Genomic DNA, 72,089 nt, shown 5'->3' with positions numbered 1-72,089 from the left:
GCTCTAATGGCCTCCAAATTGTTTACTCAATCTCCAGTAATATACCCAATATCCCACACACACTGCCAGATTCATTTTCCTGCTATACAACCCGGACAACCTCTAGCCCTCTGCACACAAATATTTAAGAGCTCCCCATTGCCTGTCAAATTAAATAAATGCAGACAGGATCTTCACCTGTGCAAAGTCCCTCTATTCTCAGGTGCTAGATCTTATTTCTCATCACTCAGGCGTACTTGCTTTGTATTTTAACCAGTCACAAGCCCCATTATAATATTTTACTTACATATGCGTTGTTTTTTTTAAATTCACGATATGCTTTCCTCTTTCTTCAGGAAATGGCTCCACCTGAAAAGTCCTTGTAGCTTTCATTCTGCCTTCCATTGACTTGCTTGTTCTTTAAGGGCTTGCTATATTCTCTCTTCCACCCTCAACTCCATGGACCATTTCTCTTCTTTCTCTCAAAATCACGTGTGGCACAGTGGAGAAAACTCTAATCACGGAGGAAATTTATACTAATGTCATCTGTGCCTCTGATTATTCAAAGAAGAAACACATTTTGGCAGTGTTCTCTACTATTTATCTGCCTTTTAAATGTTGAGAATAAGCCTAAAGACCAAACCAAAGCATCTATTTGGGGAATCCTAGTCTAAGACACGCTGATGGAGAGATGATTTTGCCAAACCCAAGAACATAGCTGAGTCCTCTGAAGAGGTACTAAAAATAAAAGCATAGGCTTTCATAATACTTTCTGGGGCATCTGCCTCTTAATTTCAAATGAAAAAGGAAAGAGTTTAAATCAACTTTTTGATAAAGGGTGTCTACATAACCCACACACACAAAAAATTACAGTGAGAAAGGCGACATGGCCATACAGTTCCTGACTAAATTAAATGGTAATGTCCATTTCTATTTAAAAAAGGTTTATATTTTATTTATACTTGATATTTCAGTAGATCTAACATAATTTCCAATTTAGATATGGAAAACTGAAAATGTGCAGAAATTACAGCTTAATGCCTGGGGTAAGAAGAGAAGAAATTCACCTTTTTACAATTCAATCAAATGCAGAATAGGAGCAGTTAATAATTGTAGAATATGAATAATCAGATAAGACATTTTCTAGTGAAAACTCATAAATTTTATTTTTGGAGTACATTAAAATTCAGTTAAATTTTAAAATCACAGCATATCTTGAGCCACTGTGAATAGTTGCTGTATCTATAGAAATCTATTTTAGAGATATGCAAGTACAAATTATAGAATGTCAGCATGCAATTTGATTTTATGTGCTTTTCCACTAATATAAATAATGAAGCATGCTGAGAGCATTCAGATACATTCAGCTGAGTATAATTAAAATACTGAGGTATAACATGTTAAAAAAAAGAAACAAATTAAGTACTAAAATGAAGTAGGTAGAAATACCAGCAATTCAAAGCAATAACTATGCTGTGATTACAGTATTGTGAATAGACGAAATCTAATATTTTGGCTTAAATGAAATCAGTGATAGCTGGAAAGTTAATAGAAGCAGTGCCTTTATATTTTCTGCAAATAATGGAAAGGTTTCATTTCAGGAACACACATTTTTTGCCATCTCTGGAAATAAGTCTCCATGGTATTCTGAATAAGCATTCTCACCCAAATGGAACAAACTCTCTGATGAAATTGGCCACTGGGGCCTACAACAAATAATTAAAATGGGATTTGGGAATCAGTTGATTTTTTACGTCCAACACTCCCTATTGGGTTAGTTGAATGAGGGCAAATCAGCTTCTTCAGACCATGTGAAAAACACAATTGAACTTCCTGCTGGTCACCACTAATTACACAGCGATTGTGACTGCCCACTCCAGGCTGAAGGCAAATTTCCCTTTAGGCTTTGTTGTTGAGGCCCGCCAAAGGACCAACTATTCATCCATGCTTGCCAGGGCTGATTTGGAAGAAGAGGTACTGGTATTCTGAAAACAAAGAGCATTTGATTAACTGTGTTCCCTTCTGTCCCATGGAGCACTAACTTTAGCCCTACTATGTTATAAATAGGGTCCCTAGGTTTTTATAGAACCTACTTTGTGCTCCAACCTCAAGTTTCAACCAGGGCTTCTAGTAGTTAGTTGGGATTTATGAGAGCCAATATATTATGAGATGAGTAAGAGAAGGTGACTTTATTCTATAACTACCAACAAAATACCAAATATTTATAGTTGGGGGAAGAAGAGATTGGAGCAGGTGAAGAGATAAGCAGAATCTGTTCTCCACCAACTTCAAATCTGGGGCTAGGATTCCAAAGTTAGATTTAGAATTGGAGTGGTAATAATAAATACAAGAACTCTTTTCATTGTTTGATCTTGCTGGGTCTACTTATTCTTGGATCCAGAGTTTTTCTCTTTTTTGAGCAATTCTTCATTGTCTGAATCATATCCTTACATAACCCCCTAAGAAAAGGTGAACGAGAAGCAACCTTCCTTAGTCCTTGCACGTGTCTCCTATTGGACAAAAGCAATGCCTTACCTTCTTTATCTATAAACATTGATTGAACTTGTCTGTGGACGGGTGTTCAACTATCACTTGTATTAAACTTCTTGACCATGTTCATCGTTACTCGTAGAATATTCATTCCTGTGATTTATACACAGAACAATGAATGAATGATACAAAACATGATTTACCAAATTGCCAAATACAAACTGTGCAACCCTTCGCAAAATTCTTAATATATCTGAGCCTTAGTTTTCTCATCTGTGAGTAGGAATAGCAATAGCTAATCTAGAAAGTTGTGGTGATGCTGGGCGCGGTGGCTCACGCCTGTGATCCTAGCACTTTGGGAGGCTGAGGCCAGCGGATTGCCTGAACTCAGGAGTTCAAGACCAGCCTGGGCAACATGGTGAAACCCTGTCTCTACTAAAATACAAAATAAATTAGCCGGGTGTGGTGGCATGTGCCTGTAGTTCCAGCTACTTGGGAGGCTGAGGCAGGAGAATTGCTTGAACCAGTAAGGCAGAGGTCGCAGTGAGCCGAGATCACACCACTGCACTCCAACCTGGGCAACAAAGTGAGACTCTGACTCTAAAAAAAAAAAGAAAGAGGCCGGGCGCGGTGGCTCAAGCCTGTAATCCCAGCACTTCGGGAGGCCGAGACGGGCAGATCACGAGGACAGGAGATCGAGACCATCCTGGCTAACCCGGTGAAACCCCGTCTCTACTAAAAAATACAAAAAACTAGCCGGGCGAGGCGGCGGGCGCCGGTAGTCCCAGCTACACGGGAGGCTGAGGCAGGAGAGTGGCGTGAACCCGGGAGGCGGAGCTTGCAGTGAGCTGAGATCTGGCCACTGCACTCCAGCCTGGGCGACAGAGTGAGACTCTGTCTCAAAAAAAAAAAAAAAAAAAGAAAGAAAGAAAGAAAAGAAAGTTGTGGTGATAGCTGTACAAAATGCAAGTTCAGCATGTACCATATCACAGTGCCTGGTGCAAAGTAGGTAAGTAGGTGTCACTAAGTGTTGGTGTTACATTACTGTAATTTGGAATTAATGGGATGGGACATCAAATTTTCATTAACAGCGTAAACTTTCTCTACCCTCTTCTCATATATAGGTTATTTTGCTTAAGTGAAAGCTTTGCTCTTTTGTTTTTTATTTTTTATTTTTGAAATAGGGTTTTGCTCTGTTGCACAGGCTGGAGTGGGATGGCATGATCACGGCTTACTGCAGCCTCAACCTCCCAGACTCAAGTGATCCTCCCACCTCAGCTTCCCACGTAGCTGGGACTACAGGAATGCACCACCATGTCTGGCTAATTTTTCTATTTTTTTGTTGAGGTGAGCTCTCACTGTTGCCTAGGCTGGTCTCAAATTCCTAGACTCAAGTGATCTTCCTGCTTTGGCCTCCCAAAATATTACGATTATAGGATTAAGCCACCATGTCCAGCAGTGTATGATTTTTAAAATTTTTTTGAATATCTATTAAGTTTGAAATTTAAAACAAAGTTCTTTCTCATTTAAGGAAAATGAAGAACACTGAATACTGAGAAGTTTTGAAATATTCGTGTTTAATTTTGTTTACCCATTGCTTCCCAAACATATTTGACAAAGAAACACTTTGTGTGTATAACACCTATTAACAAACTGCATATGGGATATTAAACATAATGACACATCACACAAACAGAATTATTACAGTTCTCATGTAATAGCAACTTGTAATGCATGGATGAATTTGTACATGAAAGAATGATGCTTTTCTTACCTTCATACTAGGTTACAGATGTGGAATGTCTCCTCTACATTCCAGCCATCCAAATCTTACCTCGTTTCTTTCCCAGATTAAGTGCTATACATTTGCAATTATAGCAAATACATTTTCTGAATTGCAGAATATACTACTGGTTGTCTGTCATTTGGCATTTGGTTCTATTCTGCCTTGTTTTGTTCTATAATTGTCTTGTGTATGAGTCATTATGGCAGCTCTGAGGAGTAGAGGAGTGTGTTTGTCGTTGATTTTATACCATTCTAACAAAACCTGGCATAGAACTGGGAGAAATACACTATAGTGGATTTGTACCTTTTAATCTTATTCTTCTGTAAATACTGTGCTTTTTTTTTCTCTTAGCATCAGGGGTTTATTGCCCAAAATGATGTTCAAGACCTCTCACATCAGCAGAAGAACAAAGCGGTGAGTGAAATTACCCAATTTCTGCAGAACTCATAAACATCCTGAATGTAGGTCACACTCATTGCCTGATGTGCTGTGCATGTCATGTTCCAACAAAGCAGCTGCCACGGGTAGCCAAACTCCCGGAAAGCAGCACAGACCCAAAAAGAGCAGCCATTTGGAAATACATTTTCATTGACAATTTGGGGAAGTTGGGCATTCACTTAAGAAAAAGCCATAATTCTGTAAGAAATGAGCAATTTATGCATATTATAATCAAATTTATTTTTATATCCAGCTACTCCTACATGTGGGATAATTCAGTCTGGGAAATCATGCTAATTAGTTAGAAATCCATTACATTGTAAGTCTTGTAGCAGATGCAAATGCTGTTTCAAGTATTCTCACAACCATAATGCATGCGCTTTTATTAGAACGCATTCCCAATGGTGGGCAGTTTGTTGGTGCACCAGGCTCTAAAGTTCATTTGAGGGAAAACACTTTTACAAACACCATTGATGGCATTTTAAATGCATTTTTTATGTATTTTGCTTTAAACTATAAGGAGAATTACACCTGTCAGAAGACTGGTCAGAGCAGAAAACTTTTCAAGGCAAAAAAATAATGACGGTAGTGATAGTGCTGGATTTCTAATGGTCAATGAGATGCACGTTTGCTGAATTCAACATCTGGGCATGCCCTTTGCAGATCGTATGGAAGAGAAATGAGCCCCAGAGTAGGACAGGAAAGACTGAGATTCAGAGCCAATGTCTCTGCTTGTGGGTCACCCTGGCCATGTCACAAGCCTGTTAGATGTGTTCTCTCCACTATAACCACAAATATCAGAACCCTCTCTGTCTTCATCAAAGAGCTGTTGCAAATTTAAGCTAAGATGGATATGTAGTTTCTTATTTAAACAGAGAGTATTTTTGGATTATTGAAAATATTCTAACCCTGTTAAAAGGAAAAGCTTGGTTCGAATCGTATAACCTCGATTAAAGATTTCATATACTGCACATTAATTGTATTTCAAAATAAGTAATAAACCACAAGGTCTAATTGATGAGCTCTATTGATCAGAGAACTACCTTATAAAAGATTCTGTGATGAGTTAGGGCTTTGGGGCCTAGGAACTAATAGGCTAGAAAAGTGAATTTGGCAAAATTTGTATTTTAGCTCCATATTTAAAAAATTAAAGAGAAATGAAGATATATACCAGTATTCTTCCATTCACAACAACAACAACAAATGATCCCTGGACAGTTACCTGCTCTTCCTATGTGCCCATCCCTGGTGAATGGTACCTCTAACACCTATAATAATCTATAAGCCAGAAACCTAGATTGATCTTTGGTCTCTCCATTTGCCTTTCTGTCTAGTCTACCAAATATCCAATTAGTTCTATATCCTAAACATCTTTAAAATCTACTCCCTCTGCTTTTCCCTCTGCCTTATACTTTATGAGACCACGGTGTTATTTCCTCAAGAACTTTACCCAACCAATTTCTACACATCCTGGGCTTTCTCCCTCATATATACTCTTTTGTAAAAGCCAGTATCAGGCTTATAAAGTGCAATTTTATTTTAAATTGTTACTTTTAAAATGGAAATATTTAAATGAGTCCAACGAGCCTCCAGATAAAATGCAAGTTCCTTGTGAATGGCCCCTGTTTGCTTTTCCTTCTGATACAGGCTCTAGGCATACTGAGAGTGGCTTTTCCTGAGTTCCCAAATGCCCCATGCTCTCTCTCACTTCAAGGATTTTGCATAACTTCTTTCTGATTAAAGTGATTTCAACCATCTCTACCAGATCAGCTTCTTCTTTCCTTTAGTTTTTAGCCAAAATGTCTATTACTCTGATCAGCATATGCCTTTCTCACCAATATGTGATTGACCCATGCTTCTAATTTGCCCCAATATGACCCTTTGTATTCTCTGATCACATATCACACTTCTCTGTATACTGGTCTTGGTTTTGTAAGAAACTGGGGGACTTTTAAAAAGATTGAATCTTCCCTACACTTTTTTTTCCCCTCAGAGATTGGCAGGAGGAGATATTTGATTTTCTTGAATAATATTTATTTTATTGTATAAAAATGAATGAATCATGAAAAGGATCTCAATAAATAACAACTTTAAATCCTTTTTAGAATAGTTCTTCAGCCTGACCAGGAAGCTCAATGATGTCAATGGAAGTATTCAAAATAGTCTAACAATACAGGTTCTTTGGCAAACATTGTGAATTCACTTTTGCAGTAAGAAAGACCAGAGCTGAAATCTCTGCTCAGATGTTATATGTGTTGTTAATTGTTTCTGATCTATGGAAACAAGGTGAGAGAGCAGAAAAGAAATCCCTCACCACACCCCTTGCCCTGCAAATATATCCACCGCTATATTCAAAACAAACAAACATGACCACTTAGGATGTATTCCTTGAATTGAACCTTCTAAGGGTAATCAGTTAATTCCAGGATTTTAATAATAAAACAATCACTAAGATTTAAAGTATTAAAAGTGTTCTTCTGATCCAATTGAGGCATGTATAGTAAGTAATCATTCCTTTCCATCTTCATAATCTTTGACCTTTGAGAATATATGCAATCTGAACATTACAAAGAACTACTCCTGCAGGAGTTAATTAAGCCTTTCAAAGCCCATTAGAGATAAGTATTTGCAGACGTTGTGTCTTGGTTTTACTGTTGAGCCTTGAAAGCTTGTACACTCTTGCTGTTAGACGCTCAGAATAGGTTTTGGTTTCATTGAGGAAAACAAAACAAAACAAATGAAAACACTGTCACCAGGGTATTGCCACATTTTCTTGGTTAATTTAGGCCAACTGTAGGTGACATTTTGTTTTTTTCAGTTAATTCAATCAAGAAGAATTGTGGGGGAATCTAGCTGGTGACCCATGACATGCACAGTGTAAATGGTGCATGTGATTACAGATCAGAGACCATTTCTTGCTTGGGAAACAGTAGATATTGGAGCCCACCAGTTAAGATTTCAATTAAGATAGGTAACCTTGTGTATGAGTGTTAGTTATTCTGTTTTACAACTACAGTAAAGGGACATTCAACTGCCCAGAATATTCTTGTATTTGCTAATAGATTCTAAAAACCCTCACTTTAGGAGAGAGAAGAGATACCCTTGCTTCGATGCAGACCATAGGCTGGAACCTAGGACTCAAATGACTCCACTCATGGCACTACTGTTGGTCGTTCCCAAGAACAACCTTTTGTATGGCAAGAGGTTCAGAAGCATGAGGATACTTTTGGGAAATATAAGAAAGAGGGGAAAGGGGTCAGAAAGGAGATTGTGATAACTAACTGCTGTGCTAGTGACCTTGTGATGGCGTTTCTTCATCTAGTGGAATATGGAATCTATCTATCTGCCAATGTCTTTTGAGGTTGCATATGAAATGACCAGCGCTTAGGTGTCTTAAATTTACCTAGTTCTGAGCTAGGTGCAGAGAGGGAAATGAAAAAGAACACACAACACACAGGACTTCATATCTGTGAGACTTGCCATGTCTTTGAGTGCATGCTACTCTTAAGAAATATGACACTATTGAAAGACTGAAAAATATGTTATCTCTTTGCCTATTTGTTTATTTGACATATATTAATTGAGACCCTTCTAAATGGAAAGCACTGTACAGGCATCTGATATAGAGGGTGGACACAAGATTGCACAGTTTAGACAGGAGATACTTTAGGAAAATACATTACAAAGGGAGGGGGATTTGGACAGCTTCAGGTAGAGCTGTTAGTTGAGGGAAGGAAGACATGAATAAGAGAGAAATTCAGCACACAGAATAGAAGTTGATAAATTATTTCCCATTTGAGTTGGAAAGACTTGAAGAATGAGTATGAGAGGAGAGGTCACTTTTTCCAGCTAAACAAATATTTTTTTATTCCCTGAAATTATACAGATGTTTTTAATTCTTTATTTTGATAATTATTGAGTACTTAGTTGTTTTATTCAAACATTCATTTACTCAAGTATTGACTCTTTTATTTGTCCATCATGTTTTCATCATGGAAAGATGAAGAGCTTTGAAACATGCCTTTGAAATATGCTTTGCCTCTAAGTTATAAAAGCATGGACAAGTTATTTAAATCCTTAACATCTTAGTTGCTTCCTCTGAAAATGGAAAGAAGAATAATACCTATTTTCAGGGTTTGTGAGCATTAAATGAACTAGGGCCTTGTTTAAAACACAGTGATATTCTTGATGCATAATTCCAGCTCTGAAAATTGTGGGAATATCTGAATCTCACCATCAAAGGCACTGTATTCTACTTGGGACAACAAGATGATTACGTAAAAACTTGGAAATTGAATGATAGGACTGGAGAATAACAGGCTGTTTATTAAAAGTGATGATTGAAGATGATCAGTGCAGTGTTATCAGTGAGAAATTGGTCTTTGTCAAGAAAATGGGGGCAAAAAAAATGCTGGGAAACCTGTACAATCTGTGGCCATAAAGGCAGATTTTGGAGTCCTTGAATGGGAGCTTGTTTGTTTTCATCTTGGCTTTTTTCTTTTCTTTTTTCCTTGATCCTAAGGCTTGAACTTTAAGTAGTTTCAACTTACTTCAAAGTTCATAAACATCTCTTTTCCCACCTAGTATATGCCACCTCTTGGCCTAGTGCAGATGGCTTGAGCCAGAGGATGGCCATTGAAAGTGTTTATCAGGCTTTTAGTAACAAACATGGCCCTTCATGAAGATGTAGACATCTGAAAGAAAAATTAAAAAAAAATTTTTTTTTAATCTTAAAAAAATGCCAAGAGATTACAGACAAGGTTGTTCTCAGCCTGTGGCTGCTTTAAAGCTCAATATACAAGCAGAATATTACAAATCATTTTTCTCTTTTTTTTTAATTGTCCTCTTCCTTCAGTCTAACTCTCTTTTCCTTCTCTCCTTTCAATTCTTTTTTTCAGCAAAGACATATTTTTCCTAAGGTCTAAGTAACGTTTCAAAAGGTGAAACGTTTGTCAGATTTATGTTCCACACTGGTTGAGCACATATTAAACAAAGCCCAATATATAAATATATTAATTCATGAACTAAACCAATTAATATGAATCATTTGCATGGAAGAAATATTGGTTGTATTTGTCAAGGAGAGTTCATAAGATGTCTTTTAATTGGAAGTTTCCCCAGCACATATAAAATGTGAGTTCCTTTTCAGTAATTTCTATATATTTTTTAGGAAGACATCTGTTTTGTGAAAGAAGACACAACTGCAAGTCCAATTTCAAATGTCAATGTAGTAAACACTTACGAATTACTGAGGAAAAGAAAATACATCCTAAATTATTATATTCCAATCTTTCATACTTGTTATCAGAGAGATTTGAAATAAAATGCCTTACCTCTAATATCATTTCAGAAGTCACTTTTCTATTATTTTGACATGCAGGACAGTTTCCTAGGTTTCAGCTTATGAGTAAAGGATTCAGTGTGACTTGTCTTCATCACAATTGAACATTATCATAAAACTATTATTCAAATACCCTGAACAAAGATTTCTAATCTTCAACAAAAGACATACAGTTAACTACCATTTTTGACATCTTAAAGAATTAATCAAGATTTTCTAAGTGCCAAAAGATGCAGAGGTGGAATGGTTTTTTAAAGTTTCTTTTTCAGTCAGTGAAGTAAATTGCTGACTCTTCTCTTTTAACTTCCAAGAAAATTTGCAAACTGAACAGATAGTACGTGCCTTTAAGTCTAAAGACTTATCTTGGAATATGAAATGGTTGCAAGAAAAAAAAAGTAATTACTTCATGCAGATAACTCCATCAAATAATCCTAGGTGGTTGATCTGGAGTTATGCTAAGATAGGAGAATTGGGCTCTGTTGGGGAAATTATAAAATGAATTTAAAAAGGAATAATAAGAAAGGCTATTTTAGAGTTTAAAAATAATGAATTTGATCTGAATATAAAGTTTTGGATGTTAAAACTTGAACCCTTGAGGGATGGATAAAGTCAATTCAAATCTGCCTATGATGGAGTCATCTTGGATAAAAATGGTGAATCAGATTTTTCTTTTGGGACAGACAGTTCAGCATCTGTTAAACTTTGTGGCAATATTTCTTTTTCTTTGACCTCTGGGGCTTCACAATTGCTGTTTTTGATGCCAGAAATACTCTTCTTTCTCCTCTTCTCATAACTAACTCTGCCTCATCTCTTAGCTATCTGTTTGAATGCCCAGGAGTAGATTTCTGCCACCTTCCACTTCCAACCATGACTACCTTAGGGTCTACATGATGTGCCTAAGAACATCTTGTATTTCTCTTTCTCAGTAGTTTGTTCACTTATCTAAAAACTTATTTTTAATTAATATCATTGTATCAGATATCTGTTCTTACTGTGGACAAGGGCTGTGTTTGTCAGGTACATTGCCATGAACTTAGCATCTGACACAATGGAAGTACCTTACAGAGACATATACAACTTTGCTCTTTGACCAATTGGAAGAAATTAAAAATATAATTACTTTTATTAATGAGCCTGTTATTCTCCAGCCCTATCATTCAATTCCCATGTTGTTAACTAATCATCTTCTTGTCCCAAGTAGATTACAGTGCCTTTGATGGTGGCATTCAGATATTCCCACAATTAAAACTAATTAAAAATTAGTTGAGTAAATCACACACATATACTTTCACATTTATTTGAAGAACATATATTTCAAGGTTCAGCTTCTGACCAGTCTCATTGGGACATACTGACAATAGTAGCCAATCAGCTATCACAGAAAAAGCATATTCAAACACTAAGGCCATAGCTAAGGAAGCCAGGCTTTGCAGTTAAAAAGTAAAATTAATTGGACTCACATCAAAACTTCATTCCACTCACGAGTGAGTTGATCAGGTAAAGAGGAGCTTGTTCTAGGCCTGCTGATATCATGGAGGAGGCTGCTCTGCCTCATCCGAGCTCCTCTGCCTCAGGAAGACCACGTACCACTCACATAGTCATGGAGCAAGCACTTGAGCACCTGCTCTGGGATAAAACTTTACTTTCTCAGCCTTTGGGTTGTCCTTTGCTATGTATGAGGCTGAATTTTAAAGTTATACTCAGATATAAAAACTAAGGCGAAAAGGAACGGACTTGCCCAGGGTCCCAGCGTCAGAAATGTGCTCAGCTGCCTCTCTTGAGACACGTTTGCCCACCTGCCCCAATATACTCAAGATTGGCTCTGCTGGTGACTCAGATATAATGTGCTCTGAAGGGCAGCGTAATTTGGGGATCACATTCTCCTAATAGTGTTGTCCACCTTTACTCTTTTAAAAAAATATTAAAAATTTTAAAAAATCATCAACCCATAATGGCAGAATTTCTTTGGTTGTTAGAATATTGCTTTCTTTGCTATAGTTTTTGACAAAAGATCCACAGTTCTCCTTTGATTCATCTTTGATTTTGATCTGCTTTGGAAAAGTAATTGTTTTACTTAATAGTTTACTTTTATTACTTTATTAATGAATTTGAGCTTTCCCTTCCTTAGACTCCTCTAGCTTAAGCTGCCAACCTCACACATTGCGAATGATTCATTTCTAAGAGTAAAAATAAATGCATTGATCCATTTCAAAAATGATTCCAGAAGAATATTATGCTTTTATATTGTTTCAAATGCCATTTAACTTCTGTGGCTTTGCATAGAGATCTCCTTAAGGCTGTTTCTTTTTCTGAAGTTGATGAAATTATTAGTTAATTAGTGACAATTTATGCAAATAAAATTAAATTCCTAAATGTGAAACATAAATGCTGATATTAATAAAAAAGTAGAAGAATGGATCTTTGTATGAACAAAATGAAAAAGATCTAAAACACACACAAATTATATATACATCAAAATTAAAGAAGCCTGATCAACAAATGGTAGCAGAGGAAAATTAACACAAGGATGAAAACTGCGTGGTGGCATTTGCAAAGTGTAAAATTGGGAAGATATTATTATCTAGAAAAGACAAAGAACAACACTAAATAAGCCAAAAAAGGTAAAATCTCCAGTAGAAAAATTGAGCAAATAATATGAAAAGGAAATTTAAAGAGAGGAACATCCAAATCACTAATAAAAACATGAGACAACACTCAATTTTTCAGTAACCAGAGAAAAGTAATTAAAACATTGAAACACCCCTTTGCATAGTTCCAGATGGTAAAAGTCAAAAGCCTCAAAACATTAAGGGCATAAGATAGTATGGCAACTTCCATGCACTACTGGTAAGAGTATAAACTGATATAGCCATTCTAGTAGAGCTTGTTGAAATTGAATATGTGCACCTGGGGGACCAGCAAGACTTCACAGAAAATCTTAGATCCATAGCAAGACACTTGAAGTAAAGGGCTGAAAACATGATTATTGGTATATAAAATGTGTACTATGCATGGCCCAGAATATTTTAATCCCAAGGAACATATTTACATAAACTAGTGTGCATAGCTCCCAAGAACATAGAAATTAATGAAAAAAGCTGGAAAACAGCACAAGAATTACAGCACATTGCCATTTATGTGAATTTTGAAAACCACACACATTACTACATATAATTTTAGTATTTTAATTTTTTAAATATACAGAAATTTATAGAGAACAAGATAATATTCATTTATCCTTCTCTGACATAAAATTAATATTTTATACTAATTCTCTTAGATGAGTTTTCAAGTTAAGGAATATCAGATTTATATTTTCCAAGGAAATATCTATATCTAAACATATGGAAGGCAGGCATGAAGACATAATCCGTATACTTGGAGAGAGGCATATGGCATAATGAGCTTGGTGAGGGGACATGAAAACAGTGACTTTACTTGGACTGATAATTTTTGTTGGGGTGATCAGACCCAACACCAGGTCGTGGGGGCGACGACGTCAGGTGGAGTCAGAGGATTGAGAAAAAGACAATTTGAGAAGTAAAGTGGAACCAGGGGGCCATCGCTAGCATATGGAGGCTGTGAAGGCCCAGAACTCTGGAAGCCTAGACTATTTATTGGTGATCAAACAAAGAAAGAAATGGTGAGAATGTGGGGGTCGAAAGGGCGCATTGCATTAAGCACATGATTTACAGCTGTGAGGGTTTAGCATATGTTCTGCTACTGGAGATAATGGGGAGCAGGTTCTTTTAACTCAAGATACAATGGATCCTGGGAGAGCAAGGAGCAAGGAGCCAGCAAGTCTATGCCAGAGCCACGAGCCCTGGATTCTATCCAAGCCACGAGGGATTTTATGCCCTGGGCTTAGATTGTGGTGTGTCAGGGTAGCCTTCCAACCCTTTGGCACAGAGCTTGGTATTTCAAAGGTCACAAGGGATTTTAGACCCTAGAACCCGGACATATTCCAAAACTCTTTTATATTATGTCAGACATGCAAGCCCTGCCTCAGCTTCTCCCAACACTCAGCTTTTCTCCCAACAATTATAGTGTATTATTGACTAATGAATATGAATAGTTCAATTGTATGTACCTGACGTTCAGAAAGATGGACAAACAACATAGAAATAAGAACCGTGTGTATGATGGTGTGTGTATGTGTGTGCAAGCCCATCAGTGGCTTTTTTTTGTCATTGTTGTTCTTGTTTTTGTTTTTGCTTCAGGTCATTTCCATGCCTATGTAAACCTTTTCTGAAGTTTCTGTGAGTTTTCTCTTCCCTTCCAACTTGTGAGGCTTGGAATCAGACCCTTCATTTAGTATCTAGAAAAGCATGGCCTGGAACTCACTTCCTTATCACCAGCTTAATACTCTGATTACGATCTTGCCTGCCTTTCCAAGGTTGGTTCACAGTTGTTTCCTGAAATGTTATCTCATCACTCCAGTTGAAAGCAACATTTTCAACCTGGATCTTTTTCACTCCTGATTTCATCTTCTTGGCCTTTCTCATTCAGACACCTTTACCTTTCTTATTATCTCCTTTATTCTCTGCTATGTTAGCTCTAACCTTGCTCTTCTGTAATTCAGGATTATATTGCTCTTAAGACTAAAGGGCCTTTCACTACTTCAAAGAGCATCTCATTTACTCCTGATGGAAATGTGAGTTCCTTACTGTATCCTATCTCCCTCTCCTTTCCCTTTCCACAAACACGCAGGTTTTTCTTTTAAATAATCAGAGACCTCTCCTGAAAGGCCAGACCAGCTTTAACAAGGTAGAGGAAGGTATTTTCCATGTTGGGACAGTAAGCTCCAGAAAGAGAATGAAGCGTGAAATGGCTGTGGGAGATGATATAATGTTTGCTAAGACATTCCCACACAAAAAAGGAGAGATCATTCTATTGATTTTTTTTTTGCGGGGGTGGGTGGGGGAGACGGAATTTTGCTCTTGTCACCCAGGCTGGAAGGCAATGATGCAATCTCGGTTCACTGCAACCTCTGCCTCCCAGGTTCAAGTGATTCTCCTGCCTCAGCCTCCTGAGTAACTAGGAGGGAGTACAAGCGTGCACCACCATGCCAGCTAATTTTTGTATTTTTACTAGAGATGGGGTTTCACCACATTAGCCAGGCTGGTTTCGAACTCCTGACCTCAGGTGATCCGCCTGCCTCAGCCTCCCAAAGTGTTGGGATAATAGGCGTGAGCCACTGTGCCCAGCCTAGTGAAATTTTTAGAAATGGAATTAGTAAGTTAAAGGCAATTAATACATTTAAGCCTTTTTAAAATAGATATTGACAGATGACTTCTCAGTAGGGTTTATAAGTAATTTATACTTTCATTTATGTTAATATAAATCTGCCTCTTTCATCTTCCACCAACTGGCATTGCTGTCTGTGTATTAAATTTAAATAATTGCTAATTTGTTAGATTAAAAAGTATGTATTAATATTATACTTTTTTATTTATTTGATTCCTCATGGGGGTGAGCGTCTTTCTTTCCATGTGTTTGTTGAAGTGTTCTATTTCTGTTTTGAGGAATTCAACTTCTTGTCCATTGCCCATTTATTTACCGGTATCTTTATATATTCATATAAAGAATTTAGCACTTTATTGCATCTGGAGTGTGTTCTGAGAAATAGATTAATAGCAGGATTCATATTTTTTAAAATTCCATTTCTATTACCCTAGCTCTTTTTATTGTTCTTATCCTTCTACACTGATTGGGGATGACATATTTGTTGCATAATAACTTATTTTATATATCTTTTATATATCCTCAGATTGGCTTATCACTTGCATATAACAGAATTTCTTTTGCTGATAGGCAAAAGACTCCTTTTTTGATAGAGTTTATTTAAAGGTAATAATGGAAAATATCAAATCTGGAAATATCTTAAAACTGGTTTATATTTTTCAAAATTGTGTTCTATTTCTGTCTCCTTGTTTTTTTCATGCACAGTAAGTAATTGAAGAAGTATTCTGCTTATTGATTTCAAATCTTGGCAGAAAACTTTAATATATTTCAGAAGAAAGTGCAGGAAAAAAAAGAAGTTATGACCACCCTCATCTTGTGTTAAAGAATGTATTAACCAGATGCACGTATGTGTTTGAATTGTAAGTGTTAATGAACAGAACTGGATTTTCTACATAAGGATGCTTCACACTCATGTTCATTTATTAATTCATTCATTCACTAATTTCACAAATGTTATTTGCCAGGGTTTATAGTGTTTATAAAATATGTAATAGTTAATCTATTCTCTTATCCATTGTGGGTTTGTTTTTTGTTGAGTGCTGTACCAGTAAGTAGGATCTAAAAGAAAATACAGATTAATTCAATGTAATGAAACATATTTAAATAAGTGTGCATAGACATGTGACTACCTTGATAGGTGACCATTCCAAAATGCATAAGGAGATTTCCAATGTGTACAGACCTGAGGACCGCAAGCAGTAATTGTTAGTGAACAGTGCAGGATTGAGGAGGTGACCCAGGACTAAAAAGGGGCAAATGCCCTTTTCATATTAATTTAAAAGGAGAAGCATATGAGCTTTATGCCAACTCATGGCATTATTTTAAAACTGTAGAAGACAATGAATGACCTTTGAGCCCCTAGAATAGAAAAAAAAAAATACCTCCAGAAACCAAAATGGGCTAAGCAGCAGTCATGTCCAAATTGAAGTATTTTTTCTTCCTTTTTAACTTAATGCTAAGGCTTATAATTCAAGAAAATGCAACAGACATAACACAAGTATTTTAATTTCTTTGTAGATTAAGTGTAGAGACATTGTGTGGCTACAAAGAAAAAAATAAATTATTAGCTTGTAAAATGTATGTTTGAAAAGAGCTTAGAAAATTATGAACTGGAGAAACTGCTAAAGGCCAGCAGGATGCTGTTGAATACTTTTTCCATTTTAGCATTTTTATCAGTAATTTGAGTGGCAATACTAACTTGAAAGCTAACAGACTTTCCAAATTGTTGGATGATATTGTGTAAATCATAATCTGTTCATTATTTATTTATTTTAAAAATCCTAAGTGGAATGAAAAGAACCAAAGGTAATGATGTGATATTAGTAAGAATATATGAAAATAAAAATTTAGATCTGAAAAATCTATATGAATATCAGATGGGGGAGGCATGATTTATTAGTTATCCATCACTGTATAACAAATTAGTCTAAAACTGGCAGCTTAGAATATGAAGATTTATATTTCTACACAGTTTCTGAGAGTACAGATTCAGTAGATGTTTAGTTTGGTAGTTCTGCTTTCTAAGGTTATATTCAATGCTTAACGGGGGCTAAAGATTTTGTTGCTCAGATGACTCATTCACATGGCTCTTGGTGATGAGAGGCTGAGTTTCTCACCGTTTGGGCTTTTCCATTAAGATGATATGTCCTCATGACATAGCAGCTGACTTCTTCCAAAGTAAGGAAGCCAAGAGGAAGCATACCAGATATCACTTATAACCTAGCCTCAGAAGCTTTCACCTGTGTTGTGTTCTATGTCACATAGACCAACCCAATCATCATGCAATATAGTAGGAAGCTACAGGATGGCTTGAAGCCAGAAGGGATCCTTGGGCCTGCATTGGAGCCTGGTCACCACACATGACTTGCTGTAGTTCCATAAAAATAGTTTGGGGATTTGTTTGGTTTTGTTTTTTGGTTTGTAAACAGTGTAAGTTATCAGTATGATGTATCTGCCGTAAAAGTTTATGTGATATTAGGTGATGATATGGCTGTGTCCTCACCCAACTCTCATCTTGAATTGTGGCTCCAGCAATTCCCATGTGTTATGGGAGAGACCCAGTGGGAGGTAATTGAATCATGGGAGCAGGTCTTCATGTGCTATTCTCGTGATAGTGAATAAGTCTCAAGTGGTCTGATGGTTTTATAAAGGGGAGTTCCCCTGTGCAAGTTCTCCTGCCTGCTGCATGTAAGATGTGCCTTTCACCTTCTGCCATGATTGGGAGGTCTCCCCAGCCATGTGAAACTGTAAGTCCATTAAACCTCTTTTTCTTTATAAATCACCCAGTCTCAGGTATGTCTTTGTCAGCAGTGTGACAACAGACTAACACAGGTGACATCAAATATACACATGCACACACATGCAAATGTACACACACGTATTATCCACTGTGTACTAGTAAAATTATAGATGTGATAAAAATGTATGAGACATGTCTATATATATTACATATATGAATATACTCATAAGGAAAAAGTTAGGGAAATTTAAAAGTACAAAATATAAAATGGAGGATTGGCCTTGTATTCTTAGCCTGCATAAAAGATCCTGTACAAGGGATTCAAAAGGCAATAATCAAAGAACCATGATGTGAAAAAGGGAGTAGACTTGCTTTGTGTCTTTACAAAGGGTGGGGATGTTCATCAATACGAAGAACACATTGGAAAGAAAACATACACTAAATGAGGGAAAACTTGTGTAGTTTCAAAGGTTGTTAAAAAAATGGAAAACTACTGAGTTCTTTATCACTGCTTCTACTTATGGAAAAATAGGATAGTCCTTGGTTAAGCTATCAATAAGTATGTTTGAGAGGGATTTGAGCATTGAATGAATTATTCATTCCTTTAGTCATTCTTTCAGAAGAGAGTAAATGAGCATCTACTCACTATACGCTGAGAGTTGTTTTTAAGGTCTGGATTGAGAGGTTGGTGAATGGGCAGGCAAGATCCTGTTCTTACCAGGTTTTTCTCTGATTGTGAGAAATGTACAATAAACAAGTAAACTATTGCAAAAATAAGTTTACTTCACTGAAATAAATCAAGCTAAGATAACGGAGTGTGATGAGGCATTTGTGGACAGTCATGTAAGCTACAGTAGTCAGGGGAGACCCCTCTAGGGAAATGAACATTAACGCGTTTATGCCAGAGGTTGTAATTTTTTGTGTGTGAAAAATCAGATTTTGGCGATGACTTTGTTTTTTTTTTTTTTTTTTTTTTTTTTTTTTTTTTTGAGATGGAGTCTCGCTGTGTCGCCCAGACTGGAGTGCAGTGGCGCGATCTCGGCTCACTGCAAGCTCCGCCTCCCGGGTTCACGCCATTCTCCTGCCTCAGCCTCCGGAGTAGCTGGGACTACAGGCGCCCGCCACCACGCCCGGCTAATTTCTTTTTGTATTTTTAGTAGAGACGGGGTTTCACCGTGTTAGCCAGGATGGTCTCGATCTCCTGACCTCGTGATCCGCCCGCCTCGGCCTCCCAAAGTGCTGGGATTATAGGCTTGAGCCACCGCGCCCGGCTTGGCGATGACTTTGAGTAGTAGGATATAAATAACTTCCACAAGCTTAGTGTTCCAATAGCGGAACACTAGGCATAAATGGGTTAAACCAAAGATCTGAATGGTGAAAGGATCCAGCTATGTCATAACGCAGGGAAAGAGAATTTCAGGCAGAAGGAACCATAAATGTAAGGCCCATTGGTTGGCTTAAGGGTAGTGTGTTTTATCTGCAAAAAGGCAACCTCCCTGATTTGAAAATCACAAGTGATGGGGGAAGGTGGGAGGACTCCAAGCAAAAAACGTAATATCAGGTGGAAAGTATGTCACTTGTAGATAACGGTAACGAGCTTAAATTTTATATTAGTATATTCTAAGAAATATACAGATTTCAACATATTCTGCTTTGCACTTTATAAAATCATTTTGTTTGCTTTGTGGATTAAAAAAAAAGCTGTACTAAGGGAAACCATTAGGTGAAAGTAGGAAAAAGAATAAAAGGCTATTTAATTGCTTTAGTTTGGGAGAAAAGAGATGCTGTCAAATTATTTGTTGACACATCTTCTGGAACAGATTTTGACTAGTTCCTGAGAATACAGAGACAGAAAAATAAAACTCATACTTAAAAAAAACTATTCTAGGCTTTTTTTGGTCTGTTTCATGGGTGTATTGCAGAATGGTGAGTTTTGGGCTTCTCATGAACCTACCTCCCAAACAGTGAATATGGTACCTCATAGGTAGTTTTTCCACCCTCACACCCTGCCCTCTCTCCCTCGTTTTAGAGTCCTCAGTGTTTATTACTTCCATCTTCATGTCCATGTGTACCCATTTCTTAAAGAATTGAAAATAGATAAATCATTTGACCCAGCAGTCCTACTATTGGCTACCCACCCAAAGGAAAGTTAAAATTTTCATCAAAAAGACACCTGTCCTTATATGTTTATCACAGCACTATTTATAAGAGCAAAGTCATAGACTCAGCCTAAGTGTCCATCAACAATTAATTGGATAAAGAAAATGTGACATTTATATTCACCATGGAATACTATGAAGCCATAAAAAATAATGAAATAATGTCCTTCACAGCAACATGGATTGAACTGGGGTTCATTATCCTGAGTGATATAACTCCTACTTTTATAAACAACCCTGTTTACAGAGAGGGTTAGACATGCAGAGCTTTGAGACAACTCTGGTGGTTGATAGAGAGATGGAGAAAATGTTGACAGAGCAGGAACAAAGACTGAGCAAGCAACAAGGTACCATACAGAATGCACTGGCCTGAAAGCTGCACAGATAAACTCTGAGATCCTTTTCAAATATGAGATTCTGTGATTCTACTAAAGCTTTCAAAAGACTTCCATTTAGTTCTGAGTTTGACAGCTTAGGGTTTTGGGACCTACTTTTCTTCCACATGGCCATGAAGAATGGAGAATTGGGTATATTTTTGGATGCTTGAGGAACAATGATTTCTCTTCCCCTCACCCATGTGTGCTAATGGTTAAGCCCCGATCCTGAATGAGGCCACTGTAAGACAACTTAAGGTGAGGTGCATTACATAGTGTCTCTTTTTCAGAAGCCAAGTCTAAGGTTAGTACTCTACTCTGTGTTACTGATCAATTCCTTCAATTCCTTTGGGTTCACTTTTTATTATTTGAAAAACAAATAATCTGTTCGAATCTAATGCTGGTTCTACTCATGTCACAAAGGTGTTGAGATGACAGAAATGATCACCACTTCAGACAAACTTTGAAACCTGGTTGAAATCTGTAGAAAAGTGAATAGCCATTTGAGAGATCAGACAAGGGAACAGCCATCTGAGAGACCTTGTTTCTACCTAACACTCAGAATAAGCTGGAGTTCTAGCTGGATATCACATTTGGTTGGCCACACACACTGACCTTTCTGTGTGATGATTTTTTTTTTCCAGTGCCCTGAGAGAAGCATAAGTCTCCCTGAGGGAGTGAGAAAGGGAAATGGAGCATGAAGACAGAGTTAGTCTTTTTAGCACAGATCACCAGGATTTCATATTTGCAAAGAGGCTGAAGTCACTTATGTTAATTTCCTCCCCATGCCTGTGATGGGTGTGCACTGCTACCCTCATTTATAGATCAGAAAACCAAAGATAGTAAAATCAAGTAACTTACACTTGGTTTCACAGCAAATGAATCGCAAAGCTGGGGAAGGATCCTGGGTCAGACTGTGATTTTAAAACCTGGGACCCAGCAGCATCTGAGAAAGTAGACCCAATATTCTCTCACTTAATCACATGTCAGTGGTTCTGACAATATAAGGCTTTCTAGCCCTCGAATAGACTTTATTATGAAATAAATCTATTTTTTTTTCTTTCTTGGGGTTGGATTTTTCCCATTTTATACTCAGATTGTCCAAGTATACAGCCTGATTTTTTTATGCAACTCCACTGATGATATTAGGTCACTATTTAACTCACAAAACAACTACTTATTAGGCAATAACTATGAGTCTGAGGCAAGACTCATGAAACTGTATGGGCAGAAATCAGCTGATAGATTGACGTTTCATAGAGACCAAGGATAATAAAACACTGATTTTAAGAATGCATGGATAACACTGTTTCCCAAGCTATGTTCCATAGAACCTAAATCTCTGTTAATAAAAAACAAAGTAGTTTTTTTAAAAAGTAAGATGGTGCATTTCTAATGAAATAAATTTGACCTTTACTACAGGTCTTCTGGACGCTTTTAAAATGATGATTCCTTACAATGTTGCATACTACATTCCATTCTTACAGATATCTCGTCTGTAAGAATGGAATGTAGTATGCAATATTTATCAAACTTATTTGGAAATGAATATTTTTCTTTTTTTTCTTTGACATGAAACAAGACTATTTAATAGATCAGGTGAGAAATAATGAAATGTAATTTTTCCTGTCTTGACTCCTTAAATAATTTTGTTAGTATTGATGTCAATTTTTGCTTACAAAGTTGGATTTCCAGCTTCCCCCAGAAAAGACATCTCTTGCTATGTTAATCTGTACATCATTCCTCTATTTCCCAACTCCAAGCTCTAATTTGTGGACAAGTGTGTAGTTTCTGCCCACCCTTTCCTGACGCCTGCCTGCTCAAGCCTATTTTGATTTTGTTTTTATCTTTCTCTTACTTAAGTGATAGGTATAATGTAGTTTTCTCAGAGGGCATATTGTTGCATATCTGAAGAGGCTCTGTTGTGCAGAATTTCACATTTATGTAGGAATTGAATGCATATATCAAAATGGTCATCCCGTGAAGTGACTTGTCTTATATATCCTACTTGAGGCACCGAGAAAAGAGGCAGGACATTCAGAGGAAGTAGGAAAATTGCAGTCAGGTATCAGGGACCAGTTCTCAAAAAGGTATTTAACCATAATCTGTTAGTTTAGAAAAAGAGAAAATGGCGTTTAGACAGATACATGCCAGGTGAGAAGGGAGGAATATGGCCAAAATTGTTTAATTCCTCTTTGGGAGAAGAAACTGGAAATTGTGCTGACGACGCTAGAGCCTTGTCCCTGACTGCATTGTCTTCTGACTCCCGGAGCCCAAAATGTGGATAGAAAAAATAAGGGTGCCCAGTCAAGGCTACATGGAGTATTCTGTGCTCTGCCATAGGTTATCATGGGAAGAACTCAAACCATATAAAACAGGAAGTCTGGAAAGCTGAGTCCAAATTGTCAAAACTCCTTGAGGCCCCCTGGAATTCTAGGTTGAACTGAGAGTTTTAGTAAATTTTCTCATAGTTAAAACAAAAAGTCTCAAAAGCTTTCAAATTATACCTGAAATCTCAGAAGTGCCAAAATTATCTTAAGAGAAACTTCTGTTATAAGCACCAACTCTTTCATGATTCCCTAATCCTTCTTTCCTTAAAGCAATTAAATAAAGAATGGGAAATGTATTTTCCAAATGTGAATATATCTGAATAGTAAATGTGAATATTTTTGAAATGTGAATAGTAAACTATGTAGAGATGAGGTCTCCTTAAAGCTCTGCACAAAGTATGGGAAAAAAGCAGCTTGGGAGCTAGGGGGCTGAGCAGAAAAGAGTGAATGCAGCTGGCCTGAGCCTGCCTCTCCTTAGAAAGGCCTTCTTACAAGGTCCATCTTTGACTGACTGGTGTCTGGGAACTTGACTGGTAAAGAGTTGCTCACACTGATATTAAACATTTCCTGAATGGTCAGAGTGGCTTACTGTACAGAAATGGTATAAACAATTTATTCATGCTGTATACCTGCTTTGTTTCTGTGCACCTGGCATTTTAAAATGTGCTATGCAAAAGGTGTCTATGTGAACGTCCTGCAATATAAAGCTTGGACACTGAGTCTCTAATGTACTTCCCTGATGGACAACACTTCTTTTGTATTGCCACAGCTCATTGCTGGTGAATTAAGTCCTGTGTGACTTCCACTGGCATAGACTGAAGCTAGTGCTTTTAGCACAAGTGTCTTTTCCCATTGCTGTGCTTGCTTCGTATCTGATATAGTTTGGCTGTGTCCCCACCCAAATCTCATCTTGAATTGTAACTCCCACAATTCCCAAGTGTCATGGGAGGAACCTGGTGGGAGATGATTGAATTATGGGAGCGGGCCTTTCTGTGCTGTTCTTGTGATAAGTGATAGTAAATGAGTCTCATGAGATCTGATGGTATTAAAAATGGGAGTTTCCCTGCACAAGCTTTTTTGTTGCCTGCTGCCATCCATGTAAGACATGACTTGCTCCTCTTTGCCTTTCACCTGCCACCATGATTGTGAGGCTTCTCCAGCCACATGGAACCATTAAGTCCAATAAACTTCTTTCTTTTGTAAATTGCCCACTCTTGGGTATGTCTTTATCAACAGCATGAAAATGGACTAATACAGTATCCTTTCACTGTAACACATCTTAGCTGTGAGTATAATGATGGTTGAATCCCACAAATCCTTCTAGCAAATCACTAGACGTGGGGGTGGGCTTGGCGATCTCTGGCACAGGGCCCCTCTCTGAATGTCTAGTCCAAGGACAAGACCATTCATGTTCTTAAGATCATTTTCCTTTTCCATATGCATATGTTACCTTGTCTGATTTAGCGGAAACACTAGGCCTGCAAAAATTAGTATTCTATTTAGATGTCTTCTCAAATTTCTAGATTCACCTGTGTTTCTCTCCTTCAATTTCTTCGCTCCAACTGCAGCATATTTTGTCTTTCATTATAATCTGCAATGGAAGTGAAGAAGTTGCATTGAAAATACATACAAGCACAGAGAGAAGAAATTGAAAAAGATTCTTATATTCTTATATCTTCAGCTCAGTTGGGAGCAAAACATTGTAAAATCTCCTGAGGATGTCTGCTATCCTCAGATGTAAGTCCAGATTTGTTGATTGGAGAGGTTTGTACCTCAGGGTGCTGAAAATAACTTCTAAACCTTTAGAAGTTTACAGTGGGTTTGAATGTGAATGATGGAGGTTTGAAGCTGCCCATGGGGTCAGGAAGGCATGCATAGAAAGGAGATGCTTGAGCTATTCTCAAACACACACACAAGACACACATGTTTTAAAGTTCTCACAACTCCAAGTTTTATCTGTAGAGAACAGGGACTGTGTTGTAGCAAGATTTTAGGTCGTTGTTGTCATTGGTGGGATTGTCTTTGTGCTAGAGACATAGTACGAAGCTAATGTCACCTTTTGTGTGGGCAAAGGAAAGGGATGTCCATGTATACAGTGGGGTTTGGAAGGTAAGGCATCAGTAACAGAGACTTTCCTGAAAGGAGTGACTTGCTGGGAGAGGGATTGTGGTGATACTCCCTGTGCTGTGTCTTTGTTCTCTTCCAGCAACATATAGAGTGCTCTCATTCCATCTCAGAGTAGTCTTACTTATCTAGTGTCAGTGTGTCCAATATAGACCCATGACATTTGGGGCAGACACTGCCCTAACACAACTTGTAATTGCAACCATTTTCTATCACTGGATGAAGCTCATTACCTTATGCAAGTCCATCCAGTTACAAAAAGAAAATATCTTTGACCTTTGTGAAGAGATGAGAATATTTGCTCACAAGGATCCTCCGTGATCCATTTAGGAATCTTATCAACAGTTCTGACTGTTATGTGAAATGATATCTATGGGTGCACAACTGAAACAATAGGAATAATTATTTTTTATTCTATTAGCTCCTGTAATGAGCAGTTTTCTGCAGAAACCAGAGAGTATATTAAACTCCACACTGCCCTGGAATTTTAAAAAGCTAAATATGACTTCATTTATACTAAAATCTTTAATTTTCACTCGTGATTAAAACAGAATCAATAGATTTGAGTAACAAGGAAAAAAAAGTATTTTCTTTCCAACTATTGTAATTTCTACTCAGAGTATAACGGCTTTGAACTCTGCTAGGTAATCAAAAATATTAAATTTGCTTTGTCTAGTTTCTTTTAAGATTTAAATTTATTGTTTATTTTAAATATTTATTGCCTAATTATTTGCATAAAATATGAGCTAAGATTAGATATGTTATGCTACAATATATTTTTCTAAGTTTCTAACAATTTACTTAGCTTATCTTTAATGCCTCATTACAAATCTCATCAAGACTAATTTATTGGATGTCTTGATGGATTTATTTTTGTAAATATGATGGATTGTAAAAACACTCATAGATTTCAGTTATTTCCAATTGTATATAATATTTTAATATTCAAAATTCACATCCTTGCAGTAACCTGGTTATGTAGGAATCTTACCTCTCATGCAGATGATGATATGGAAATTAATGGGTCTTGGTGGAAGGACCAAGGTTGATTTTTTAAATTTTTATCTTTCCTTTTTTCTTCTTTCTTGTTTCCTGCAGCTGATTTAAGCATCCATACCTCAATACCTGTTGGACATAATACAGACAGTAGCCTTTGGAATATGTTGTGTATACAGCAAACCTAATTTAGTGAGAAGTTTTAGTTCATGACCCCATTTATGATTGATAATTCATTCAAATGGCCCTTCCATGGATAGAGTTTAGTCTGCTATTTAGTTGGGTTTAGACTAATAAATCAACTTTGCCCCATCAAACTTCTCCCACTTTAAACCCCAGATCACACCTGTGATGTAGATGTTTGCTTCTGAGAAAATGGGAAGCTATGGTCTAGTGTGTGCCTCCACTCTATCTGAGAAGAAGCATGAGGACGTGCAGCACCTCACACAGACTATCCTCACAGGCCTCGGGTGTCTGCCAAGGTTAGCCAAAGAAGCAAGTGTGCAAAACAAGAACTTCCTGGAAACTGCAATCTTTTTTGACAAATATTACATGGCAAAGCTAAATAAATCTAAGTCCTGAATAAATCCAATTGTCATTGACTATGGGAATACTAGTTCTGGAGAGATGGCATTTATGATACCTTTACTAAACAGTATGAAAACCTTTAAACTTCGAATCCAAACTATGACCTTCAAGCGACATCCTACTTCCTTAATAATATGTTTAAATGTCAGTTAAATCATTCTGATGGTGAATCTTTGGAAAACTCTATCATAATAATCAAATAGTCAAGTAATCCTATCCAGGACAAGAAAAAAGGATGACCAAGAGAAAGAAGGGAGGGGTAAGGGACAGCCACAAAGGCAGGAAAGAGAACAGACTAAAGAATGAGGGTAGGGGTTAATTGCTTTGAATTCTGCATGTTTGTACATCTAAGTCTTGGTGCAAAAGGCTAGAATGTCCTGATGAATGTAGAGTGTGACCATTTGAAACAAGATCATTAAAATGATCACTCATCCAAAATACCTTGTGAAAAGTCATACAGTCATCAACTGCAGTGCTGCCAAATATCTCTGTCTCTGCATTGCTCTTATGGAACCATTTTAAATTAACAATCCCGAAAGGTGAAGATCATGTCTTTATTTAGCCAGCAGATGTTGGATAAACAGGGAGTTGTCCCAGTTTTGTGAGAAGTGCTATGGAGACGAAGTGTATGTATTCAAATCCCTTTTCTTGAAAAGTTCATAGGGTAGTTAGGAAACTGACAATTAACTAACAGTTTAAATCCAGCTTCACATAGTATCAGAGAGGAATGGGTATATGAGCAGAGGGAGTCAACCAAACTAGCTAACAAAGTGCCTGTAATAGGTAGGTGCTCAGGAGGGTCTTGGAGATATGGGTGCCCTTAAGAGAAACCTGTGTGTCATGTTATGAGTTAAGAATATTACCCAAAGAGCAGTGAGTAGCCTCCAATAACTCTTGACATTAGTCAGAAATTAAATTGGAAAGGACACAGACTGGAGGTTGAGAGACCAGTGAGGAGGTTGAGAGGCGATTCAGGAGAATTTTATCTGAGAAAGAATAACTAAGGACCCAGGCCATGTTAGAAACAGTGGGTGTAGGATGCAAAGAAATGATTAAAGAAACACTGAGGAGGTTGAATGAATAAAACATTAATGTCTGTATCCTTAGCAACTTACACAGTGCCTGTAATAGGTAGGTGCTCTGAAAATATTAAGTGAAAGAACAAACAAACCATGTAATACATATGTTAGTATTAACATCATGGTTGTCATTTCTATCAGGCTATCCCCAAATCATGGGAATGCAGGCCTGATTTATATTATCACATGCCAGATGACATCATAACGATCCACCTTCCCAACTCTGATTGTAACCCATTGGTCATCCCATGCTCAGTCATGACTGGTAGGTACAAATATTTGTATTGTGGATTCCAAGACTTTTATCACAGCAAATACTTTGCATTTAATTCTTTAGGTCAAAAGAAAATATTTTCCATTTAAAATAAGATCATAGATCATTAGCAGGCCATCTGTTTACACTGAAAGTCATTCAAAACTTTTTGTCTAATCCCTGAGAGAAGAGGTTGGTAAATGTGAGCCATTAAAAAAAAAAACAAATTCTGAGGCCTGGTGCAGTGGCTCACATCTGTAACCCTCGGACTTTGGGAGGACATGGGGGCATCACTTGAGTTTAGGAGTTCGAGACCTGCCTGGGAAACTTAGCGAGACCCCCATCTCTATAAAAAATAGAAAACAACGATCCTGGTGTGGTGGTCAACGGCTGTAGTCCCATACACTCAGAAGCCTGAGGCAGAAGGATCGCTTGAGTTCAGGAGCTTGAGGCTATACTGAACCACAGTCACACCACTTTACTCCAGCCTGGATAACAGAGTGAGAACTTGTCTCTAACAAAATGAAATAAAAAATCTGAGTCCATCATTTACTAGCTGTGCGATTGTGAGCAACTTATTCAAATCTCTCTGTACCTCAATTTCATCATCTTATAAAACAGGCATAATTATATTTATTTTGCAGAGCTTAGGAGAAAATTTAATTGGTTCTTATATATAAAGTGCTTAGCAAGTGTCTAAAGGGAGTAGGTGTTCAAGAAATTAAAATGTTATATCATTCAAAGTCACCAACCAGCAGGGATGACAAAGAAATTACTGGAGCTATCTTCCTTTCGGTTTTGAAGTCCATTTTCCTATTCGAACCAGGAAACCTCTTAAACTTGCTCACCTACCAGGAAAATGTAATGGTGGTAGATAAAGCATTCTTTGGGAGAACCAAGGTTTTTAGCAACCTCAGTAATTATGGTTTCCTTTGCTGCTGACACTTTCCTTGCAAAACAGAGAACTTCCAGGATCAATAAAACATTCTGGACCAAATGTAATCTTCCATTCATGAAGAATGAGTTCAATGAATGCCACATTTTTCATCCTTCCATTCAGTCATTCAATGATTGCTTATTGAGCATCTATCTGGTATCAGGCACTATTCTAGCTATCTGTTTTGCATAGGTAATCGAGACACATGCCCTACCCTCAAATTATTCACAACCTAATAAGAAACACTAAAACAAAGGCCGATGGTTATGTTACAGAGGGGATATAAATTTGTACAAGAAATGGTAGAAATACAAAGGACCCTATGGTCTATTCTAATAGTGGGTTCATGAACATTTCAATCCATGGGTTATATTTAAGCATCTAGTGCTCAAAGGGGTAATAAGAAGGGTAAGTGGTTGATAATAACTATAAGGTTAAGAGATGACTTTAATGTCTTTAACATTTGTCACTTTTGTTTATCTCATGCCATCTTCTCTCAAACTTACATAATTATATGGTTGTATACAGAACAACACCCTATAGATTGTCACTCATGCTCATCTGTAGGCAGGAGTAACAGCAACGAGGGGTCCAGGTCCCATTCCTAGACTTTTGCATCTGAACCATTCACTTGTTGCCTTACACACACACTGTACACATGCTCTCATAGCCTGGGCTTTACAAGTTCCTTCGATCTAACCTTTAAGGAACAATTAATGACTCATTCCTAAGTCAAATTTTTATGTCTCCCTATGGAGTAGATGGGTGCAGATTCTTGAAGAAGATAGACGTCAGATGGAGGATGGGAGTACTTTTTGTGCTGTATTATGATGTGGGAGGCAGAAGTGAAAATTCTTTTTTTACTTGTGAGATGAGCTGAGCATTTAAGAAAAAAAAAAAGAGGAAAATGTAGTATGTGGGCTTGAACTCAGTATGTAGATCCCAAATACTGAATGAAAGGGAGGGAAATGTATGTTGCAGAGTAAAAGGTGTTGTTTTCTTGTTGTGAGGAAGTCCTGTCTGTGTAGTGCCACAGATAGGGCTGAGGTGGACAACGGTGCTGTCGGAAGCTTTGTAATCATTCTGCAAAATAAATGGGTTCAGAGCATACTGTATAGAAGAAATGAAATGAGCAGAGGAGTTGGAAGCTAGAAACATGGACCTTTTTTTGTTTTTAAATTTTTCACCTCTAATGTCTTTTGGTATAATTTGCCTTTCATCCTAACTAATTTCTTCATTGCCACATTATCCAATGAAATACTAAGACTCAGTCTAAGAGCTGAGTTTAGTTCATTTGTGTACCTAATTGCTCCTTCCTACTTAGCCCTGCTGCTATTACTATAACCCAGCAAGATCTATAATTCGACTTTTGTGGAGGGAGGAATTATTTGCCTTGAAGAGTCCAATTGGACTGCACAGACTTGTGAGCCATAGACAAATAGGACATAGGGAGCTTCGGACAGGGGAAAGAGAGATCAGGAGAAGGACAAAGAAAGAAAGTGACAAGAAGGGGGAAAATAAGTGAAAGGTGAAAGGTGAAAGGAGGGTGGCTGAGAGCTGGAGACAGCAGTCCAGACAGGTGGTAGGCTGCAGGCTGCCGGCTAGGCAGCCTGCTGGAGGTGGCGGCTGGCCAAGTAGATGATGCACTGTGTCATGGGAGTGGGATCTAAGGTTAGGTGGAGAGTCCAGGCAGGAAGAACATGGAAAGTTGTGGCATATGAATAGAAGATTAAGGGCAGCATTCAGGAACCATTGCCCAGAAGGACTGGTAAGAGCTAAGGCAGTTTCTATAGTTAGAATGGTAGGGGTGGGAAATTTCAGGGTAGAGAAGAACTGGGACAAATGGACCCATATTACTGAAAGTGGAACTGAAAGAGATGAGGAGACCTTGGCCCATAAGGAATAGTAAAAAGTAAAAAGTTCTCTCCTGGGACTGGGTTTCAAGCTAGAGCCAAAACTACTCCCAGGCTGACTTGGTGCTAGACTGCCCATCTTCTAGAGAGGAAACTCATTAGTTCTCTCAACAAGACAAAATTGGTTCTCAGGCCTAAGATAGTATTCAGCCTGCATACGGAAACTAACAGATTCCAATATGTGACTTACCCCCGTGTTAGTCTGTGAGGAAGATATTAGGTGGTTCTCTGCATTAAAGTCAGGGTACACATTTGGTCAAGATGATGGTAATGATGACCTCAATCCTCCTAAAACAATATCTGGTTCCACCTACTCTGAAGAGGACCATGGAGGAAATCTATCAAGGAAGCAGTTTTATACTTTAGCTCTAATTAAGATTATCTCAGCATGGATCCCAGACACAGATAGAGACAAAGAGGCTAGGGTTCCCAGGGCAGTTTGCCACAGAATACTCATTCCACCTTCGGCAATTTGTCCATGTCTAGCCATGGAAGCCACTTGCACCCTGCCAGCTCTCCATAGACTTCACCACCCTATTAATTGTAACTGTTTAACCAAAGTCCTCTTCCTTTCTCTTTGCATTATTTCATATTAAAATTCAAAATAGCTTCCTAGCTAAGGTTAGCCTTAAACTAAACCCTAGAATTTTCAGCATTTTACAGGCAGAGGTGTGGTGGTTCTAGCTTACCTGTTTTTCTTGCAGTACCTGATTATGTTGCTAAAAATATTTTTGAGAAGCTTCACAGGCTGTTTGAGAAACATATAATTGGCTCATAAATGTTAGAACTGTATTTGGTGTATATTACATAACCAACGTGCTTGCCTCTCTGGTTCTCTGCTACCTCCTACTTTTCTCTTACATCAGGGCCAGCAAAGAACAGGAATGCGGGGATCTACTCCTGCTTTCTAATGTACATGGAAAAGAGGGCTCCAGCTTTCAGTGGCACTACTCCATCCTCACCAGCCTCCCAGATGCTTTAGCCTGGGGTATAGACCAGGGCTCTAATTATAATTGCCCTCAACACAAAATGGGACATTGAACAAGTTGTTACCCCTTCTTTAACAAAAGGGCAACACATGGTTCCTGAGAGTCTTTTAAGTTCTATATATAGAAGAGAGGAGGAAAAAGATATTGGGAGGAACAGAATTAATTCAAATACAATGCTTCTAGTGGACAGATGATGTAGTTATTTGTGAAGCAAATGTTAGGTCAGGCTTTATTTTAATTTCTATTTGTTGAGCATTTAGGCAGTTTCCGTGATATGTTCCATACACACACACACACACACACACACACACACACACACACACACACACACATATATATATATAAAATTTTTTTACAGAATCCATATGAATTTGATATTTGTATCCTCAGGTTAGCCTTGACCAAACAAAGAGAATGAGTGATGGCTTAAGTTTACATAGAGGGTATAAGGCAGCATCAGGTATCTAAGCCAGGTGTGATTCCAGTGTTGCCCCCTTCTTGACCCCTATGACATACCTCCAATGGCTGAGGCATTAAACTGCTTTTTGCTTCTTACTCTGCCTGTAGATTAAAATATGAGACATTATGCCATTATACAGGCAATACCTAGAAATTGTCATGATGGGCCAATAGAAAGGAAACTCAGAAAGGAGGACAAGGAGGTAGACAAAAATGGATCTGGTTGGACATTATGATATCCAAAGAGGAATCCAAGAAACACATTGCTTAGTGAGTTTGGTGGTGAGATTGTAGTATTTATTATTTAATGAATGAGGCTGCTACCGATGGCGTTTTGGGCTTGGCCAATCAATCTACTTATGACATGGCCTTCATCAACAGGTAAGAGTACAGATAGCACAGTCCATGAGACAAAGATCATGAGAAGAAGATCAAGTATTGGCTAAATAATGCCGATGTTTGCAAAGCTGTAGTCACAGAGAATCTCAATTTCTAGGTGTGAAAGCAGCATGAGACAACATGATAGACGACAAGTGAAAAGCTGTGAAGAGAGTGCCCCTAGGTTTCTTGGCATTGTACTACTTGTACTACTTCAAACTCTTGTTGCCATCAGCTAGTGCACAGAGGCCGATAATATAGTGTTTGCCTCTTCCCATATTGTTAAGGGGACAGAGCCTGTGTGAGTTTTGGCAGCTGATGTCTTTCAAATAATTAGTCAATTTCATTTAAGCTAATAATAAAATGTGTGGGCATAGGGTTGTTCATAGTATTTCTTACTATCTTCTTCAGTGTTTGTGGTATCAGTATTGATGCTCTCTCTTTTCTGATATTAGTTATCTGTACTCTGCTTGTGAGAAGCAAACAGGTCAGAGCTGATGTATTGCTACACTGTTTGAAGGGCTATGATTGTCGTATGTTAAGAAGGTAGTGCTGTCATTCTCTATCATTCAGTAGGTGGACATAATTGGCAAGAGGAAGAAAGAGGAGAAGGAATAGAATCAAACCAGAGAGGTAAGCGATAGTGAAAACACAACAGACAAAGAGATTTAGAAAGCAGAAGGTGAGTAGTGCTGATCTCCAACTAGGAAGCATCATTCATAGTCCAGGAACCTCAGGCTGGATTAGAGACAGTGCTATAACCCTAAGTGCCCTAGAGGGCTCCCTAGCTTTTCTTCCCTCCAGGTGATAGAATAAAGTTTTGCTTTTTCTATGTAGAGCTCTAGTTTTGGTTATACTATCAACTACGTTAGGGAAACATTTGGAGACAGGCATCATGTAGTACTTATAATTCAGACGTTGAAAAGTCCAGCAAAGGCCCAATTTATACTGAATTTCTCAGAAGAGGAATAATTTATTGTAAAATGTTTGTTTAATTTTCAGAGAGGCCTATATATGTGAGAAATATTTGATAATAGAATTGTAGAATTGGAAGGGAAATTTACAACAGTCATTTATTTTACAGATAAATTGACTGAGGTCCAGAAGTGTTAAGTAAAAAACCTAGTTATAGGTACTAAAACTCAAGTCTCCAAACCCCAATCTCAGTGTTTTTCTTGTAGCAAACAAGGTTTATCCTCAAATTTGCATTCTTGAACACATGTTTTTGCATCCATCAAGTACATATACATTAATTCTTGCTCAACCAATCAATTATCTAATCTGCTCCCTTGACTCAGGGTAAAGACTTGCTGGCAGAAGCTATGAGGGTCTGCTCAGTGCTCATGTCAGTCATTCTACAGTAACTTCAGGTGCCTCAAACTTACAAATGACAGTCTCTAATACAGCAGCTTTCAAACCCACTAGAGAAATGATGCATTAAGGATGCAAACTGGAATGACAACATGAAATTACAGTTAACATTTAGTGACTATATATGTATATTACAATAACTCAGTATTGCAAAAGTAGGTATTTATCTGATGTTTCTGTCATGTTAATAACCAATTTTGTCCAAAGGATTACCATTTACCTTTTCACCAGTCAATGCAATGTTTCTTAATTTTTTATGGTGCATATTTAACCTTAATATTTTACTTATCACACAATAAAATTGAAGCATTCTATGACCAGTTAGAACAGCAGTTTAATAAACAAAAAAGTGTTCAAATGCAAATTGTATAGCTATGATACATATACATGTGTATGTATTGCTATAGCACATGTATATAATACATACATGTATGTGTGTGTATATATATCTTATAATGTATTTATTTAAGGAATTTTTATTGAGCATTTTCTATGTGCCAGGCATTGCCATAGGCACTTGAGATACAGCAGTAAATGTGACTACCACGCCTCTTGTCTCAGGAAGTTGCATTCTAAAGAGGAGAGATAGAAAATAATTTTTAAGAAAGAGAAGACAATTTAACACAACTATGTATGCTCTGAAGAAAATTAAAGCTTATCTGAAAGTATGAAAGTTAATAGTTGTAGGCCGGGCATGGCGGCTCACGCCTGTAATCCCAGCACTTTGGGAGGCTGAGTTGGGCAGATCACTAGGTCAGGAGTTCAAGACCAGCCTGGCTAACGTGGTGAAACCCCGTCTCTACTAAAAATACAAAAATTAGCTAGGTGTGATGGCGTGCTCCTGTAATCCCAGCTACTCGGGAGGCTGAGGCAGGAGAATCACTTGAACCCAGGAGGTGGAGGCTGCAGTAAGCCGAAATTGTGCCACTGCACTCCCGCCTGGGTAACAGAGCGAGACTCAGTCTCAGAAAAAAAAAAAGAAAGAAAGAAAGAAAGAAAGAAAGAAAGAAAGAAAGAAAGAAAGAAAGAAAGAAAGAAAAGAAAGTTAATAGTTGTAGAACAAAAAGAAAGACTTTACACTCTTCTAGTAAGTCACACCTGAATGTATATTTCTTAATGCATTGTTGAGCTAAAAGAAAAGTTAAAAAACTGTTTTAGAGCTTATGAAATATAAGAAAGCCCAAATCAGGAGAAAGCAAGAATTGATATTGCTTGGGGAAATTTTATTTATTATTGATGACCTAACACATGGAATGTTGGAGCAATTACATGGATCTGGGTGGATTGAGAGCCAACTTTCTCAGAAGACTTAAAGAAAGTATAAATGCACCCTACAGTGGGAAATGTGTGAACTGTTACCCCTGTTGGCACTGTGTCTAAATAATAATTATTGTAAAAAACAAAAAATCTAACGAGAAGTCCAACTCACAAGACTTCTCTCAAGTCCTAAGACTTATAATTCATACTTTCTGTGCTTCTCAACCCCCTTCCCACCAAAAATATAATTTAAACTGGTTCTAAATTGCTAGTACTTCAGGCATTAGTCAAAGGCAAATGATTATCCTCTCTGGAATAACATATTTTAAACATAGATCTCATGTCAACAAATACTCACAGATAGAGCACCAAAAAACATGTATTCACAATACAAAGTTATTAAACAAAACATAAAATTAGCCATCTGTCATGAGCAAGAGATGACAGAAATAACAAATTACAGAGATTGGTTATGAGATCAGAGATGATCAGTATATTTTATATTTTTAAATAAATAAAAGAGACTAATAAAGTATAATGACAGATACTATTAAAATCAACGGGGATATATTTGCAAAAGAACTAGTTACAATGGCAAGACACAGTGATTGAAATGATTAATTCAATAGACAGATTAAACATTCAATGAGATGTAGCTGAAGAGGGAATTAGCCAACTGGATGATAGATCTGACAATACAAAATGAAAATGGAATGCTGCACAGGAAGGTGAGAAAACAGAAAATTAGAGAGAGAAAGCAGAAAAATTGAGAGAGTTAAAATGCAGAAGATTAAGTGGGCAATTTCTAACTATGTTGTGATGATTAGGGTACAGGCCAAAGTACTGTGATTAAGAGACCCTAAAATACAGTGGTTTATATAAAAAAGAGTTTATATCTTCCTTCTACAGTAGTCTAGAAAAAAAATGGCTTATAAGGGGTAGGAAACCTCTGCCATTCTTGATATATGTTTTCTAGTGTTACTTAACTATTACTCTCTCTTACCAATAAGAATACATGGAAATGAGAAGTTCGTTACAGTACTGTCACTCACACTAATGACCAGAACTCATAACTAAGCCGCATAAACACAATTAGCCACATTTTCAATCTAAACAATTGTAAACCAAATTTCCCTCATGCTTCCAATCTCTATTTGTTCCACTACCACCTGCAGAAAACTCTGGTTTTAAAGGGGTTGACAGGATTACATTACACTTATTCAGATCATCTCCCTATCTTATATTCAACTATGCCATATAGTGTAACATAATCACAGGAGAGCTATCTTATCATATTCATAAGTTCTGGGGATTAGGAAACAGAACCTTGGAAGCCATTTTTCAAAATCTGCCTACCACATAAAGTGAGCACAAACTTAAGAAGGAGATAATTTTAAAAAATAGTAGTAGTAAATTAGTGAAGAATAAAACAAAAATATAATGGAGAGAATAACAAAAAAAGGTTAAATGTGTTCATTGAAAAGACAAAATAGACAATTCAATTTTCATTATGAACTAGAGAGAAAACCCTAAATAAACAATATTAGGCATAAAAAATGGGCCATAACTACAGATAAACACAGGTTAAAGTAATGAAATGCTAACACATTCAGAACATATATGTAGGAAATAAATTTCTAGACAAATATAAGGAGCAAAAATAGATATAACAAGAAATAAAAGGCATCAGTGGTTTTAAATTCATTAAGGAAAATTGTATTAAATCTTTCTCCAAAGAAAACAGCATTCATTTTATAGGTCAACTCAACCAAACATTTATGAAACACATAATCCCAATCTGACATCCTCACAAGATTGTAACCTGTTACCTAAAGACAGTTGAACTTGGTTAAATGATTGATACCTTGGGCAAGCAGGTGGAACTGTGGTTGGAGTTGGGGGAGATAAGTAGGTGCATGTTTATGCAAGAAGGTTGAGGACATTGTGTGCCTCTGATCTTTAGGAGAAGTGACCTTGCGCTCTCTGGTCCCCACCATTTTATATGAATATTAAAAGAGTCTTGCAGAGGAACAAACAACAGGTACCAAAAGATACAGATAGTGTAGTCCATCCACCTTTATATCTTGGTTGTGGTGGAAGTTTGAGCTGATTTAATATAAGAGGCCTCAGACCAAAGGTTTTCTGAATTTGTTTTTATGTTTTGTTAATTTTCTTGTGTCTTTGTTTTTGTTCTTGTGATAATAATTATAACCCAGCCAATCTCTTCAATTTTCTTCTACCTTAGCAGTTTGTGTGTGTGTCCTTGCTCCTCTTTTATTCAGGTCAAGATCCCCATAATTATGGAGTCACAATTTTTATAGGTTCTATGAATAATTAAATCCAGGTATAAACCAATATCAAATGTATAGGATTTAGTTTATTCTCGTTAAGTGAATTATGACTATTGAATGCTAACTGATAACATAAAATAATTCATTAGCTACTATTCCTTCATCTCATACATCTGTACCTCCTCCTTTCACCAATGCTTTGTATTGACGAGCATCTTCTCCACTGACAAAGAGACTGACTGTATTCCATGGCACTGAAGAAAGAATATGACTTGTGGATTAAAGATCCAATTTAATCCCCACTTCTTATGAAATAAATAAACAAATTATACATCTTTCCAAGATTCTGAGACATATATAACCTAGCCAAATTGGAAGCTAGAGGTATGTTAGGTTATGATACTAGTTGCTAGACTGTGGTCAACAGGCAAGACTAGACATAATCTGTACAACATTGGAAGACACTAATACCCCAAAAAGGGTCATCTTGAAAACTACCACCCTAAAGTAAAGCCTACAAGTGAGAATTAGTAGACACAGCCAAGATACTGGGAAGCATGAATATAGTGGGGGCGTAGAGCAAAGTTCAATTCTTTCTTGCCCAGGACCATTTGAAGCATAGATGCTCCTTGACTTATGATGGGGTTACATTTCAATAAACCTATTGTGAGGTGAAAATATCTTAAGTCAAAAATGTATTGAATACAGATAACCTACTAAACATCATAGCTCAGCCCAGCCTAGCTTAAATATGCTCAGAACAATACATTGGCCGATAGTTGGGCAAAATCATCTAACACAAAGCCTGTTTTATAACAAAGTGCTGAATATCTCGTGTATCTTATTGAATACTGGACTGAAAATGAAAAACAGAATGGCTGTATCAGTTGCTTACCCTCATGAACGTGTGACCGACTGGGAGCTGTGGCTCGCTGCCAGTGTCCAGCATGGAGACAGCAAAAGAGAGAGAGGGAGAATAGCACCCCATCATAGCCTAGCATCCCTGGAAAGGATCAAAATTCAAAATTCAAAGTATGGTTTCTATTGAATATGTATCACTTTTGTACCATCATAAAGTCAAAAATAAGTTGAAAAATAAAGTCAGAGACCATTTGTATGTTCATGCACTCATACTCTGAAGTATTTTCTGCCTACAGAAGCTTAAAGATATCAACTAGAGGCTGAAAGTAAACAATTTTTGGAACTGGATTATTTTTTATAGTCCTCCTTGCTCAGTTATTCTGTGATATGCAGATGACTTTTACTAAAAATCTAGGAGCACCTGGATAAGCACATTGCAAATCCTGATCACTTATAAAGAGAACTTTCTGTATGAGTTTGTGAAGAGAGAGTTCCATTTTGTTAGAGAAAATCAATCTTCCCTACTGAGCATTGAAAAATCTTATTAATGATACCTTCAAAATTCTACTTTGGCTCAACATTCTGGGGATTATGAGGCAGGAATCTATTTTTCTTTTCCTCTTCTATGCATGACCCCGAGTCAGTTTCTTTAGCATTTTTCTCTAAACTTTGGTTTTTTCCTGTGTAGAGAATATGTTAACTCTCTTTCGCAGCTGGTTCATATAAATTAAATTAATTATTAAATGTATGTCTAGTAAAGTTCCTGGCAAGATATAAATGTTACTTAACTATTATTTTGTCAGTAATATTATTCCCAGTAATAGTGATTTTATAGATCTATTTTATTAATTAATTAGCAAACATTTACTGATGCTTGGGAAGACACTGAAGTAGATGCTGAGATGGCAGCAGAAAATTTTTGCACAAGATCTGTGTCTCAGTTACTTTGTAATCTGACTGGAATGAGAAATCACATAGGCACATACAAGCAGAGCTGCAGGCTATAGGAGCCAAAAGAGGAGCTCAGAAAGTCAAGTTTAATCAATTTCAACAATATCAGATGACAGGGCTGGAGAGAGGTCCCTGAAGACTGGGTCTCAGATGAGGTAGGTCCTGGAGTGTGGAGTTAACTCACCGGTGAGGCTTTTGTTTGATTGTTTTTTGGAGAAAAGACATATGAATTTATTTAATGTGTATATACAGGAGCCTTCAGAATGAAGACCCAACCCCATCCCCCCACAGGGTACAGAAGCTTATATACCGTCTTCAGGTTACAGAAAAAATAAGGTTTCAGAGAATGGCCCAGAATGGGTTATGATGACAAATCAGGTTATCGAAGGGAGAAAAGAGGAGGTTTTACTAGGTAAGGTTGTCTTTTTACGTAGATACTTCACAGGTAGCAGCCCTCAGAGCAAAAGATGGTCAGTGTTTCTTTTCAGACCTTTAGAGGTGTCAGCCTCTCAGTTAATCTTTCCTAGATCCAGACAAGGCCAGGCCTGGCTGCATTAGTACAGATTATTTTTTTAATGTTTATTTTAAGTTTAGGAGTACATGTGAAGGTTTGTTACATAGGCAAACATGTGTCATGGGAGTTTGTTGTACATATTATTTCATCACCCGGGTATTAAGCCCAGTACCCAATAGTTAACCTTTTCTGCTCCTCTCCCTCCTCCCACCCTCCCCCTTCAAGCAGACTCCAGTGTCTGTTATTTCCTTCTTGGTGTTCATAAGTTCTTATCATTTAGCTCCCATTTATAAGTGAGAACATGCAGTATTTGGCTATTACCCTTGGCAAACTAACGCAGGAGGCTGTTTGCTAAGGGACATTAGCGCATGTGGGTGGAGAGTGTGGGGACACACATGGCAACACCTCTAATCATAGATCTCTGTGTTCATTAATTAAGATTAATTTAGCAGACACCCCGCTTTGTAAACTATATTTTTTCCCATGGCATAATAAGAAATATATGAGGGTCTTTGTCCCTGATTCCTGGCACACAGTTCCTAAAGTCCTTGGAATCTCCAGGACTGTCTTTTGTATGCTAACGATGTGACTGGTGTTTTGGGGCCCCAGACAGCTTCAGAATGGCACTACTCACCAAGAAGATCAAGGCATGACTAGAAGCTGGAATTTTCAGCCTCAAGTAGTGACCCCCAGGGAGGGGAGAGAGTCTAAAGGTTGAGGCCAATCACCAATGATCAATAATTTAATCAATTATGCCTATCCAATGAGACCCGTATAAAAACTCTAAACAGCGGGGTTTGGAGAGCTTCTGAGTTGCTGAAACATTGAGGTACTGGGAGTGTGGCATGCCCAGAGTGATCGTGGGAGTACTGCACATGCTCTCCCCCAATACATTGCATTGTGTATCTCTTTTATTTGGCTATTCCTAAGATGTATCCTTTACAATAACAATAAAGTATTTTCCAGAGTTCTATGAACTGTCCTAGAAAATTAGCAAAACTTAAAAGGGGATAATGGAAACCCTCGAATTTATATCCAGTCAGTCAGAAGTTCAGGTGACAGCCTGGGACTTGGGACTGGTGTCTAAAGTGGGCACAGTCTTGTGGGACTGAGCCCTTAACTCACGGGCTCTGATGCTAACTCTCGGTAGATAGTTGTCAGAACAGAATTGAATTGTAGGATATCTAGTTGATGTCTAGAGAGCTGGAGAATTTGTTGTTGGTGTCAGAAAGCAGTGCAGACTGTGCTCATTAATTTGGCAGACACCTGCTTTATAAGTTGTATTATTTCCCTAGTATAAAGGAAGTTCACAGCAGTAACTCCCGATAAAAGTGTGTCTTTGTGTAATTTTAACCACTACTGGAGACACACTCCCTGAAGGTTGGGTTACAGGATCTGTGCAGCTGATAACAAAGTTGTTCAAAGGAATCCAGAGCAAGTTTCAGGGAGGAGAACCTAGGCTGGAGTGAGAGGGAAGCTGGAAGTGGCAGCAACATTAATGACTTCATTCTATGGAACGCACCAAGTCAGGAATCTGAACTATCTCCTCTGCTTAGGATCATTTTTTACCAGCCAAGGGGCTTCAGGCTAATGCTTGTGGATAATTCTCAAGAGACAGACCGTGTTATGGGGTCAGTGATGTTTGCAAGTGGCATTTACCTGCTGACGTGGCTGCATGAATGTGAAGATGGATGGCTTTTCTGACCTAGACCACACCTACTTCATGACCAAGAAAGCTGAAGGCGACATCCTGAATTGTTAGGAAAACATTACATATTACACATGTACATGCATATGTTTTCCTGAGCTTTGACAGTAGCTTTGTCTCATCTGAAAGACAGGAGAGATTTTCCTGCTTACAGAGGGATAGGAGGAGATGAGGAGGCAGGGGAGAGAGCCAGAAACCAAAAAAAGAGAAGAAGGAGACCAGTGGGAGGGAGCACATTTGTTCCAAAAGCAATTTACTCAGCCAGTCATTTCCAGTATTCTCTGGCTATTACGAAGGTAGAGAAAGAAATACGATCCTGGACAAGAACTGTCTCTCTTCCTCGGCCCAAACTCCTACTGACAGACTCTGCCCAGGGACCATTTTTCTTCCACGATGGTCTGCACAATGCTAGTTGCGGGAGGTGACCGCAGGGCTGAGTGCCGGAGCAATGGAGATGGGCAGAGAATCCTGACCCTTCCCTAAAATCCCCATTCTCTTCTGCACTTGCAGGGGTTATTGAATGGAAAGCGCAAGAGAGGGACACCCCATCAGACTGTGATACTAGTTTGATAAGAGGCAGGTATGCCCAGGGAAGGGCCAGGGTCCACAGCCACACTCTCACCCAGCTTTGTGAAATATTATTAGTAGTAGTGTTTTGTTTACTCAGGCCCCGTTCTCTGAGGATTCCAAATGCTATACAAACATATTTAAAGTAAAAATCCTGCCTTTGCTCATAAATTCTCTCAGGCCCGTGTTTTGTGGCATGTAGCAGGTGAATATGGGGTGGGTGGTTGTTCCTTTGTTTACTTTTATAAAAACAAATGTGGAATCAGAATTTGAGGATATCCAGGCAGTCCACATATCATTGGCTGAGCAAGAGTCTTCTTTAATGCCAAAATTCTAGATGCGTATTTTACACAGTAGCTTCTCCATAACCCAACTTTCCAAGTTACAAAGAAATGCACTGTGTCCTCTATTCTGGTTCAATTGGGAGTTGTTAGTCAAAATATCCTCTTTCTTATTTTCCTGACAACCCACAAACTTGTGTCTGTGTTACATTGGCCTATGCATGTAATTTAAAAACAATAACAAGAAAGAAGGAAAGAAGTAAAAAAGGAAAGAATGAGAAAGAAAGATGGAGGGAGAGCGGCAGGAAGAAAGGAAAGGGAAGGGAAGGAGGGCAGGGGAGGGGACTTTGATCTTCTCTTATTCTCAGTCATTTTAGGGGCTAAAGTGAGGGAGCTAAAAATACTGTTTTCTAGAGTAGTATATGTACTATGCAAATAAAGAGAAAGAGTACAAGTGTGAAATGTGACTTGTGTTACATCACTTTTGAATGTCATTAGCAAATTCTGGGTGGCAAGAATGTTTGAGAGTAATACTCTTGAAATCATGCTCCATGAATAATATTTATACAGAAAGTGGTTATTGGGGCTATGGAAGTCAGGGTCTGATGAATAGATACTTTACTTCCACTTTAATAGTCAATATTCTACTTTAATTTTTTAATAATGAGCTTGTACATACTACTTATGTCTAACAATGTTCAGTTACTTGAAGCATAAAATAAACATTTAGCAATTATTCTTTTTAGAACAATTACTAGTATTTTATAAAAAGTAGTAACAGTAGCTCTTGTAAGAGTTTATGAGCAGTGTCTGGCACATAATAGGTGTTTAATAAATATTCACTGAATGAATATATGTACATATGTATGACTGTCTGCTCACCCAGACATGTTCACTAAACAATAACCCAAAACACTTTTACACTTGTAATCCAGAGAATACTATAATTCAATCTAAGTTGGCTCTTTCAGACATGGTCTCAGACCAACCCGATGAAGCTATTTTACCACAGGAGACTTTGCTAGAAGTTTTGTTTTTTAATGATCATCTCTGTGTTTTGTTTTTAAGCCAGCCAGTAGTGTTGTAATCAGACTTTGTTTTATAGATTTTTGCTTTTAAAAATCTACTCACTATTTCTGTATCCCTTGAAAGCTGACAGCAGAACTGGCAAAATGTCAAGAATGATTCACAAAAATGCCAATACAGGATATTCTTCAGCAGAAGGAATACATCTTTGGAAGATTCCCTGTCTGGGTTAATTAGTGTTCTTTCTGAATCTTTCACAGAAATATCTTAGAGCTGCCTTTATTAGTGGTTTTATCTACAGTATAGAAACCCTGACCAGGCTTTCAGTTTGGCCTTAATACAGTGATATCTGCACTGACAATCCCTGTCCTTTGATTAAAAAGGGGTTTCAAGAACACTCATCGTTAACTATTGTTATAAGAAATCAGCTCCTCGGCATGGGGTTTAGTCTTTGAAACTTTTTTTTTTCCAGTCCAGGAATATGGATGGCATTGAAAGAAATGCCCCACGATTACCTGGAGTCAGATGGAGCATCAGCCCAGAATTCCACAAGAGGAAGTCATGGGTGTTGGTTTTTCTCACTCTGCACTGCTCCCCAGAAGTTCTCTACATAAAAGGATTCATTTATTCAGAATCAACTCTCTTCCCTGTCAAAATGCGTTAGCCGGAACCCCGAAGGTTGAGTGAGGCTGACAGACTCTGAAAATGCCCTCCCATAGAGACACCCTTCCGAAGCTGCTGATCTTCTTTCCCCTTTACCTGCCCCCATCCTGGATTCTTGGACGTGGGTGGTGGGGGAGGTAATATGGGGAGCATTTTATATCTTGAGGAGTTTCATATATTGTGTTTAAAGTCATTTCGTCTAGGCAGGGGTGAACTATAAAGAGCTTCTCCATATCTTTCTGTTCTCTTCTCTTTGCCCTGAAAGACACAAGTCATAATTACTTTCTAAACAATAGTCTCTGGATTTATTAAATTTCTCTTTTAATACTTGTATATCATATTTTTGTAACACTTTTTATTCATAGCACATTCTCAAACATTTCATTTGATATAGCCAGGTAAGGTGGGGAAGAAAGGCAGCTTCTAAAAATGTGTTTTCATTTTGTTTTGGGAAATCTGAGGTTAGAGAGGTGAAGGGGTTTAAAAAGTCCAATGGTAGCAGAAAAGACAGAACTACAGTTTACTGATACTAACTTTTGTTATGTACCATCTCTGATAAAAACTCACATCTCTTAAATTCTGTTAACAGACAATTGTGCCTTTACCCCTGAGTTATTTGCTACATATTTCACCCCACCTCAAAGGAGGCATCATGAAACTAGAGAATATACAAGGTGAGCAAGGCTGGATTAAGCTACTGGGTCACAGAATGAATAGGATGAAAAGATGCAAGATTTTAGTACAGGATTTAAGTTTTTATCATCATAAAATGTTTGGAAAGAGTAGCCAAATTATTAATTTGATTAATAATATAATTTGAACATGTGTTGAGCATATATGTATATACACACATATATACACACATATATATGACACACACATATATGTGTGTGTGTGTGTGTGTGTGTGTGTGTATATATGACTAGTCCAGGAACAATATTATGTGCTTAGGATACCAGGATGATATACAGTCTCTTTGGGAGAAACACACTTAAACAACATGGAAAAATTACACCCAAATGTCTTCTAGTTCAACATGGCAATTTGAGCCTTACGCATTTAATTCCCCTCCCTTACAAATTTATGTTTGCACAAATATATATGCAGACATATACATATATACATAGACATATGGGCGTCAAATAATGTGTGTGTGTGTATCACACCAAGATACATATTAGAAGAAATTTGCATCAGCATAGATAAGAAAAGAATCAGTATAAAATGTCCTGTTTACAGTATCAAATTGCAGGCTAGACTAATTCAAGATCCAGTAACTAAGAAGCCATGCTACAAAGCGGGTAAATGTACAATCCCATAGCTTGGAGGGAGGGAAAAATTAGGATAAATAAATAAATCTATCATACGTGGCTAACCATAACTTGGAAAGACACTTGTTATATTCCTGAAATTATTCATAAGGTTAGAATTTTATCCCAGCCACTTCAACCATTTCCTGTCTTCTTTATTTTCGTCTATATGGAGTTCCATCTACTTCACCTTTGATGGACTTAATCACAGGGTTGTAGCTGATGGACAGTGTCCCAGTTTCAAGGATGGGCTTTGCGATGTATTCTGTGTTTCGCCTTACCATCTTGTGCTCCTGTGATCCATCAAGAGAAGTACATGGCTCAGGTGTCTGTTACCTGCAAAAGAAAAAATGATTGCAACAATGCAAATCTGACCTGCAGCCAAGCCCATCCTTTCCTAACAAAGCCATACCTGATTCACAGAAGCAAGGAAAACAAGTAGTTGCTGTTGTAATCCATTAAGATCTTGAGATTGTTTGTCATACAAAATGATTATGGTAATAACTGACTGATACACCATGGCATAGGGTGCACGCTATTTAAAGTAGGACTTTACCGAAGAGGGTTTGTCGATGAGTGTCTTAGTCCATTTGGGCTGCTACCACAACGTACCATAGACTATGTATCTTACAAACAACAGAAATTTCTCACAATTCTGAAGGCTGGAGGGTCCATGATCAGGGCATTGGCAAATTCAGGGTCTGGTGAGACTCCGCTTTCTGATTTATAGATTTCATCCTCTCACTGTGTCCCCATATGATAACATAGAAAAGGCAACCCTCTGGGCCTATTTTATAAGGACATAATCCCACTTATGAAGGTTCCACCCTCATGATCTAATCACCTCCCAAAGGCCCTACCTTCTAATAGCCTCGCATTGCTGACTGGGCTTCAGCATGTTAATTTGGGGGTGATGGCACACACATTCAAACCATGGCACACACATTCAAACCATAGCCATGAGCAAAGTCATTTCAATTGGGGAGAAGAGGCAGTAGTCCAGCTAACTTCAGTGTTACAACCTACTCCAGGGAGTAAAAACAAAGAAACAACTATTTTGTAAATAGCAGCAAGGTTTGTTACATTATATTCCTCTTTCCAGTTGCTATAAACTAAGTGATATGCCAACCAGGCAGTAAGGTCCATCAGTGCAGGCAGCAGGAGCTAGAGGAGAAGGGGTGGGGCACTGGGGTCAAGCTTGATCTTTTAGAAATATAATTGGAGCAGACAGTGGACAGAGGCACACAGAGCCTGCCCTGTTGGTGTGCCTGGTTTGGAGGAAGCCTTCCTGTAAGAGTGTCACAACATGGGCATTTGCATTGTCCAGTAAACAATAACCGAGGCCCTGGTAAATTTTGGCTGCTACAACAAATGCAAGTGACAAACATCCGCAAACAGAGAAATAAACCCATGTCAGAAGAATCAAACCTTCCCAATGTATGAATGCCTGTAACTTTAGCTCCCTTCCTGCTCCTCACTTACAAGGACTGGTGCCCTTCTCTGGCAACATAAAAGTACAGGAAATAGAACAGAGTAGCCAGGCCAGTGTCAGTGGCTTGTTGGGAAAATGTCCCCATTTTATTTGGCATTCCTCGTGAGACTGTCTGTTGTCAAAGAGCCCCAGAGTAGGAGTCCAAGCCTGGGACTCTCAAGGATTTTGCTGATGTCCATGCTGAAGTCATTCAAATTGTGAGATTTGAGCTCTCTTGTTTGCCTAGGTCTTCCCCATTTCTCCAATGTTACCACGAGTGATTTGGAGATCTGGGGGATTGCCTTCCCAGGCATTGAATCATAGGCTAGTAATTTTTCAATCTAGTAATCCAAGACCTATAATAAATCTTGGAAAAACACCCTCGCAATATTGAATATGTGAATGGCATCCTTCCCTGTTTGGTAACACTGATGCAGTTTTCTAAAATGTATATGTTTTTACATAACACTGTGAATATAAGTGGAAATTTACTATGGTGTAGTTAAATATATAAGCTCTGTTTACCATCTTGAATGGAAGCTTGGAGGCATTTCCAAAATCTCATGGACAAAACTGACAATGGAATATATATGGTTGTGATTTGGAGGTTCTGTTTTGTTTGGGACGCTAAGAGATGAAATTATATAAAGAAAGTATACATAGAAAGAACTGAATAAAATTCTATGTATTCTTAACGTTTAGGGACCAAATAATGGAAATGACTCTACAAGAGGAAATTTAGAAGGAACTTTTTTTCAAAATTATAAGGACAAAATTCAAGGTATTGCACAGTCCTGCGGACCAAGAAAAGAGATAATTGAGAAAATTAGTGGGTGACGCCAAGTGACAAATACTGTTGGAAAATGGGTGTGGTGCAGGTTAAACTGACCATTGGATTGGAAGGTTGTGTAGTCCTGGAAGATCAGTATCAGGCAGGAGCCTGGGCCAGACTGCAGTGCTAGGAAATGAATAAGAAAGAGAGGGTAGGATGAAGTCAAACACATTTTCAGGAATTCAGTTAGCTGGTCATCGCTCTGCTGTATTCTAATTGTTTGTTCACTTGACTCTCCTCCCCAAAAGGTGGTAAGCTGTTGAGGGCAGACACTATATTTTTAATCTGTATAACCAGTATCTAACACAGAGTCTGGCACATGGTAAACATTCACAAACTGTTCCTGAATAAATGAATTACCAACCCTGGTGGCTGGTAAGTGCCATGTTGATAGACTTTCGTGTCACCTTTAGCAAAGAAGCTGGGAAAAGCCTGATACCCCCCAGGAAGGGTTCTCCAAAAGCCGTAGCAAAACTCTTTTTTTGTGCCACCTGGAATAGACACATTGCTGAAGCTACCGTCTGCAGAAACTGCAAGGGTAATTTTAGGTCATCAGGAGGTTATTTCCCTAAATGGAATACCTAGTCTCTTACTGGTTGAAAATCAAGTGTATTCTTGTCAGAGAGCTTTTGGTGCAGATACTGGAGAAGGCTTTGCTGGTTTGAACTAAAGCTTTCAGCCCTCATTCTATAAGCATTGGTTTTGGATCCACATTTAAAATGAAAAATGCTATTTAAAAATATCTGATAGTCCATTAAAGTTCATAGTTTTGTCGTCTTACCATCTCCTCTCAAAAGCAAGTGCTGGGCTGCGTTTCTCTCTGCTGGAAGTGGCTTTTACAATGACATAACACACAAAAGCTGATTGCCTCTTCTTGAAGGGGTATGATCTTCCCATCTCAGAACAGGTCACTTTTTAGAAAGCATTGTTCCAATTCAGCTAATTTCAGTCTGATCGTTTTCTTCTGTTCAATCTTCTAAAAAAGCATTCACTTTGCAACTCTCAATTCCATTCTGATTTTTTATACTTCATCTCTCATAAAGGATTTTTTTCTCTTTTTCCCACAGATACTAGTGTAGTCATATATCTACATACATTCATTTGAGTGTATGTGTGTGTGTAAATATATAAAACAATAATTTTTTACACATGCAGATATTTTACCATTAAGAAGATGATAAGAAATAGATGGATTAATTCATTTGGCCACAAAGAGTGGGAATGCTCTCCAAGTGTCCTGCTCCCTCAAAGGCAAGTGGGTTCAGTCTTCACCTCCTATCTTCTTTCCTGTTTAGAATGAACAGACCACAAAGATATTAACATCTCTCATTAAGTTTTCTTCTAGGTCTGGGTAATTTGCTAAAATCCCATTGGCTTCAGTCTGGGCTGTATTCTGATCTCTTTAGGCTCAGGGATACTGATTTTTTTCAGCTCTGCTTCTCCTTCAATCCTAGGCAACACCTACACATAGTAGGTATTAAATAAGCATGTCTGTTTGTTCACTGACTAGGTCACCTTTTAAAACCTTATTTTTAAATGTCTGATGGTGGTTTTCAATTTTGCATAACCTTTTGTAAAATGCCTCTCCTAGGCAACCAGTTTGGGCTGATCCCTTAGGACCTTTCTCAAGAACAGATTTGTATTATTTCAAAATGCAGACAACATTTGGTTGCAATGTTGGTAATCATTAAGATAATACATAACTACTTATCTGAAAGTATCAAAACAATCACAGGTATTTGTGGAATGACTAATGAATTCCTGAAAACATTTGACTCATTTTGTTGCACAAAGCAATCATTTACAGTGTGTAAGCCAAGTGTTACTCCATAGTAGAGAAAAGTGAAATGTCTTTATCTGCTGAATGTCACAAAGCCAGCAAATAGCAAACTAAAACAGGAAAACAAGTTTCTTGGCTCCAAGAGAAGTGAAGTTTCGTTTGTCGTTTGCTTGCTTTCCTTCACCAAAATTTTCTCCTAGCTGTTTAAAAAAATTCCTCTGCTCTTTTATTTGCTTCCCTAAAAATTCAGGGAATTTCCATTGTTCTTATTTAGTTTTGTGCCCTAATGTACTGTCTCTGTCTTCTGTGGCTATATACATGGTTCTCTCAGAGTGAGTGGTTTGTTTTTTTTTTTATTTTTTTTTTTTTAGCAAATTTGTAGCATGGTATTTTAAACACAGTCCTTCAAATAAAAATTTAAAAGGTTGGCATGTTAGGGCTGACCTTTACACAGAGTGAATCCAGCTTGACATTTCCCATGCTTGAAGATGAGACTTCTCCATGATTGCTTCCTCTCCCCACCCTCCCTGCCTTAATTATTCCTGATCTCTTCTACTGAAGTTTTGCTTAAGTGAACTCCATTGTACCTTACCAGAGGCCTCCCAGAAGAGCAGGTCAAAAGCAATTACCATAACAAAGTCATTGGCTTTTTCTTAGCACAATCAAGGCTTCTGGAAGGGTACTTTCATTGCCCTTCTGTGTCAGAGTTGGTACATAAAGGGTCGACTGCAGAATCCAGCACATCATCTCATACAACGCGTGCTCCGCAAATAGTGGCATCGTTGCAGCTGAGTCCTTGAATTCTTCTAGTGGAAGGAAGACACTAAGCATTAAAGCAGGATGAGGTATAGCTCTGTACTGCGTTGAATAGTGTTCACCCCTCACCCAATGTTTGTGTATTTAGAACCTCAGAAAGTGACCCTATTTGGAAACAGGGTCTTTGCAGATGTAATTGTTTAAGGTAAGATGAGGACAGACTGGATAGGATGGGCCCTAAATCCAATATGACTGGTGTTCTTATAAGAAAAAGAGAGGGCTTAGAAAGATATAGACACAGAGGGAAGTTGGCCATGTGAAGATGGAGGTAGAAATTGGAGTTATGCAGTTGTAAGCAAGTAATGCCAAGGATTGCCAGCAATACCAGAAACCAAAGAGAAAGGCATGGAACAGATCCTTCCGTAGACCCTCCAGATAGAGCCTGGCTCGGTAGATATCTTGATCTTAGTCTTCTAACTTCCAGGAAGAAGAGGGAATGAATTGATGTTGTTTTAAGATGTCTGGGTTTCAGAATTTTGTTATGCCAGCCGTAGGGAATAAATAGAAGATTCTACTTTTGAAAGACTTGTATCTTCTTAGAGAGGATAGCATATCTACAGAACCTAGTGTTGGGCAGTGGCTGCCCTGGTAGTTTAAGAGTGGCTTAGACAATTTAGAAAAGTGAGTTCTCAGTGAATACTGTGGTCAGCATAGTGACAATAGGAAGGTATGTGTTGAGATCGGCTTTGCAAGTTAAGTGGAACAGAGACAATTATAAAGAATGGAGAGGAGATACATTCCAGGGAGATGACTTGTTTGCTTCGTATTGAATTTGGGGAAGATGGTGGGGACTGTGGAGGGCCTTATACTAAGAAAAGGTGCAGGTTTTAAAACTGTACCATTTAGATGGTGGGGGTGGGGAAGTATTGAAGACTTCTAAACTTTAAGGAGAGGCATCTTTCATCCTTTCACTGGTTATTGATAAGGTTACTTTTCCATCCATTTCTCATATATTAAAAATGATAGGCAAGTCTGTATTGCTTAGAGGCAGGAAAAAGAAGCCCAAGCTTTGATTTTTCCTGACACTTTATTTTGAATGAATCACTGTCAGTTCTGGTTAGCCGGCTTTAATTTGACACAATCAATGAGATACAGTCATGTGTTGCTTAACGACGGGGATATGTTCTGAGAAATGCATCATTAGGCGATTACATTGTTGTGTGAACATGGTAGAGTGTACTTACACAGCCTTAGATGCCGTAGCCTACTGCATACCTAGGATGCAGGGGACAGTCGATTGCTCCTAGGCTAAAAACCTGTACAGCATGTTACTGTACTAAATACTACAGGCAATTATAATACGATGATAAGTATTTGTGTATCTAAACATAGAAATGGTGCAATATAAATATGGTATAAAAGATTAAAAAAAAATGGTATGCCTGTATAGGGTGGAAGTTGCTCTGGGAGAATTAGTGAGTGGTGAGTGAATATGAAGGCCTAGGACAGTACTGTACACGACACACTACCACAGACTTTATAAACATTATAGACATAAGGCACATTACATTTATAAAAACTATTTTCTTTTTTCAATCATGAATTAACTTTAGCTTGCTGTAACTTTATAATATTTTAATTTAAAAAAAAAATTTTGACTCTTTTGTAATAGCATTTAGCTTGAAACAAACACATTGTGCAGCCGTACAAAAATATTTTTGTGTCCTTATTCTGTAAGATATTTTTCTATTTTTAAAATGTTTATTTTTTTAACTTTTTAAACTTTTTTGTTAAAAACTCAAACACAAACAACACACATTAGCCTAGGCCTACACAGGGTCAGGATTATCAATATCACCGTCTTCCACCTCCGTATCTTGTCCACGGAAATGTTTTCAGGGGCCATACACACATGGAGCTGTCATCTCCTCAGGTAATTACACCTTCTTCTGGAGTACCTCCCGAAGGACTTGCCTGAGGCTGTTTTACAGCTATTTAAAAAAAAAAAAAAGACTCAGTACACTATAAAATAACATAAAAAGTATAGTAGAGTAAATATACGGTCATTTCTTAACATTATCAAGTATTATGTACTGTACATAATTCTATACACTATGTTTCTATATGACTAGCAGTACAGTAGGTTTGTTTACACCAGAAAACCACAAACATGTGGGCGATGCATTGTATTATGACTTCATGATGGCTCCTACATCACCAAGTGATAAGAATTTTTCACTTCCATTATAATCTTATGGTACTAGCATCGTATATGTAGTCCGTCATTGACCACAATGTTTACAGGCGGTGCCTGACTGTACTAGCAACCTGTGAAACTGTTTCTCTGAGCCTGGCATGTCATGGGATGGCCACTCAGAGATATTATGCTGTCTTTTTTCACTAAAGGGCTACTCTCCTGGGAGGCTGTTCTAGGAGAGCCTTCTTAACAGGCTAGGTGCATGAGTTCTGCACCCTACCTTGCAGGAATCGAGGCACGTCCTGCGCACTTGAACTCTGCAGCCTTTTATCCTTTCTTCTGAAAAGTGAGTCTGGCTCAAACAAAGCTTTCTCCCACACTTGGATACCATGGCAATTGTTTTTCTCCAACCATCAGCAGTATTTCTTTGTTGGCAATAGAGTAAATTCTAACGACAGTGAAATCTGGATAGGAGAGGCTTCACTTACGAGCCGTGACCACTCCAACGCCATTCATGTCAGGAATACCTGAGTAGGCCACGAGGGAATTGGTGGGAAAAGGAATGAAAAATGAGATTCTATAATGGTGTTTGTTTTTCCTACCTCAATTTTGATATTAAATTGATATATTTGCCATTGATAACCAGGTATTTAAAATGTCCAGGAGTTTTCTTCCCTTATAAAACTTTATTTTGTATTCAAAAAGTGCACTGTATTATTGAAAGGTTCAGGAGTGAGTACATTAAATAAAATAATAACATGCACAATGTCTGGCACATAGCAGGGGCTCAATATGTACGAAATAAAGTTATGAATAAAGTAGCACATGAGTTTCTAACTTTCACAAATATTTCTGGCCATATATATTTTCTAAGTGGGTTAAAGTATGTACTTTTATCATTTTGTTTTGCTAAATAAGATAGGAGTGTGCTTAATTTTCAGCACAAAGTTGAAGATTACTGTTGAAGTGAGTGAGATCTAACTTCTTCTGTAAATTAGTTCAAAAGCTGATGGCTATGTAGGGTCAAATAAATTAAAAGTTAATATATAAAATGATTCATAATAGACTATTACATCCATACGAGAAACAATCTGGGGGCCAAGGATAGAAATGAGTAAATACCATTTCTTACCTGGGGAACTCCCAAACAGACTTTTACTAGAGAAGGACAAATAAAAGGACAAATCACACTAAGATACATCATACTCTATGATAAAGAAAGGCTAGCATGGCAAGTGGGCCCAAGTAAGGGAGCTCCTACCTCTTTCAGAATTATACACAGAGACTCTGATAAAAGTCACCAGGCAAGTATCTACTTATACAACTGGGACTCAAAATGGATCAAAGCAGAGAGGTCGCTAGCATGGGGCCTAACATTAGGGGCCAGAGAAGAAACAAGTGTGATGTAATGATGCTGAGGTTCTAGAGTTTGGGGCTGGGGATCTTTAATTGGTGGAAGTGAAATTAACTCTGCAGTATGACCTATGTGATATTAGCTGTGTGGATAGGAGACCAGTAGAGCTTCCAGTAAGCATAATCCTTAGATATGGTTTAAAATGTCCCAAGGACATTCTTAGCTGCAAACACTATTTATGCTTCATTAACCTATGTTTACTTTCTAGATTGCACCTGTTGACACCCCCCAGCCTATGTTTCCAGGAAGATTCTCACATCCTTTCTTCCTGGTGAAAAGTTAATAAACAAGATGGTAGTGTTTCTGTTTTGGTATAGAGGAGAAATGAGAATTAACTATCAGAGAAAATTTTCTTTGGAAAGCGGAAGCTCTATAGTGGAGAAAAGGGAGGTTGTTTTGACTGTCAACATCTCAGAAAGAAAGTTGTGGTACTGTGTAATTACTTCAGGGATGTAGTTGGAAGTAATTACACACTCCAGGGTTGGAAGGTAGTGGTCAGTTGAATGCAGCTTTAGAGTGCCACAAATACACCCTCTGTGCCTCCAAGCTTGGCTTTGCAAACCATTGAAGAACTTCCCTTCAAGAACTTCCCGAGTCCTTTAATCTCTATTGTGAACTTGATCTTTATTTTCATGTGTTAGATAAAGTGATGTTAGTTCCCCTTTAAGACAATATGGTGTGTCCTTCATTGTGGAACTAGAAGAAGAGATAACAATTCCATATCGAGAGGCATAATCTTTGCTTAAAAAAGGAAAAAACAGTGGTACATCAAAATAAATTATCAGTAGGTATACAAAAAGGAGTTAAGTTATAGAAAACTCACTTACCACAAGCAATGTTAAAAAGTTTTATAATGTGATGCTTTTGTCTGGTGTGAAAAATAGTGTGTTGTGTGTTTATACACAAGAAGAGAGTGCAGCTGTGTGTATGGGCCCCTGATAGCTTTGAGAATGAGAGTACTGTGCTTTCAAAACACCACAAGGCAAATAGACAAGCAATACCTACACAAATGCTATGCTTAAGTTCCCCAAATTTCCACTCACGTTCTTTTCATTCCTTTTCTCTCACCTTCGAGATGTTTCTAGGGTAACTTCAATCTCAATCTCACAGACCTTTGCAAATCAGACTCAATTTGGGGAATTTCTGGGGAGAATAGAATGGAGCCAGTACTATGTTCTGGTGCTGCCTGCACAGAGGTGAGCAGGGAGCCAGGACTGCATTGGGAGAGAGGACTGTAGGTAGCACTGTGTGGGGTAGGGCTATGGTCAAGATTAAGGACAGCCTGGCCGTGAAGTCAGACCCTCCATCTGGCTTCTCTCTGGGCAAAGGACCTTCTGGGAACTTGGATGGGGAAGGCTACTCACCATAGCTCTCCATCCCTTCCTCACCTTTATAGGATTCCCTGTAGGTCTGTGGGTCCCCTTTAAAGTTACACTACTCCCTAGGCACCCTCAGAGAGCATCTCCCTAGACACCAAATAGAACACAACTTTTTCCTGGGATGACCCCGTCTGACATTTTCTGACCTGGATTATTGAGGTTAGGACCCCAATGACCCCTCTAAGTTTGGCTTTAGAGATCAGTGTATGCAGCTCTTCATCTTTACCTAGTGGATTCCCTGAGCACATCTAAAAGTCTCCCTTTTCAAGTGTTACATCAATATTAAGGTATGGAATGTTTTCCTAATAGCTGCATATACTAATTTTTAAAAATTTCTTTTATAAACTCTTTTAAATGCACTTTCATGTATAGAAGCAGACTTTAGATGTCTCCAAGTGACTTCCAGTTTTTCAGGTTGTCCCTTGACCTTTTAAAGATATGTTATTATTTTTTTAATCCCTCTTTCTATCATCTGAAAATAGAACTAGCAGGGAGAGAGGGAAGATTTTGTAAGCATCAGAAACAGTAAATGCAAAGACATTTCTTTGTTGTTCTGTACGTCAGAATAATAGGGCATTATTATTTCCCTGAGCATAGAGGAGAACTGAGTCTGAGAACTTTTGTTGCCCCAGGCAACAATGCTTATGGAGGTCAAGATATGGTTTCTCAGGCTTCTGAAATTGCTTTTAAAAAACACCTCCTATTCCCCATTAGGAGTAGAGCTGCAAAATATCAACAAGGGGCCTTGCTTTCTCTTTGAATAAGCTTTTCTACCTCTTTATCAGTTTCAGGAATGGACAACTGAGCTAGGCTCTGAGCACCAAGAAAGACATCTGCCATAGCTTTCCATCCCTCCTCCAACTTTATATTTCTAATCCTAACAGGGTGCTCAGGATTATTTATTAAATAATACATAATTTTTCAGTGATTAAATGAATGAAACAATTCTGGAGAAAGATAGCAGCTATAGAAAAGACAAATACATAGGGAGCCCAGGAAAGTGAAAAAATCAAATAGGGCTAGAGAGAAGGTGTTAGTCTTATGGAAACAGAAATTGTGATCAAGCCATAGAGAGTCTATTCGTTTCTAAGAAGTTTCCAAAATTCCAGAATTATTTCAAACACCTTGTAAGAGAAGGCATTTCTCCTAGAATAATAAGATGTTTTGTTTGTGTTTGTGTGTGCACGTGCCAAAACTTACTTAGTTGAAAATTTTTCTAAGAGTCTGATGAAGGAAAATTGCTACACTTTGGTCCCTTTTTATATCTTTTTTTCTGGGGGTATTATTTTTTATACCTGGTGATTATGACATCTTCCTATTTGTCATCAAGAAACTAATTATCTCTCTGCTTAGCATGTAACCTCATCATTAATAAGAATGTTAATGAAACTCAGTGGCTTATTGAGCTTTGGCACTTAATTTAAAGTTGTTCATCATCCCTAAAGCTAAGCATGGAGTGAGTCCAGATACCTCCAGATGTAGTCATGGATTTCTATCTACAAGGAGTCATCAAATCAATTTTTGTTGATGGCAAAACGAAGAATTCTATTTGGTAGGCTGTAGATGTAAACATACCATCCATCATTGACTTCATGATTTGGCCAGTCTTGGAGCTTTTTAAAGTAGTTCTGTCTAGCAAATTTTTTATTTAAGCCACCATCACAGAGGGGTGATTGAGCTAATACATTTACCTGCATTATCTCTTTTTCATTCCAACAGCAGCCCCAGTGCGTATGTGTTATTATCTCCATTTTAAAGAGGTGAAAACTAAAGAGATAAAACAGTATGGTCAAGATCGCAGTGCTAATACATGACAAGCCTCTTGCTCTTTAGTTTTCTTTTTTTTTTTTCTTTTTTTTTTTTTTTTGAGATGGAGTCTCACGCTGTTGCCCAGGCTGGAGTGCAGTGGCGCGATCTCGGCTCACTGCAAGCTCCGCCTCCCGGGTTCCCGCCATTCTCCTGCCTCAGCCTCCTGAGTAGCTGGGACTACAGGCGCCCGCCACCGCGCCCGGCTAATTTTTTGTATTTTTAGTAGAGACGGGGTTTCACTGTGGTCTCGATCTCCTGACCTTGTGATCCGCCCGCCTCGGCCTCCCAAAGTGCTGGGATTACAGGCTTGAGCCACCGCGCCCGGCCTTTAGTTTCCTTTAAGAATTATTTTTCTCTTTTCCTTTTCCCTTCCTCTCTCAATCTTTCTTATTTCATCTCTGCTGTCTCCATTTTTACTCATCTTTGTCTCTCTCTGACTCACTGTCTCTCACATTTCTTAATCTCTTCCTCCTCTTTCCCTCCTTCTGTACTACTCTTCCTTATTTCATTCTCCTCTCTGTACCTCTCACTCATTTCCCTCTCTCTTTACCACCTCATCTCCTTATTTAAAAAAATTAAATAAATAGCTGTAATGAGAACAGGAGGGATCTCATTCCTCTCTGCCTCATTCAATGGTTAAAAGAGAAGTGGACTTTGGCTTTTTCTTAAAAACTTATACATCTAATCTTGTAGAGAAGAGGCCTCGGGTTTAGGTGATGGGAATACCATCATATTTTAATGTGAATCACTTGCTATAAATTCCCATAACCATGACCTTCTTCTTGGCTTTACATTTCCCAAGCAGCATACTTTCAGGCCATGCCATGGAGAGGTTTATTTTTGGCATGAATAGTGACCCTAGTTTAGGAATCATAAGAGATTGGAGTATACTTTGGTTTCCAGGATATTCAGAAGGTGGAGTCAGAGACTTGCTTTGATAACTGTCTTATTCATTCTTCTCTCTGAGTCTATGTTCTTCTTCTGTAACATGGACAAAATGATACCTCTTCTGCCTACTTCACAGGTATGTCCTGAGGATCAAATTAAATACAGGATATAAAAGAACCTAAAAATGTCCTGCCTTAGAGTGAGGCCATAGCAGTTTCTTAAATAGGACAGAAAAAGCACTAATCATAAAAGTTAAAATGATAAATGAATTGTATTATGATTGACATGTCATTTCATATCATCAAAAGAAGCCACTAACAGAGAAAAAAAGGCAACCCTCAATTGGGAGAAGTTATTCACAATACGCCTATCCAACAAGGGCTCCTATTCAGAAAATATAAAGAACTCCTACCAATCACACACATACAAAAGCAGATGATTCTGTAGGAAAATATGCAAAAACTTGAACAGTAACTCCTTGAAAGAGGATCTCCAAATAGCTAATAAACAAATGAAAAGGTGCTTAATTTTAAATCCTTAGGCACTTCACAATAGAGGCCATCAAATGATGAATAAATGTATAAAATTGTGCTCAGTCAGGGACATGTGAATTAATCAAAATGTAATAATGTGTTTATACCACTACACTATCATCAACATTGCTTTTTTAAAAAAATGATCCTAAACACTGTGTGTTGGTGTATATGTGGGACTTTGGGACACTCAGACAGTGATGATGAGGGCTTACATTCTTAGAGTCATTGACTTTAAAATACTGTTGGGTATATGTACTCCAGTTGAACATACCATACACTGTACATCCCATGACTTAGCAATTCCATTTCTTATATTTTCCTATAAAATTTATATATATTCACCAAAAAATCCTGCATAACAATGTACATAGCAGAACTATTAGTAATACTGTGAAAAATAATTACCCTACTATCCACCAACAGGGAGCAAAAATGTGGTTTATTTATACAATGGAATGCTACACAGCAATGGGAATGAATGAACTACAACTACATACAATAATATGGCTGACTTTCAAATACAGCATTGACTGAAAGAAACAAGACATGAAAAAATAAATATCTCATTATTTCACTTATATAAAGTTCCCAAAAAGACAAAATGAATTGGTGGTAATAGACAACAGGTTAGTTTTTTATCAACTCCTGGAATAGAAGATAGTGACCGCGAGGCCAGCAGGGGGATTTCAATGGTTCTAGTAATATTCTTTCTTCTGAGCTAGGGGGTTACTTAGATGAGTGTATTCCAATCCCGAAAATTCAAATAGCTGAACACTTATGATCTGTGTACCATGCCGTAGATACATTATATCTCAATCCAAAGTTTTTAAACAATGCTATTCCATAAGATGGGTGGGATTCAGGTATAACAGGGATTTTTTTCCAGTGGGAGGAAATACATATTACTTATCAGAAATTCTATGCCTGGGAAAGATAAATTATGACCTGTTTCTAGTCAAGGAAAAAACTCAGGCTAAGAAAAATTCATGTATGTTTGAACTCAATGGAGATGAATCAGGAAATTGAAGAAAGTAGAAAATTTATGGTATGTTCCTAGATTGAAGAATAAGCAAGGCTGGCTAGAAATTGAAGGAAAGAGTGGTTGGCGTGAGGTTCTGGTGAAAATCTACTTTGAGTTTGTATTGAATTCTGTGTGTAATATATAGTCAGATAGACACAATTAAAGAGTTTCATCAGTTCCTGTCATGGAAGAAGAAACCACAAGATAGAGTAGAAGGGTCAAGGACTCAATATGGGTCTGAAATCCAACGTGAAACGAAGGGGAGAGACATGATGGAATAAATGACAGTTGGCACAAAGATATAGCCCTTGCACATGAAGCTACTGAAGCCTGTAAATTCCTTTTTATTAAACCAAACTATCACATATTATGACAGAAATTAAACTCAACATCTGTTCTAAGAGTTTTCACAGAACTGGGACTTCATTATGAGTGTATATATTTGTCCACATACACCATATATATGAACAGTGAGGAATCTCATCTATTCTCACATTAATATGTGGCAGAACTGTAATTCTTGTTTTTTTAAAGACTTGTTTAAAAACCTGGCGGTCTTCTCTTCCTTCCCAGCCAAAATGGAGTAGTAGATTGCACTCCATTTATGAACCAGCCATACATTAGCTTGCAGCGTGGGTAGGATTACCATAAATTAAGGCAAAACTACAACACTAAGCAAAAGAACAGAATGTGTTTGGCAATGGGCTATCCTTGACTTTGTAATCATTTGTTTTAATTCTAATCTGCACACTCCAGTAATCCGCCAGCCAAAGAGGCTTGTGAATTAGCAAGGTTTTGCTGTTTATAAAACACTTGCATAAATATATGTGGAGACTATGTTTGCACCCAGGGTGTGCATTTTTGTGTACAGATGCATCCGTGTGGGACTGGGCACAGCTCTGGATGTCTTGGGGACAATGGGAATGTGTAGGTCTGGGTATCTGTGTATTGTGTTATACATCAGTGTGTGAGGAGGAGTTGGGAGTTGTCATGCATACAGTTGTGCTGGCAAGAATTTGCTGACAAAGGATGGAGACACTCAGAGGTTTATGAACTCACTGCCTAGTCTACTTTATTACAATAAGTGTAAATTTGTAGCAGACAATGACATTGGGGATGTTTTGTAGAAAAGGTTATAGGGAGAAGAGGTGACCTGCTTACAGTCACATGGATATTGGAGACAGGATACAGATTTCTCCTGAAAATAACTACAGAATGAGTTTGTTTTCAAGTCCATTGAGTAACAATGGCTCTGAGAGTAATCCAAATCAGAAGTCTAAAACTTGAAGACAGGCAATCCCCATCTAGGGTATCCTTAGTGTCACTTCCTTTGTTTGCTTTGCTGTGGTGAAATGACGGCCACTGTCCTACTTACCAGAGCCACTGGGCACTAAAGACGGAAGCAGAGCGAGAATACAAGGAGGCATTTCTGTCGGTCTGTTTTAACTCACAGATCTTGGTATCGGTGGAGTGTGTATATGCCAGTGTACCTCCACATGACCATGCCTGGCTTTAGGTATACAGAAACTAAGTATTAAAATTACTAAGTAGCGTACTATATACTACGAGGTCAAGGTCAGTAAGAGTCTCCCTCCCACACTTAGTTATGCATGAAATTATTCTAAAAAGAGGAAAGGGCTTTTTATTATACGTAATGGGGATTAGCAACTGGGCTCCCTAAGAACCCTGGAGTTTACTGAAGGGATAAGAAACTGATATAAGAACACAATCCCAAGAACAGGGCTAAAGACTGACGAAAGAAGAGAGTATGATGATACTAGGAATAGGGAAAGCATAAGAAACGGAAGCAGGACCCATAAGCTAAGTTTTAGTGATGCAGAGTTTGCTGAGCGTTGGCTCTGTGTGTGTGAATGTTGGGCATGTACACACATGAACACATATTGAATATATAAATTATCAGCACATTTTCTCTGTTATGAAGTATTTAAGTGCCAAGATATAGGTGGTTCTTGGAAGTACTTGCAGAGCATATGCTGTGCTATTCCACCATCTGTACCAGCCCTTTGGACCAGATTCTGTTGCTTTGCTTTGGGGCAAGAAAGAAGGAAATGAGCAGATTTCTCCCTCATTTGTGGTTCTTCTGCCCCTACCAGCTCATTCTTGTGACTCCACCACCAATGGGTCTCATTCACCCTTCTCCCTGTGGTGCACTTGAAACTTGATCTTTCACAGTGAAGAAATGGCTCTGTTGTCACCTACAAGGGGAAAATTCCATCCTGTTCTCAACAACATATTTGTGCAAACTCTTTTCTAGAACATCATGTCTTTTTCTCTCCCTTAAGGACCTCATGAATACCACTCCCAGCTGCAATTGCCTTCCTAGCCTTGCTGGATAATCTAGCCAAACCTAGATCTGATCAGTGTCTGTGCACAACTTTTAAAACAGAATCTAAATCCTTTATTTAACTAGATAAAAATGCTTATGACCAGGTTTTGCCTACCTTGCTGACTTTATGTCTCACTATTATACATCTTCTCTTGTCCCTACCACTTACATGTATGTGAAGTTATACAAATTTGTCATGTACTTAGGATGCCAAATACGTTCTTTCCTTAACCTGAAAGGAAGTGAGGCAGTAGGCATCCCTCCCCAAGCCCCCACCTCACCAAGCTTTCTATCCCTGATGCATCACATCTGGCCTTGTAAAACACCATAATCCTTCAAACTTTTCTGGCTGAGTCATGGAAAGAGAGACTTTTCCATTTGTCCTCTAAAAATAAAAAAAGCTTTTTTTTTTTTTTTTTTTTTTTAATGAAAACGGTAAGGGAAAAAATAGAAAGAAAAAAAGCATGTGATAAAACCTAGAATTTATTAAATTCTACAAAATGGGTTCCTTATTAAAATAACTTGCCCCCAAAGAACTTAGCTATCCCAGTTTTCTCATTCCAACCCTGCCTTTGCTGACCCAGGGCATAAATAGATTTCCTGAGACCTTGGCCAGTCTTAAGCTGCAGTCTTGGGAGTCTTTCTCCCACACTCCAAGGGACATTGCTGATTCATAGTGCTTGTTCTGGGAATTTGAAAAGGGCAATCAGAAGTTACACTGCATGATTTTTCATCTCCATGCTCACACAGAGGGTTGTGATAAGGTCACTGAGTAAGATGACCTCCAGGATTCTCCCTCCTTGGTCTTCTCTCCCTGGAATCCTCCCCAGCATCCTAACCTCATTTTTATTTTTTTCACCATGCATCTGGAACTTGCTTTTCCTGTGTCCTTTAGGTGATACTCGTATGACCAAACTTAGAGTAGAGGAGACACACTTAGTAATTAATGACTATCTGGGGCCTCTTAATGACGCAGTTTGTCATATGGAGAGAGTGATGAGATGGAAGACTTGAAGCACCACTTATGGGGTGATAAGATCCATTCTCCTCTTGGCTGCCTCTTGGTTGCCATGGCAACACCATTGCTATAGGGCTCTGTGACTGTGTGAGGGGGTTGCAGGAATAAATGTGTGGCAGCCTTTGGGAGTCAGTCCTGATGCTAAAGGATCTCCCTCCTTCCCCTGAGTAGCATTTCCTCTGCTCTCATCAGTAAATGGGGAGAATATGAAATTGCCCTTTTGAAGACATTGGTTAGTATGGTTCAGAGACTGTGGTTAATGCTTGGTTATGAAGAGTTGAAAACTAGAAGAGCCAAACAGAAGTTCTCTTCTGCTGAGGACTGGCATTCATGGCAGTGAAGAGTGAAGCTGGGCTTTGACAGTAAACATCGTAGGAAATCTTGATGCATGGAGACCTCTTCATTCTATGGAGCACTGGGTGTTAGAGCAGAGCTGGCTCTTTAATTCTTTGATTGTCCTGGGCTGGTGGTTCTCAGTATGGGTCCTGCCTCTTTTTCACTTTTATATATGTATATTAGCTCTACTTATTATTCCAGTCCATAGGCATGTTTGCTGTATTCCAATTCTAAGCAGGACCATGGTTCCTGAGCTTGCACTATTTTTTAACCAAATGCATAATTCTGCAGGGACTATAAGGCATATTGATGTGAGCATCTCACTCAATTATGGGGTCATCTCTGCTTCTTGCTCTCAGTTGCTGTATCTACTCTCATTGTGTAGGATGTCTATACTTTAAAATATTTTAGTTTATTCACCTTGGTTCCTCTTAGGAAGAGCATTGTGAGAATTTGCAAACACATTTTGATAAGTATTTTGAAATGGCGGTGATATCCAATAAGAGGGGCACAAGTAGTGAACTACAGTCATGAAACAGGCTTCTAAGAAGAGTGGTGATGGCTACTTGGAGGGGGTTACTTTCACTCAGTCCTGTGAGGGCTGGTCAAAATTTACAGAGATGAACTGCTCCACATACAGCAAAGGGGAAAACCAGTAATTCAGGGAAATTCCAGACTGGAGAAGAGAAGAACCAGATAGCAATTTAGATGCTAGAAACAAGAATGTGTGAGAAATGGAAAGAGAAACTTCCCTCAGCACATGTACAGCCTGGGTGTTTGATACTGAGGCAAGAGTACAGATCATGTAGCAGAGCCCTGCCCAGGACTTCATGGATCTTTGATACAGAACTCAGAATATGACTGGTGTGACTGGATTCCCTGAGAGGACTGTTGAAGGTTGGAGTTCTACTTCCTGGTTCACAGGGGCAGAGGATAGATGCCATCTCAGGAAGTGAGAAGGTTGGAGTTCTGCTTCCCGGTTCACAGGGTCAGGGGACAGGTGCCATCTCAGGGAGTAAAGAGCAAACAGTGGCCATGTAGCCAGGGCCAGCACATCTGCTTGCCACATGAGGTTGGAGCACAGAAGCTTCCAGAAGAGATAGCCTTCCATCCCTTCTTTGAATATTTAATCACTGGTAGTTTGGGGCATGTGCAGCACCATTTCCCTATTTAATGAGATCTACAAAGAGGCTGATTTTGCTCATCTTAAGGTGTCACAGACAGATATTGTTCAGGATTATTAAAAATGTTACTCTGCAGTTATACAGTAGCTTAAGTGCTATAATCTCACCCAATGCCTCCTTGAGATTAGTCCCATGTTCTCTTATTAATCAGTCTCTAGCATGTTATTCAGTTGGCTTTTCACAAACCAAGATGGCAAAAATAAAATTGTAAATCCTCTAAGTCTGTAAAATGCAAAGTAGCTCCCTTATATTCTCTCAATTATACTAAGCAGGTCAGAATGTTTTTGCCTATTTTCTAGCTGAGAACATGTTGAGCATATTTTCTGAATAAAAGCATCTGATTTTACCAAGTGTTATTTTCTGGTATATTAATCCATTTATATGGAAAATCCCAGACATAAAAATTAAATTGATTTATGTATATATTTGTTCAATCAGCAAAATATATGTACATATATACACACATATATATACTCACACACACACACATATATATATATTAAAAGGACATAAGTGCCTAAACCTAAGATAGAACAGGAAAGTTTAGATTATAGGGTTGGTTTATCTGCCACACACACGGTTTAACTGCCAGTGTAGTATAGAATTAGATCATTTATCTCTGGTTCCCTGCCTGTGCACTCAAGAACTCTAACTCCTACCTTCTTGTTCACTGTCATCCCTCCCATGAAATTTTTATTCCTGGTCTCTTCGATTCTCAATCAGCATTTCTCTGACCTGTATTAGAAAAAGGTGATATGTAGATTCCTCCTCCTGGGAAATGGTATAGATCCCCAATCTCATAAATTAATTTATGACTCTTCGTGGAGTACATATTTGCATTTTAGAAAGAGGCTTTGTGGAAATCCCACTGGAGTCAGTTTGCTACTGAGAGAATATAAATCAAAGTTTAGCAGACCACCCAGCTTTTGGTGACCAGGTGGTAGAGCAAACCTAAGACGCTTGCCCTAGGCCCCTTGAGGTTTTATTATCATTTTGGAGTTGCTTTGCTTACTGGAATTTGTGTATTTACAGACAATACTTTTATCTTTGGGTCCTCCAATTGAATTGGGGATATAGGATCTCAAAATCTCTCTCAGGGGCCACGTAAACTCAAATGCCTTGAGAGTCATTTCGAAAATACCTTCTGAAGAGGACAGAGGGCAGTGAGGACCATGAAAAAGGTGGCAAATGAGATTACACCTAATCCACATATAAACATTTAAACTTATGGGTATAAATATGTATTTAAAAAATAATATACTGTAGTACCATTCAAATAAAGCAAACCTATAGCCATAAGGAGTCAAAAATCCTTTAGTTTAAATGCCTTCAAATATTATCTGGAATTGAAAATTAATTTCAAAGTTGAAAAGGAAAAATCAGAAAGGCCCACAGAGGAGTAGCCCAACTTTGATGCTTTAGTCAGCAATGAATCTTATAGATTGATGTGCAGTGCATTCTGTTGAAGGCTTATCAGCCCACTAAGGCCTGGTGGGAACCTTGAATTATATACTATGCAGAGCCAGGGATCAGAATAGGCATCACAGGAAGACATATTTCTGTCTCTGAACCTGTTGTTGCAGGAATGAGAGGACAATGAGGGCGATGACACAAGGTCAGAGGACAATCAATTCGTTAGTCAAGTATTTAGGAAAATAGCATTCAGAGTTGAGCTCCGTATCTTGAACAAATGGCTTGGGGAAAAACATGTTTTCTGTCTGAATATTGTCTTACTAAATTTTGTGTTAAACTGGTCAGTGATGTAAGTCATTTTGAACTATTGGATTTATTTTTTACATTTAGATTCACATCTTCAATATAGTACATTAGAGTTTCAACCCAACCACTATCAGATTCCACATTGGGAATGGTTGGGATAAGAGGTTATCAAATAAACAATTAGAATCATAAGGGAGGAGAGAAGGTGTTATTCTAGTGGTGTTGCTTCAGGGGATATGTTTGTTAGTATTTGGCTTCGTTGAAATGTGCACATTCAATTTGGGAGATCTTGTGAGGCTTTTTAAAGTTTAATTGCTGCAAATCTCTTGTTATCATGGTTTCCTGTGAGATTTACACAGTCCTAAATGCTTTCCAGTTTGAAAATTATTCTTTCCCATATTGTTTTGCCTGAAAACGTCGGGTGTGCTGAAATATACAAAAGAATAGCATTCCTTCCCAGGAGCAAGGGAAAATATGTGTTAGTTTGCTAGGGCTGTCATCACAAAGTACTGTAGACTGGGAGGCTTAAACAACAGAAATTTATTTTCTTACAGTTCTGGAGGCTGGGAGTTTGAGATCTAGGGGTCGACAGATTTGATGCCCTCTTTGGCCTCTCTCCTTGGCTTGCAGATGGTTGCCTTCTTGCTGTATCCTCACATGGTCTCTCTTCTGTGAGTGTGCCTCCTTGGTGTGCTCTTTGTATGTCCTAATTTCCTCTTCTTATAAGGATGTCAGATTGGATTAGGGCCTACCACAATAGCTTCATTTTAACCCGATCTTCTCTTTAAAGCCACGACCTATCTCCAAATATAGTCACATTCTGAAGTGCTAGGGGTTAGGATTTCAGCAGATAAATTTGAGGATGAGGAAAACAACTCAGCCCTAAAAAAGTACAACTGCCTTCATGGTTAGACTGAATGACAGGTGAGGTCTCTTTTAGGCCTCTCCAGATAGGATCTTCTGAAGCTAGAACTTGCTTCATTTATAGTTTCTTAAAAAACAGATGAACATGTATAGACCTGGTTTCCCATCTGTCTTTTTGCACTACATTGGCCGTATCACATCAGCTTTCCTCGAAGAACTGGGCTTGAGACATGACTTCCTGTTTCAGGAGCTGTTTCCCTACTCTCACCATCATCCCCAATCACAACTGTTCTAATTCCTATGTTAGTCAGAAAAGAATATCAAATAGGGATGATAAAAATATAGATTGTTAAGACAGAGGAGAGGCTGCAATGAAATGTTTTCCTTAAGGGAACTTGAATATGTTAACACATCTTCATGAGAAATGGTGGTTCCAGAGCAAAAGTACTGGGGTTGGAGCCCAGGATAGAGATGCCAGAGACATGTCTAAGGTAAAATTCTAATATGATGACTTATTAAATATGGCATATAAAAGAGCAAAGCATTTAGAATACCTCCGTGAGTTCTTCTATAGATGGCAGAGTCATTTACAAAGATGACTAGCAAAGAAGGGAGTTTATTTTAAAAGTTATCTAAAAGCATATATGTACATATATGCATAACTATGCACTTTATATGTATATATATCTATTATGTGTGTGTGTGTATATATATGTTTATAACCATATACACATTTTTAAACTGTGCCAGCTAAGCAGAGGTTCTGCAGTCTTTCAAAGAAGCCCAATCACAGAGTTTGACTTCTTTAATGGTTAGCAGAAGCATAGCCTAAGGCTAAGGTGCCCTAGAGCTGTTCTGTTTTAAATAGATGAATGCAAGAACTAGGCTTGTCCATATTAAAACACGTGGCATTTATATCCTAGGTGAAATAGCATGCACTGTGAGAAAAGGAATCATATGAATAAGGTTCCAGACACAGAATTTAAAAATATATGTATTGAATTGCAGGATTATCAATAATGTAGTTTTTTAGTTTTTTGGTACAATTCCTTTTTATCCTCAGATAATGATCACTGCTCCACAGTAACTAATTGACAGTAAATAATGTGTGGAAAAGGGTGTGGAATAAAACATTCATAGCAAACATTCCATTTTGTGATTAAGGATCATTAGATGCATTAACTGCCTTACTAATGAATGCATTGTTAATTACTTGTTAGCACGTTGGCCAGGCAAATTACTTAGAACACTGCTGACTCTTGTGAGAAGATATGTTGGCAGTAAAAAATGGAAATATTAGGGAACATTTACAGAAACAACAAACTCTTAAGCTCAACTTTATCCAAGATGACATCAATTTCTTGCTGAATTTTTATGCAAAATCCATCCATATAAATTGATTATTAATACAAAAATGTGGTAGAAGCTGAAAGATGGGCTTTTTGGTTTGAGTTAATAAATGGCTTCATTTAAGGGAAAACAAAGTCTTCTGTTGCCACAAAGACACATTCCTGCATGTGAGTTAAACATCGCTGCTAAGCCCAACTTTACGGGAAAGAATTCAAGGGAGAGCTGGAGATGGAAGAAAACAGCTTCATTGAAGAGGCAGTGTTACTACAGTTTTGTGACTGCTCTGGCAGAGCAGGGCTACCCCGTAAGCAGAAAGTAGCAGTCACATTCATACCCACTGTTAATAACATGCAGATTAAGGGGTAGTTTATACAGAAATTTCTAGGGAAGGGGTAGTGAGTAACCTTTGGGTCATCGGGCCATTCCCATGGAAAGGGGTGGTAACTCCCGGGTGTTGCCATGGCAATGATAAATTGACGTGGCACACTGATGGTTGTGTCTGATTAGAAAACTGCCTCCTCCCTCATCCCTGTTTAGCTAGTCCTCAATCTGGTCCAGTGTCCAAGCCCCACCTTTGGAGTCAAGTCCTGTCTCCCACCTGAATACTACTAAGTTTCAATATCATTAAAACCAAATTGTACCACTCAGAGATAATTTTAATATAAGTGTGGAATGGTTTGTCTCTTCCAATACCTCTTTAACATTTACATTTAGTTTAAGTGTCTGGCATCAATTTCAATGCTGAAACATGATGAAGCTGAAAATTGCAGACTATCCCTAAACCAGCCCTCATGTAACCAACTCACCAGAATAAAAGTTGGACGCTCTACCTGTAAACCTACTGAGCAGTGTCCACGGGGCTCTTGTCTCATGGACTGCAGGCTCCTCTCCCCTGTTCTGGTGCATACTGCTCCCACTTTTTGTAATGTCCTTACTATGACTCAATAAATATGTTGAGACTGGTTGCCCTTGCCACTGTAATTGCATGGCTCAGTGAACTGATACTGGATAAATATCAGTGAAATCAGTAAGTCATTAATTGCAAAAAAGTTTCAGATTTTCTGGGAAGCTGAGGTGCTAAATAATTGCTGTCAAAGTCTGGTAAGACAACCAAAAAAGGTAAGGAAAAAGATTGTAAAATTCTAGGATTCTGAGCTGTGATGACCTCTTCATAGTCTTTGCAATCTCCCTCTCATTTAAAGACATCAAAAAAATGAAATTGTAGACCATGTATCATAAATGTGGCTTTCAGAAGAAAACTTTGTGGAACTCTCATCAGAGAACCTGAGCACAACAAAAAGGCCTGGCTGGGCTTGGTGGCTTATGCCTGTAATCCCAACAGTTTGGGAGGCCAGGGCAGGAGGATCCCTTGAGTCCAGGAGCTTGAGACCAGCATGGGAAATAGAGAGAGATCCTGTCTCTACAGAAAAAAAAAGTTTTAAAAATATCCAGCCTGGTGGTATGCACCTGTGGTCCCAGGTACTCAGGATGCTGAGGTGGGAGGACCGCTTGAGTCCAGGAGCTTGATGTTGCCGTGAGCTATGACTGTGCCACTGTACTCCAGCCTGGGTGACACAGTGAGACCCTGCCTCAAAACAAAAACAAAAGACTGAAAGAAATTATAAAAAAGGCATTGGCCTTGCATCATAAGCATAGTTAATGAATGCACATTTGTGTATCTTAAGTGAAAACACAATGTTTAAGCAATAAGTGTTTATTTAAATAACTCTGCTTTACAGTCTTTTAAAATTAATTGGCCGGTTACTGACTTTGAATGCTCTAGATTGGAAGAGTTTCTATTGTATATGGAAGTGAGAAACAACAGTGTACAAAATATTTACATTATAATCGTACTTTAAAAACTACTCTACATATGTAAGCATGTATACGTATTTTTAGAAAAAGCCGATGAGAATATTAATATTTAATGTTGGGTGCCATGTTGACTCCTGGCTTTTATTTTCTTTGTTATATTTTTCTATAGTAAAATTTCCTATAATTCTCTCCTATTACATTTATAATGAGATTATAAACCTGTAAATGCTATTTAACGCCCTGTGTTTTCAGCTCTTCTGTCTCAGACTCTATCCTCGTATCTCCCAGCAGAGGCATTTGACCATTCCTGAGGACAGAGTGCTCAGAACCTCCCACAAGACAACGTTCACAGCAGGGCTGGTCTGTGCTTCTCCTGAATCACACCCAGGGGCTTCATTCCTAAGGACCTTTATAAATGTGTCCTTATTTACAAAGTTTCTTCAGAATCCAAGAAGAAACTCAGCATTCTGAGTACCTGGGACCACAGGAAAAACTCAGAAGTAGGGTCTCTGAGTTTCAAAAACAAAAAACAAAAATTCTCCCTTTGCTTTGTTTTAGTTTGCCACAGTCACCATGGTTTGCTGATAATTGAGGATACACAATCTAAGTACTTGGAACCTCAGCAACATTTATAAATGTTTCAAATTAGTTATAGTTTATTATATCCTTTTTTTTCTTTGCAGCCATGTTCTGAAAAAAAAAAAAAAAAAGACATTAGTTGAACCTGAAGCTATAAGTGTGACTTGTTTTTTAATCATGGTTGAATATATTGGAGAAAAAATGACTTCCTGTTTACTTCAGGAAGACTAAACAGATATCAGGTAAACAGCTATAACTAATGCTGAAAACATAGAGGAAGGAAGACAGAAATTTTGTTGTAACTCTAAGAGCATCCCAAGAGGGGTTAACATGGAGACTACTGCCTTGGGCCTTGTAACTTATGCCACATACAGCACACTGGGGAGAAGAACCCAAGAGAGCAAGCAAGACATCCAAAATATTGCTCAGTATGTTCTAAGAATCCACCTGGTTTTGGCACCCAACAGACATGGTTATTTTCAGAATGCCTTGTCTGATTGTGTTTACATCTGAGTTCAGTTTAATGTTAATTGTCCTATGATGTGTTGGCATTTTTCTGCTTTAAGGCATTGGTAACAGAAGACATGTTTCTCCCCCACACCCACCCCACCATTTTCCAATATCATCATGTCTTTGTTTCTGATTGCCTTACAATCATAGGGCAGATCTGAGGAAACAAGAAGGTGGTCAGGGGTTGGAGACTCCTTGCAGTTACTTATTCAGTTCTGTGCTTCTTAGGTATGTTCACCCTGGCCACAGGGCTTCTGACCCTCTGAGTCTGGTCTTCTATCTGCCATCCACAGGTTGAGTATGAGGATAAAATTAGTACTTACAGATACTGAGTACATAAGTAATTTACATGTGTTTCTTAGAATAAGCCTCACAACAAACTTAGACTGTTATAATTCTCATTTTGATGTAGGTGAGACTCAACTGCAGACCAGACTGAAGACTGGGTGAAACAGGGGAGAGGCAGGGAAAGCAGTATTCATAAGATAGGCCCACCAGCACCATGACCATTTAGCATTGCCATGGCAACATCTGGAAGTTACTGCCCCTTTCCTTGGCAACACCAAGAAGCTACCAGTCCTTTCCTAGAAACTTATGAATAACTCATTCCTAAATTTGTATGAAATTAAAAGGATATAAATATGGCAGTACTGCCCTTGAGCTGCTACTCTGGGCACACTGCCTGTGGGTTCTGCTGCTGCTGTACACTGCCCCTTCAATAACAGTTGCTAATACCATCGGCTCACATTTAAATTCTTTCCCAGGTGAAGCCAAGAACCCTCCTGGGCTAAGCCCTAATTTGGGGGCTTGCCTGCCCTGCATCAGTTTCACTATTGAAAAAATTGAGGTTCAATAGGCTTACAATAAAATTGTCTATGATTACAAAA

General features: G+C 38.2%; 1 long non-coding RNA gene across 1 annotated transcript; it reads right to left on the bottom strand.

Annotated features, from left to right (window-relative positions):
• Positions 1–44,221: 44,221 nt before the first annotated feature.
• LOC105479849 (uncharacterized) lies at positions 44,222–49,074 on the bottom strand. The gene is made up of 3 exons (XR_986125.3): positions 48,865–49,074; positions 45,679–45,733; positions 44,222–44,345 (listed from the first exon to the last, which is right to left on the bottom strand). It is a non-coding gene; the product is annotated as an uncharacterized lncRNA (long non-coding RNA).
• Between the last annotated feature and the right edge of the window lie 23,015 nt (positions 49,075–72,089).

The sequence above is a fragment of the Macaca nemestrina genome, chromosome 13 (genome assembly GCF_043159975.1).
Source record: "Macaca nemestrina isolate mMacNem1 chromosome 13, mMacNem.hap1, whole genome shotgun sequence".
Taxonomy (NCBI): Eukaryota; Metazoa; Chordata; class Mammalia; order Primates; family Cercopithecidae; genus Macaca; species Macaca nemestrina.
This window is presented reverse-complemented; position numbering and strand designations above follow the sequence as displayed.